Source organism: Muscardinus avellanarius, assembly GCF_963383645.1.
Source record: "Muscardinus avellanarius genome assembly, chromosome: 8".
NCBI classification, from domain to species: domain Eukaryota; kingdom Metazoa; phylum Chordata; class Mammalia; order Rodentia; family Gliridae; genus Muscardinus; species Muscardinus avellanarius.
Genome location: NC_137794.1, coordinates 26,639,758 through 26,711,846, shown reverse-complemented (window position 1 = coordinate 26,711,846; position 72,089 = coordinate 26,639,758). Strand labels below are relative to the sequence as shown.

Here is a 72,089-nt window from a genome sequence, read left to right as displayed (position 1 = left end):
TCCCCAGCTCCCTCTCCAAGTGCTCTGTGCATGTATATCACTATTGCTATGAACTACATTAGGATGTGAGACTACAACAGCACCAGTAAAAGTGAAAAAATAAAAATAAATTCTGCATTCACAGGTAACATCAAACACCCTCTCCTTAGCAGACCCTCACCCATCACTCTTTACTTCTTAATGCTATATTGCTATGTTATTTTCTGAATTGACTTTGTGTGGTCTATAACTTATTTAATTTAACTGTTTATTTATTTAACTGTTTAATGCCTACTTGCCTCATTAGAATGTAAGACCCACAAAAACACTCTATTCCCAGCACTAACTGGCTGGATGAACGGCCACATGTAGTGCTCAGCATGACCTTCTCCTGTCATTTCCCAATGAGGGGATCATGAGTTGTTTGTTATAATGGAAAAAAATTAAACTATCTTTTCTTTAACCAGGAAATGTTATCCCTTAAAAATATACCTGTATCCAGGCATGATGGTGCACACTTGTAATCCCAGCATTTGGGAGGCTGAGACAGGAGGATTGCAGGTTTGAGGACAGTCTCAGCTATTTAGTGAGGTCCTATGCAAGTTAGTGAAACCCTGTTTCAAAATAAAGAATAAAAATTGGGCTAGGGGTGTAGCTTGGAGGTAGAATGCCCCTGGGTTCAATCCCAGTACCATAAACAAACAAACAAAAAAATTCATCTGACATAATACTAAGTTTTTGGAAATTTTTTTTCTGTATTCCCTTAATGGCACTGATGGATTTCAAAATGTGACTTGGCTTCTAAAATAACATAGCTTTGGTGGGACAGAATTAAATGTGCATGGAGTCTAGGCAAAATGAGGTATAGATAACCTGAAAGGCCAGTGAGCTGGGACAGGCAGGGTTTAGGGCAGGTGTAGTCACAGAGAACGTGTCAGCAGAGAAGGAGCTGCCTCACAGGCTCACACTGACAAGGAGGTAAAGACCATCATAAATGAAGACAGTGTCCTTCCAACTTAACATGAAGAAGGAGGACCTGAGCTAGCAGGGCAGGCCAGAGGCGAGGGCCCGGGCAGCAAGCCTTCCCCTGCGGAGAGGCACCCAGGTTAGTTGCTCTTAAAACAAGATATGTGGTGCACACTTGTAATCCCAGCATTTGGGAGACTGAGACAGGAGGATCATGGTTCACAGACAACCTCAGCTATTTAGTGAGGCCCTCTGCAACTCAGTGAGATCCTGTTTCAAAATAAAGAATAAAAAATAGGGATCTTCAAGGAGCACTCAACTTCTCAGGTGAATTTAAACCAGTTCGGTAATTATGTAGGTATTAAAGTCCTTGGTCAGGGGTCTGCATCCCCTTGACCTAAGCTCCGGGAAGGAACAGTTAGTCCCAACCTCAACATGCATGGTCAAAATCGCCGATATCCTGGCCAAGGGTCTGAAAGGGAATGGGGCTCTTGGAGAATCTGCATTACTTCTCTGACTTACTATAATAATACAACCTGAGCCTGAGTGATCTGAGGTCCATGGAAGTCCTAGAAGGAGAAAGAGAATGATGGTCACCTGCCAGCAAGCACTAAGCCTCCCTGCCCAGTACTGTCCAATGCCATCCAGCTGGGCACCTGGTATAGCGACTGGCGATCAGGGGTCCAAACCCAGCACAAGCCAGATCCTGATGAAGTAATTAGCTTACATCAAAGAAGTAGACTCAAAAGCAAAACAAACAGATTTATAAAGTTAAATTTGGGGCTAAAAAGTACATAGATGCTGATTTGACATAGGTAGACTGTTCTGAATCGATGTTGAGTTGGCTTAGGGCTCACAAAGGCACTTGATTATATCCACATGGTATTTAACAGGCACATAAACCCCACTAACATGAAGGAAATGTATTGTGAGTGCTGGCTGATGAAGGAAAGAATACTTTCCTATTACTAAGAAAGGCAAAAATGGAATTTTATGGCAAACTGAAGTATATTTTTTTTCAGAATACTGATTAAAAACTCTTCAACTAAGGTAGAATAGCTTAAAATGCTTACCTAATATTCAGCTGTAGCTAGCTGATTAGAATGGAATTATTTTTGGTTTATAAGAAACTCTTTTAAACTTTTAAATAAACATGACATACTTTAAAATATCTTGCAGCAGAACATTTACCAGAGATTTCCTGAACTCCTTCATCTAAACATGTTTTTAAATCAGCCTCCAAAGTCTAGGCCCTTCGGCTCCCACACTGAGGCTTCTCCTTTCTCTTCTCTTGGGATTGGTGACATAAGGTAAGCAAGACACCACTACTCAGGCAGCAGAGTCTAGGTGCTACTGTCTTAGCATCTGTATGGAGTTATCGCTCTGTGTTTAAATTGACCATGTGGTATAGAGCAAATTAATTGACTTTTCTGTGACTTTACTTTCTTTCCTTTAAAATATAATACTGCCTATTTTAGCTGTGAGACTGAGTTTGAAGGATCACAGATTCGAGGCCAGACATAATAACTTATCAAGACTCTGTTTCAAAATAAAAAGTAAAATAGGGCTGGAGGTGTTGCTCAGAGGTAGAATGCCCCTGGCCTCAGTGCCCAATACCACACAAAAACAATATAGATGTATATGTATATGTACATGTATGTGTATATATACTATACTATGTTTATGTGTAATATACACAATACCACAAACGTTAGCTGGGTGCAGTGGCATATGCCTGTAATTCCAGTAATTGGGAAGCTAAGACAGGAGCATCACAGTTTTGAGACAAAAACACAGTAATTTATAAGACCCTATTTCATAAAAAATTTTTTTCTGTTTCCATCACCTTCTTATTCCAAGGTTTATTTTCTTTTTTTTAAATTTTTATTGGTGCATTGTAATCATACATCACATTGGAATACAAGACTTGAGAGGATATACAAGCACACATCATTCAATTAGCCCTCATCCACTCCCCATCCCCTTCCCTTCCCCTCCCTCAATCCCATGCTTGTTTGGTGATTAACTTTGATACATTTGTTTATGTACCTCCTGAATTTTAAAGAGGCTCCATCCTCCCCTATTCCATCCCCTCTGATTGGTCACCTTAACTGCTTCTCTATAGGGCCCTTTCTATAACTCGACCTCCTCCTGTTACCCCTTTCCTCCTAGTTTTTGCTAATTAGGGGAAACATCTGGTTTTTATTTTCTGTGATATTTCTCTGTGCATGCTGCAGTGCAAGTTCTGATCCCACTCTTGACAGCCCCAGTAGTGGCCTGGCCACCCGGAGGACTCTGATCCCGACCTCGCTGGCCTCAGCACCGGCCTTGCCTCATGGCAGGTGACAATCCCAGTCTCGCTGGTCCCGGCACTGGCCTAACCTATCGGCAGGCTTCGATTCTGGCCTCGGAAGCCCCAGCACCAGCCTTGCCTCCATGGCAGGTGACAATCCCGGCCTCACTGACCCTGGCACCGGCCTAACCTATCAGCAGGCTTCAATCCAGGCCTCGGAGGCCTCAGTAGTAGTCTTGCCTCATGGCAGGCTCCAATGCCAGTCGCTGGCACCAGCACCAGCCTTTCCCCTCAGCAGGCTCCAATCCAGGCCTCGGAGGCCCCAACACCGGCCCTGCCTCACGGCAGGCTCCGATCCCAGTCTTGCTAGCCCCTGCACTGGCCTAACCCCTCGGCAGGCTCCTATCCCGGCCTCGGAGGCCCCAGCACTGGCCTTGCCTCATGGCAGGCTCTGATCCCAACCTTGCTGACCCCAACATCGGCCTAACCCCGTGGCAGGCTCTGATCCTGGCCTCTGAGGCCCCATCACCAGCTTTGCCTCACGGCAGGCTCCGATGCTGGCCGCTGGCCCTGGCCCCAGCCTAACCTCTCGACAGGCTCTGATCCTGGCCTCTGAGGCCCCAGCACCGGCCTTGCCTCACAGCAGGCTCTGATCCCGGCCTCGGAGGCCCCAGCACTGGCCTTGCCTCACAGCAGGCTCCAATCCGGGCCTCGCTGGCCCAGGCACCGGCCTAAACCCTCCGCAGGCTCTGATCCTGGCCTCGGAGGCCTCAGTAGTGGCCTTGCCTCACAGCAGGCTCCGATCTGGGCCTTGCTGGCCCCGGCACCAGCCTAACCTTCGGTAGGCTCCTATCCTGGAGCCACCTGGAGGACTCTGATCCCGACCTCGCTGGCCTCAGGACCAGCCTTGCCTCATGGCAGGCGACAATCCCAGTCTCGCTGGTCCCGGCACTGGCCTAACCTATACTGGCAGCTGCCACAGCCCTCTTGACCCCTCTCTGATATTTTCTTTTCTTTGTTCTTTTTCTTTTTCTTTTTTTTTTTTAAATAAGAGAAGACAGTATGTGTGGTTTGAGGAGGTTGTGGGATCAGGCACTGTGGCCCGGGCCCGGTTCTTCTGGGGGTCCGGCGTGCCCCATGCGACCCCCACCTGGGGCCTGGGTTTGGGCCCTGGTTTTTCTGGAGGTCCAGCGTGCCCCGCGCGACCCCCACGTGGGGTCCAGGGCCCCAGTTCTTCCGGGTGTCCGGCGTGCCCTGCACGACCCCTGCCCGGGGCTCAGGGCCTTGCGACTTGGGCCCCAGTTCTTCTGGGGGTCCGGCGTGTCCCGCACGACCCCTGCCTGGGGCCCAGGGTCCTGCGGCCTAGGCCCTGGTTCTTTCAGGGGGTCCCCAAAACAATGTGTTTTTTTTTTTTGGTGGTACTGGGGTTCCTGGAAGCCCTTCTACCTCCGGGCTACACTCCCAGACCTCTTTTTACATTTTATATTTGGAAACAGGGTCTCCTAAGCCAGCGCGCGCGGCTGGCTTCGAACCTGCGCGATCCTCCTGTCTCTGCCTCCCAAGCGCGGGGATTACAAGCGTGCGCCACCACGCCCGGCCAAAACAATGTTTTTTTAAAAAGTTCTGGGGGTATAGCTCAGAGGTAGGTGCTTTGGGTTCAGTCCCCAGTTCCACAAATAAACAACAATATATAATATTACCTATTTCAAAGTTTGGGAACCAAAGAAAAGTGATACAAAAACCTCTTCATCAAGATTATCCAACTGAAGAAAAAAATCTTCAGGATTTGCACTAATGTACAATATTCACTTGCCCTCAGGCTTCCTGCCAGACCACGAGAGCCTAATAAATTGTACCATTTCCTCTCTTGTGCTAGTCATCTCTACTTAGTACAGGCCCTGCTGGAAGTAAATATTCACTCCAAAAATGTTAGCCAATATTAGCTGCTCCAATGGATTCTGTAAAAGCAACCTTGTTTCAACAAACAAATCGCCCCTTGGGCTCCAAGACACAGGAGAATACCATCCAACAGGCCCTTGGGACAGACGGGCCACAGGAATCAGGCTCTTCCAGACACATGTCTTGATAAGTATGTGCCTGGCTTGTGGGACTGTGTGGCTACAGCCTGTAATATTAAAGACAGCTCCACAAGGGTGCCCTGTGTCCAGGCCCTGCATTGCCATTCATAATAAGATCCCACTTCAACTTTGCTTTTAGTCTTTGCATTGCTGTAGGAGAAGCCAAAGTGGTAGATGATCTGTGATATTGATATCTATGAACAGGCAATCCCATTTCCTAAGTTTCTCAGTTAATGATGTGTTTTTCATTTTTTGTATAGAGTTTGCTGTGTACAAAGTAGCTTAGTACTCAATTGCAACACTACTCAGTATACTGATGAGCGAATTATGGCCTTACAAGGAAAACTAGTGTATAGTGTGGCCTTTTTTTTTTTTTTTTTTTTTTTTTTTGCGGGTCTGGGGATGGAAACCAGAGGTATTTGACCTCCGAGCTATACCCCCTACCTAATTTTTTATTATTTATTTTGAACCAGGGTCTCACTGAGTTGCAGAGGGCCTCACTGAGTAGCTGAGGCTGTCTGTGAACTATGATCCTCCAGTCTCAGCCTCCCAAATGCTGAGATTACAAGCCTGCGCCACCACGCCTGGCTAAAGTTTTTGTTGTTGTTGTTGTTTGGGGTTTTTTTGCGGGTCTGGGGATGAAACCCAGGGGTATTCGCCCTCCAAGCTACACCCCCTGCCCTATTTTTTTTTTTATTCTTTATTTTTGAAACCGGGTCTCACTGAGTTGCAGAGGGCCTCACTAAGTAGCTGAGGCTGTCCACGAACCACGATCCTCCGGTCTCAGCCTCCTGAATGCTGGGATTACAAGTGTGTGCCACCACGCCCGGCTGTGTGGCAACATTTTAAACACATTTTTTAGGTTTTCCTCTTTACAGACGTGTGACACATATGCCAAGTGCACACATAGTAACTTCATAGCTTGCTATATTTTCTCAGGCTAAACACCCAGATAAAGAAATAAAACATTATCACTACTCCAGAGGACACCTTTGGACTCTGGTCACCAGTCCCAGCCTCTGCCTGTAGCTGTTTGGTCATCTCCAAGCTCAATGTGCAAAGCTTCACTCATGAAGCTTAAACTCTGCCATCTGACTAGTCTGTGAAAATCAGCCCTGTTGTCATGTCTAACGGTAAATAGTTCAAGATAATTGCTATATAGAATTCCATTCTTGACAGGCACAGTGGCGTACACCTGTCATCCCAGTATTTAGGAAGCTGAGACAGGAGGATCACAAGTTCAAGGCCAGCCTCAGCAACCTAACAAGACTCTCACCAACTTAGTGAGACATGGTTTCAAAATAAAGGGCTGGGAGTATAATCCAGAGGTAGAATGCCATTGGTTTTAATCCCCAGTATCACACAAATGTATACATATATGTAAAATTTAGAGTTACATTCCTGAACACACTACATTTTATTTCTGAATGCTGCTGTTGGGCAGTTTGAAGCTATTGTGAATAGTGAATGCACCTACATGTGTTCTGCTGGAGTAGCTACCACCAAATAGTTCTCTAAAGTGGTTATAACAATTTACAGTTCACTGTCAGTGAAGGAGTGAACATTCAGGTTCCTTCACATCCTAAGCAATTCTTGCCACTTTCCCTTAAAAAAAAGTAGCCATTCTCATAAATATGCTTCAGCTCATCTGACTTAACCCCAAATTAGCCTTTAAACCCATCCTTTCTGTCTTGGTCAACATTTTTATTGTCCTGGTCCAAAACGACTGTCACAGAACTTAGAGAAAAGAAGATTCATTTGCAAGTTTTTTTGGAGATTTTGGGTTCAGTCCAGGTGAGCTCAGGGTCTAGAGCGAGGGAAACCACACATCTCCACTCTCACATCAGGGAGGCCAGGAGCAAGAGAGCAAGCAAGCAAGGGATTCAAGGACGAAGGCCACACTCCCAGGGACCCAGGGCCTCCAGCCACACCCCGCCAGCTGGTGATTCCACCCAGAAAACCCACTGCAGTGGATTGAGCCACTTATGAGATTACAACCCAATTAAAGACGCTCTGAACATTAGTGCATGAGCTCTTCAGGGGAGATTCTGTGCCTAAGCATGACACCTTCCCTCTTGGCACAAAGTCTGCAGGTCACAGCACACTCCCTGGTGATGATGCTGGGTAACACTGCACCCCAACCACACCGCGCCACCCAGAAGACAATTTCAATAACAGCCTAACACAGCATAAATATCACCCCCCCCAAAAAAAATCCTAAATCCTCAAAGAGACTTTTGCTGAGAATCCTGGAATGGGACAGAAGAAGTACAATTTTGTCCTTTGTGTGTGTGTGTGTGTGTGTGTGTGTGTGTGTGTGTGTGTGTGTTATACTGGAGACTGAACCCAGAGGCATTTTACCTCCCAGCTACACCCCCAGCCCTTTTTATTTTTTATTTTCTGTTTAGATTCAGGATCTCACTATGTTGCTGAGAGTCTCACTGAATTGCTGAGACTGTCCTCAAAGTTTTGATGCTTCTCCTTCAGCCTCATAAGTACTAGGATTGCATGTGTGCTCCATCACACTTGGCTAATTTTGCCCTAATTTTTCTTCTCTCAGCAGCGATGCTGAGAGAAGAGATTTCCTTCTCGTATCCTTGTAGGAAGACAAGAGATTCAAAGGCTCTACAAGTAGCAGCAACTGGTGCTGTGCTCTGCAGCAATGCAGGTCGTCTGTACAGGAAGCATTTGCACCAACCCAGAAGGCACCGGCTCTAGGCAGTTGTAACCGAGCAGGCATAAGACCTGATGAGCCAGGGATTTTGCCAGCCTCGCATCAGGCACAGGGTCCAGATTGGTTCTAAGCTCCCTCCCTGCCCCTCCATCTAGTCCTTTGTGCAGAATACAAAGTGCAGCACCATGCACAGTATCCCTGAAAAAATGCAGCAAAACCTCAGAGAGATGGCTCCCTGAGGCTCCTAGAGAGGAGAGATGGACATGTTGGCAAACTCCTCCCCAGCAACAAAGGCGGTGGCCCCCTTACTGTGGAGCAGAAAACCACACAGCTTTAAGGAACCACGATTCTGAAGTTTAATTATGATACGTCTGCTAGAACTATGATGACCCAGTAACTAGAGGCCTATTTCCTGATCCCAAACCATGTGGTTTTCTGAATATTGATATGTCCTGGGAGAAGCAGCAACCTTGACTCATTCAACCATTAAATTATTCATGTATACATACACTTAATTGCCCCATTTTTTCTTTTTTCATAGAATATTTTTCCTTATGTTCCATATTTTAAAATGCTTTATATGCTTTAAGAATTCTATGAAATATTACTTCTTGTAGCAAATTCTCCCTGATCTTCAGGCAGAAGTATAGGTCTGAGCTGGCTATCATTCATTAATTTTTGAATTTCATCCATTTGAATTTTGAAGCATTTCCTTAATCTATGCCAGATACATGCCAAAATTGGATGCAAAAATACACACAAAAAATAGTTGTCATGATTGAATTTTGGGGTAGTGCATGCATCACATTTCAGATTTTCTTTATTGTTCAACTTTTCTGTAAAGGTCATATAATTAATAATTGAAAACAAGCAAGATGAAACAAAAATGAGGGGGGAGGACATGGCAAGTTTTATGAGCCAGCCCTTTAATTTACAGCTGCAAAAAAACAATGCTCCAAGACTAGGACATAGAAGAGATATTTGAGGAGGAAGCGAGATGATTTTGGATAGAGGACAAACAAAATATCTCCCCCTCCCCATTTTATCTCTTTCACGTGTTATATCTAGATGTTACTCTGCTCCCAGGGCAGCTCAGGGGAGGCAACAAAGCAAAGCAAAACACACCAGGGCATGACTGTGTTGGTTTCAATTGTCAAGAAAGGGTAAGACAAGGTTCCAAATAAATAACTACTGAGAAAATGACTCTCCTCTCTACAGTCAATGGAGGGATACGTCACAGCTTCCTGGGAGAAGCAGGACTCAGAAGACTCAACGGAAAGGGGCTGGATTCTGAGCAAAGCTTCCGAGGTGAAGAACCAACACTTCAGCTTTGAAGCTGACACCGAGGAGCGGTGCTCAGGCGCCCGCTCAGATACGCGGATTAGGGGGAGCCAAACTGCCTGACGAGGCCCCACAGCACAGTGTCTTAAAGAAAACAAAAGTTTCTCCTTTCTCACTAATAAACAATCTTGAGGTGAGTGGTCTGGTGTGTAGGTAGCTCCGCTCAATTAGGCATCTGGTTTCTTTCCACAAAGGGCAGACCTGAGAAAACTCCAGGCTGGTGGCCAAATCCAACTTGCTGCTCATTTTGGTAAATAATATTTTATCAGCATGTAACCATGCCCATTTGTGTATCATTTTTAGCTATTTTCTTTCTTGCATGCTTGCCTTGTGTGTGTGTGGGGGGGGCGCCTCTGGGGATTAAAGCCAGGGGCATCTTACTTCTGAGCTATATCCCCAGCCCTATTTTATTTTTTAGTTTGAAACAGGGTCTCACTAAAATAATGAGAGTATCACTAAATTGCTAAGGCTGGTACCGAACCTGTGATCCTCCTGTCTCAGCCTCCCAAGTATTGAGATTACAGGAGTGTGCCACTATGCCCCACTTAGCTGTTTTTGTATCACATGGCAGGGGCTGAGTGGTCACAAGATATTTACTATTTTGCCCTTTACAGAAAAAAAATTGCATTTCCCTGATCAGGGCCCCAGCCTTGCTGGTCAGGAGAGGCTGGGCTGTGGGCACATTTAAGTTCCCATTTGTGAGAGCACGTGGTCAGGATGCGAGTTCCAAGCCGAGGAGCGCACACATCATTTCTCTCACCTTCTGCTGCAACAACAGTCACAGTCAGCCTGTCGTTGTAAGGAGGCTGGAAACAGTTGCACAGCTGTGTGTCCAGTTACACAGTAGAAGGGAGGTGGATTTTGAAGGAACAACTACTAAGATCCACTACTGCTGTATTCATTTTGTTCATCTGTCTCAACTTTGTTCTTCGAAAGTAGCATGTATCTGCAGCACGCCGTGGTCCAGGCAGATGGCACAGTTTTGCCCACATAGGAGATGTTTGTGTGTGTGTGTGTGGTGCTGGGGTTCCTGGAAGACCTTCTACCTCCGGGATACACTCCCAGACCTATTTTATACTTTTTATTTGGAAACAGGGTCTCTTAAGCCAGAGAGGCTGGCTCCAAACCAGCGCAGTCCTCCGGTCTCCGCCTCCCAAGCGCGGGGATTACAAGCGTGTGCCACCACGCCCGGCAGGAAATGTATTTTTACCAACAAAACAATACACTTTCTAGTACTCCCTGTCAAACAGAACTTTGAGGCATAGTTTGGTGCAAAGAGAGAGCAAGTATAAAAGACTGTCATGTGTTTTAGCCAGCCCAAAGATAAATTGTGTTGTTACTGGACTATGCGATGGCATAAGCAATCTGCTCACACAGAAACATTTGAGAGACATTTAGCAAGTACTGACCACATACAGAAAGGCCTAAAACCTCCAACAAGGCTCTATTTTTTTTTAAAAGATATGTATATAAAAGATCTAATGAATAGCCACAATTTCCAGGGGGAACTTTCCAGTTCATTTGTTCTACTGCTAAATGAAAAGCTAAAAGGCCTCTGAACTGACCTTTGATGAGGACGATTCCCTGCAGCAAGCTTTACTACCTACTTTGATTCCGTTTTAAATGTCTAGAGCAACGTGCACTCTTAATCCTTTCCCTGGAGGCAATTCAATGTCCGGTGGGAGGTCTTCCAACTCCGTGGTATAAAACCTAATGGCGTGAGTAATGAAGAGTTGGAGGCGCTGATCCTCACTCTTCTCAACCCCATCAGCATGCAGGATTCTCTCTACATACCCCTTTGAATGATGTATCTTACCCACTATCATTCAAGGCCACTCTGTGAGAGAAAGGGAGGTAGGAAGACCTCAAGAGACTGAGCTCTAAAAAGAACAGTCCTCGTTAGAGCAACCCTCTAAAAGTTATAACCTAACAAGGGAGTAACCGCAAGGGCATGGAAAAAGCTTAGGTGGATGGACTCCCATGCATTGTGAGCCATGGTAGACGAGGTGCAGCCAAACCATCTGGGAAGCTGAGTGAGATCTGAACTGCAGAGAAGAAGGAAGCCAGAGGAGGTAGGAAAGGGATAAATGGTGGTCAAAATCAGCTCTAACTGCTCAGGCAGTCTAGTTCCTTTTGTCTTTCTTTTGCTTTATTTGATCAAACCATATTTTAGCACTAAATAAAATGCAACCTGTTTTAAGTGAACAGCTCAATGAGCTATATATGCCATATAATCACTACAACCAAGCAATGGAACACTTCCGTCAGCCTCCCTCACACCTGCCCGTCCAGTTCCCTCATAGCTCTGCAATCTGTGATCCCTTCTCAGGCAACTGCCGCCTGACGTCTGTCATTGTAGGTTGATTTGCCTGTTCTACAATTTCACATAAGTCCTATCATACAGCAAGTATTTTTTCGTACCCGGATTCTTTTGCTTAGAATGTTTTTGAGATTCACCAATGTTAGTTTATGTATTAGTAGCTTGTTCTTTTTTATAGGAAAGTTGTATAAATATTCTACAAGTGAGAAAGGAGTGGTAGTGCATGCCTATAATCCCAGTACTTGTGAGGCTTATTCCATTTCACTGATCTGTTTCTCCATTTAAGACCACAGTGTGTTTATTATGTAGCTTTAAAGTAAGGCTTGACGTTAGGAAATGAAAGCCCTTTAAATTTATTTTTCTGTTTAAGAATTATTTGGGCAGCTGGGCATTGTAGCCTGTAATCCTAGTACTTGGGAGGCTGAGACAGGAAGAACACAGGTTCAAAGTGAACCTCAGCAACTTAGTAAGACTCTTAGACACTTAGTGAGAACCTGTTCAAAATAAAAACTAAAATAACTATCTAGGAGGTAAAATGCCCCTGGGCTCAATCCTCAGTATAAAAGGAAGGAAGGAAGGAAGGAAGGAAGGAAGGAAGGAAGGAAGGAAGGAAGGAAGGGAGGAAGGGAGGGAGGAAGGAAGGAAGAAGAAAGAATCATTTTGGCAATTCATATATCAATAAGAATCAGCTTGCCAGTTTCTATAAAAAAGAAAAAAGTCTCCTAGAATTTTGAGCTTAAATTTAATCTATAGATCTGTTTCAGGCAAATTTTGTCTTAACAACATGAGTTTTCTAGTTCAAGGATATGATATTTTTCATTTGTCTTTTTCAATTTCTCTTAGCCAGGCATGGTGGTACATACTTGTAATCACAGTACTTGGGAGGCTAAGACAGGAGGATTACAGGTTGTAGCCAGCCTTCCCCAATTTAGTGAAATCTTGTTTCAAAATAAAGAATAAAAAAATAGGGCTGGAGGTACAGCTCAGAGGTAGAATGTTCTTGGGTTCCATCTCCAGTACCACAGATAAACAAACAAACAAACAAATAAATAAATAAATATAAATTTCTCTTTATCTTTTGTTATTGTAGATGTATATATTTTGTATATTTTTGTTAAATTTTTCCCTTTTTGGATAGCTATCTTAGAAGCTGAATATTTAGAAACTAATTTTACCCATTATTTGTCAGCTTTATTATTTTAATTCTCAGAATAATAATTTCTTCAAACTGGTGGTAATAGAGAAGGAATTATAATAGGGAATGGGTACATTCCAGTTGATAACATTTCCAATTAGAACATAATTTTCTTCCAAATTAGGAAAAGAAACATCTAGGTGAAAGCTCACCTCACCCCAACTTGCAAAAATGTCAGTATATACAAATGCAAGGGAGACCGCACAAGTGAACAAACAGGTCTCCCCAGGGTCAATTATGAAGCCACTTACTAAGATAATTAGGTCTTTGAGGTAGAAAGCAGCTCTCTTATGGATTACCCAGTCTACAAATCCATATAGAGTTGTCACTTAAAAATTAGATCTGATTTATCACATTAATGGACATTATAAAAATGTTTTCCAGCCGGGCGTGGTGGCGCACGCTTGTAATCCCCGCGCTTGGGAGGCGGAGACAGGAGGATTGCACAGATTCGAAGCCAGCTTCTCTGGTTTAAGAAACCCTATTTCCAAATAAAAGATATGAAAATGGGTCTGGGAGTGTAGCCGGAGGTAGAAGGGTTTCCAGGAACTCCAGAACCACCAAAGGGGGGAAAAAAAAAGTTTTCCTAGGGCTAGATATTTCTTTTAGAGTTTTAGAGTTCCTGTACTTTAGTTTGAGTCAGAAATCACATTTGCACAATTACATAGTGCTCGTAGGGGCCTAAAGATTTAAAGTAGATAGAAATGTTTTATCAGCCAGAGCTTTACCTACATAGACAAAATTCTCTTAAAATCACTTTTGAGAACTCTTAACTACCTCACTGATCTTTTTGCTTTCCAAAGAAAAATGTTGATGATAAAGAGAAAATTAACTTTCTGAAGCATTACTATATTCTCTCACCAAATTCCCTGATGGGTGTTTTATAGATTTTCTTAATTTGAAAAGTAGATTATCCAAGATTTCTGAAATAATTAAATTATAAACATAATATTAGCTTATATAAAGCTTCTTTGTGATCTCAATTGTTTCCACATCCTTCAAATTAGACAAAGAAGGATTTGGTATTATCTAATCAGAAGGCAAACTCTAAATAACCACAACAAAAACCCTATATATAAAATATTATATAGAGACCTGGCTCAGTATCTGTTTTTTTTTCCCTTTCCTTTCTTTTCTCCTTCCTCTTCTCATTTTGGACTATAAGAGGGTACTCAGAGACCACAAATATTAAGGAAATACTAGCAGTGATATTAGTAATGTTAGTTATATTATCTACTCTGCATCAGGAATGCACATTACAATTCTATAGCCTTTTATCCTCCGCAGGGTATGATTATTTCCACTTTACATGCCAAGAAACTGAAGCTCATAGTGTTAATAACCCTTCCCAAGGTCACGTGCTCAAATCAAGATGAGACTGAAATATGAACCAAATCTTTATCCATCATCATACAGGTGCCCCATTGCCCACGACTCTGCAGGGCTCAGAGTCTAACTGATGTGGCTCCTGTTTATAGGAAGCCCAAGACTGAAGGCTGTAAGCTCAACCAGGGAACCATTGGGGTTAAGCCAGATGAGACTCCTTGAACCTCAGCAGACCAGGAAGCAACCCAGCTCAGCTTCTTTCTAGTCTTTTGACTAGATAGCATCCAGAGAATACCAGGTAGAACTTTTTACCTGTTCTCTGCTGCCAAAAGTAATCAACAAAACCTCCTGAATGCTCTCCTAGAATCTATCTTGGACAAGAAAAGAGAGGAGGGAGTAAATTCTAAATGAGTAATCTACTGAAAGAAACAAGGCTATTCCAAAGAGGCTATATTATTAGCTCAATTAAAAAAAAATGGTACTAGGATTGAACTCAGGGGCATTCTATCTCTGTACTACACCCCAACCCTATATTTTTTATTTTGAAAAAGGATCATATTAAGTTGCAGAAAGCCTCACTAAATTCCTGAGGCTGGCCATAAACCTGTGATCCTCCTGGCCCAGCCTCCCAAGTACTGAGATTACAAGTGTGTAGTACCACCATGCTGGCCTCAATTCAAATGTTAATATTCTGAATATTTAAACAAAAATGATAAATGCAAACAAGTAATTTGTCAAGTCTAAAATATTCCTTACAAGTGGCAGGGTGGGGCTCATGAAGAACAGATGAGCTATTAAGAAGCAGGTGCTACCCAGATGCAGTGGCACACACCTGTAATACTGGTACTGTGGAAGCTAAGAAGGATCACAGGTTTGAGGTCAGCCATTGCAGTTTGGAAAGACCCTCAATAACTTAATGAGACCCTGTTTAAAATACAAAATAAAATAAAATAAAAGAGCAAGATATGTAGCTCAGAGGTAGAATGCCCTGGGTTCCGTCCCTAGTAACACCAAAAAGAAGAAAAAGAAGAAAGGGAAAAAGAAGGAAGGAAGGAAAGAAGGAAGGAAGGAAGAAAGGAAGGGAGGGAGGAAGGGAGGGAGGGAAGGAGGAAGGAAGGAAACAGGTGCTACAGACGTTTACATATCTGAGTTTGGTGTGAGAGATTCTGTAACATCACTGCACTTTTACTTCATTGCCCGAAGCTACAGAAGGAAAATAAGTAAATAAGGGACCACCCTTTTCACAAAGTCAAGTGCAGCCCAAGTGTTTTCTAGTTTACAAAACCACTCAAGCCTGTCTTGAGGTGGTTCAAGGAATTCGAGTGACCCTCTACTCCTGTCCACTGAAACTTCCACAGGGTTTCCATTTAAGGAAAACTTAAAGGAAGTACATTTTTTTTTTTGTCTCAACTTGGTTGTCAACATGAAGAGAAAAATAAAGGTTCAAATTAAAGAAGCAATCTAATCTGGGAATTAAACATTAAGGGGAAAAGCTATTCCTTCAAGTATGGCCTTTACTGTCAATCCAAATTTCTGTCTAACTTGCAAAAACAGGTAAGAGGGGAGTCAGCTTGGTTGAGAATTGCTGGAAGAGTTGCTTTTGTTCTACCAAATGGCCCAAGAGGCTTTCTGAGAGAGACTTTCATCTAATGCTCACAGGGGCTTTTTTTCTGTGCATATAGCTCACCCAGGCACTGAAATAGGGATTTTGCTGATCTAATAAATATGGCTTTAAAATTAGTTTAAAAGTGAGACTGTATCTATCCCTTTCCTTATTTAACCTTGATGTTTAAACCAACTACTGATGGTTTTGAATCAGATGCTGTTAAAATCCATTTAAAACCAACTAATGATACTTGTTGCTAAGAAACCCAAGAAAGCAGGGAGAACTGAGATCTAAGTTTGTAAAACCAAACATTAAATATCTATGAAGTGCTTTGACACAAGTCTTGGTATGCCACGCAAATAATTCATTTTTATATCTGTCCTGCAGAAGACATCTTATTTCAGTAATAGATCAGAAATAACTGCCCATGCACATTTATGGCTTATTTCAAGATACTATTGCTGAACATTTTTTTAATTCAATGATTATTTCTTGAGTGTTTATTATGGGCCCTATATTGAGTGTTCATAGATCCAGAGATGTACTGTGGCATTTTGTAAAGGTTCCATTCTCCCTTGGAGGGAGAGGGAGGAATTTGGAGTTCCCTGCAACAAAGGCTGAGACGGTGCTGATGAGGGAGTGGAGGCAGTGTTAACAGAATTCGTTGTCATATTGGATACGATGATGAATGACCAGTCAGAAATTGCTCCCTGGCTTCCAGTTTGGGGATTAGGCCATGGCATTTGATGAGATTAGGAAATGCTAGGGTTAGAGCAGTGGACCCAGCAGGCTCCACCTGATCCTGAACATGAGATTTCAAAGAGCTACTACTATGTGGAGTAAGGCTGGACGGCAGAAAAGACAGTATTCAAGATCACTTCAGAGTGCCAGAGATGTGTTCCCCAAATGGAAACCTTGGGCTCTGCCTCAGAATCTGCTAATACACACTAGTTTGGTGGCAAATCCACAAAGGAGTGAAAGATACTCTTTCAAAACAGGCCCTGGTCTTGGATTACTACCACAGCTTGGATTAGCCTGCTGCCTGGGTTGATGCTCTTGAATCTATTTTGATTATAAAAAGGTGTAGACAGAGAATAAAGGGCCACACACAGCACATCCACTGAGTAGAGTGCTCTAGCACCTGGGCCCCGCTTCAGGCTCTTGCATCTGCAGCCTCTGGGATGAGAGTCCCGGTGTTTCCACTTGCCCCAGCTTCATTTCTGTGCCATGGGGACACGTGCTCCCAAGCAGAAACGTTTGAAGTATCCCTCCCACTTCTGGACATTGTCATAGATACAATTAGATGAGAATGCTTGAAATAAAAGTAGAGTTTTCTGCCAGGCATAGTGGTGCCCACTTGTAATCCCAGCATTCAGGAGGCTGAGACAGGATGATCGCGGTTGGCGGCCAGCCTCAGCTATTTAGTGACGCCCTTTGCCACTCAGTGAGACCCTGTTTCAAAAGAGAGAAAAAAATAGAGCTGCGGAATTAGCTCAGAGGTAGCTCAGAGGTAGAATCCCTGGTATTGCAAAAAAAAAAAAAAAAGTAAAATTTTTTTTTCAAAAGAAAATAAAAATGTTTAATTTCTATTCAAGACAACAAAAAAATGTATTTCACATCTCATTCATAGTACATGTGTGGGATTTTGAGAAGATAAAGGGCCCCACGAGACGAATACCCCAGACTTCAGTGACCTAATTTTAACGTCATAGCATGAAGATACCTAGATTTTGAATTTTGAAAGATGAATATTAATTTAGCCAACATTATGTATCCTTCCAGTTCTGATTATAAAAAAAAATGACAATTACTCTTCCTTATCCACAGAATGAATTACATATGCATTTTTAAATAATGTTAACTATTAAGTGTCTTCCTACAAAGAAATGAATATCAATTTAGAAGGTTAAAAATTAAAAAGTTCACAGGGCGTGGTGGCGCACGCTTGTAATCCCCGTGCTTGGGAGGCAGAGACAGGAGGATCGCGCAGGTTCGAAGCCAGCCGCGCTGGCGTAAGAGGCCCTGTTTAAAAAAAAATTATAAATTAAAAATTATATATATATATATATATATATATATATATATATATATAATTAGGTCTGGGAGTGTAGTAGCCCGGAGGTAGAAGGGCTTCCAGGAACCCCCAGTACCACCAAAAAATAAAAAATAAAAAAAATAAATTAAAAAGTTCCCTGTTTTCAGTAAAAATAAAACTGATACTACCCTGAGATAAACTAAGATGGGTTCCTGATTCTAACTGAAAGATCATCTGCCTCATACTCCATACATGTTTTCTTGGTAGAGAAGGAATCCTTCTTCCTCAAATTATTGAGAAAGTAGTGAAGGGATTTTTAATACTTTTATTGGTGCACTATAATTTCAGATGGGCTTCCCCTGGCTCCTTCTCCATTCCTTTCCTTCCCCATATGGGGTTTTGAGATTGACATTGGTATTTTTCATGTCAATGGAAGAGATTCTGAAGGGACTTTTGTGTATTACATTCACAATGAGGGAAGTTGTTGTTTTTTTGCCAGCATCAGTGTGTCTAATATAAAACCATCAATTCTATATTGACAGCATTTTAGGAAGAACTACATTAATATTATAAGTAAAATGTATGTTTGTCTCACTCTGCAAACCTCATTAACATAGACCAGATTGATTTCCATTGAGATAAATGCTCTATTATTTCTGTGGTGACTAAGCATCTCATGTTTTCTAGAATACCAGCAGCTACTATGAACAAATATCTGGAGTATGTCTCTAGAGTTTCACACTCTAATCTTTCCAAGAACTTGCAAAGTAGATATTACTATCAATGACAGTCCAGAGACTCTGAGAAATTACATGATTTGTCCAAGGCCACACAGCCAATGATAAGTGATGATGTTATCACATGTACCCAAATCCATCTGGCTTTAAAGCCTGCTCTATCACCATTAAGCAAAATGCCTCTTTGCCCTTACTTTTTTCCCCTTCTGGGGATTTTTCTTGAACCTCTTTCTCTCACACAACAGTTAAATCGCCCACTTGGAGATGTCAGACTACCTCAGGGCTCCTGGGCTAGCTGCCTGGTCTCACTGGGCTCACCTTGTCCACCACTTCTCCTGCCCCACTCCCTTTGTCCTCTGACAACTCCCCCCCCCCTTCCCAAGCTGAGAGTAGATGAAATCAGCTATTTCAATCACATGAAAATATCTCATACATCATTTGGGAACAAAATCTTTGTACATTTCTTTGTAGTGTTGAATATGCAGTAGGGTTATAAAAATAGAAAAACACTATTATAGGAAAATTAATAAACTTGATCTTCCTGGGTAAAGTCAAATCCATGTTGGCTATCTAATCTGTCTCTTCAGTACATATTTGAAAGAGCTATTTCAATTAATCCTACATATACAAGGTGATAATCCCAAGAGCAAGATAATCCTCACATGTTCCCTGTATTAGTCTGTCAACTCAGCCACCACTTCAAAGCCTAGATTCACCCATGAGAACCAAACTCCCTTGTTTTTATCCAGGTGGAATTTCCATTCACTCCTGAAATACCAGCTTGTTTGCTTTGCATCCCCCACGGCTTAAAATAAAGAAAATATTGTGAATCTTCTCTTCAAAATCTCTATTACACTTTCTATTCTTGTAGAAATGCAGGTTCAATTCTGCATTCTTACTAACCTAAGAATCTCCATGTTCTCTAGCTTTTACATTACCTTCTGACATTCAATCTGTGAGGAAAGGTAACACTTCTATTTTCTACTACCAGAATGTGTCCATTCTTCCTCTATGACACTAGTATGCTTGTGTGCATTCCTTTATGAAACAATTTTTCCAAAGGCTGCAGGGGGAAGGGAATGGGGGATATCGGGGAAGGGCTAAATGAGTGATGTGTGCGTGTATGCCTCTACCATCTTGTACTCCATTAAAATGTAGGACTACAACGCAACATTTAAAAAATTTTTCTTTTAAACCTTGCTCAAACTGGGCATGGTGATGTATGCCTCTAATTCTGGTGTTTGGGAGGCTGTTATGGACAGATATAGAATGTTCTCTGAAGAGCCCAGGGTTGCTATAGTTAAGTCATGAGGGTTGCAACCTAGGCCTGTGGGGTGAGGCTGGAGAGGGTGGGACCCTGGGGCTGTGGCCTTAAGGGGTGTGCTTTCGTCTTTGAATCCCTTGCTTTCTCTGATTCTGGTCTCCATAACATGAGGAGCAGAGCCTCCACCCCACGTGCTCTTCCTCTCTGCTTCCCACTGCCATGCTCTGAGATCCACAGACCCCAGCCTCTCATGGACTGAACCCGGAATCTCCAAGAAACCTTGAACAAATAAATATTCCTTCCTCTAAGTTGTGTGGTCAGGTCTCTTGGATTATAGCAATGAGAATGTTGACCAAGACAGAGGCTGAGACAGGAGGGTCACAGGTTTGAAGATAGCCTCAGCAACTTAGCAGGACCCTGTTCAAAATAAAAAAATAAAATAGGGCTGGTGATCTAAATCAGAGGTAGAATGCCTTTATACCACACACACACACACACAAAATCTTGCTCAATCACCATGGCTAGTCTTTTTAAAATGTTTCTTGAGCAGGGCATGGTGGTGCACGCTTGTAATCCCTATGCTTGGGAGGCAGAGACAGGAGGATCATGTAGGTTCGTAGCCAGATGCGCTGGCTTAAGAGACCCTATTTCCAAATAAAAATATAACATAGGTCTGGGTGTATAGCCCGAAGGTTTTTACACATGTGATTTTCCCCATAAGATCTCAAAATAAAAATAACTTCATATGTAAATAAGATTTCACCCATCACAATGTTTATTTCACAGGATAAAAGAAAATAATGTTAATTTTCTGTTAATCATAAAAATATGTTTAATCACAGGAAAACAGCAAGTCATTTTTTCCAGCTCTTTAAAAATATTTTAATCATGCAAAATCATAATGTACTCTAGCACAATGCTAAAATGTTACCTAAGATAAAGTGGCTTTTCTTAGTTTTACAGGATGTATATTTGGCAATAGTTAATAAAAATAATTACTCTAAAGGAACTCTGAATATATTATTTTAGAAACAATATTTTAAAATACAGCAGTAAGCAACAGAAACCATTGCTCCCTATACATTTTTGGCATAACACTGCCATACAGATACAGAATTATAAAATGAATATTTTATAGTACCATACAGATCCAGAAACTGGTTACAACTTCTACCACATACACATGGTATTGGTACTCACAAGCATGCATAGCATTCTGTAGTTCATACTGCAGTTGAATAGAGCACAGGGAAGGCCCAGTGACCACTGGGGGTCAGTGCTTGCGTGACAATAAAACACACCTTGTAAGAATCATACCCGCTTTTCTGAACGATTTGAAATACAAAGGACACAACAATTTCCAACTTGAAACGGTAACTAGACTCAGTCTAATCTACTTTCTTAGGTAATGCAAAAGATACACTGATATCTTAATGTCTTACATAGGAAACAAGTAAAAGCCCTTTTCAAGAAAAAGGAAAAACACTAAAATCTGTCAAAGGCCCTCGCCTTCCCCTCTCACTTGTTTCTCTTAGTTGTACCTCCACACAATTGCTCTGCTGTCAGCGCTGGACACAGCAGAAGGGAGGTGGATGCGTCTTTTCCAGCCCATCTCTCGCTGAGTCCTATCTGCAGCCAGTCCTTCAGCCTAACTTATTAGCAAAACCATCAACTGTCAGTACACACAAAGAACTAAAGGATATCTGACCCTTTGCTTCCATCAGCCCAGTGGACGGCTCAGTGTGAAGCAGGCAGCTCATGGTTCAAGCAAGGACACTGATGCAATCTCTTCCCACATCAGCCCCAGCTCCTGCACAAACAGCTGGGATGGGACCGCAGAGCACATCCTGTCATGGAGTGTCTTCACACCCTTCCTCACCTGCTTCCCATAATTTGGCATGTCTGCAACCATGATGGGTCATGTCTTATTTCTACGGTTTATACAGCTTCTGATCTTTTGTTTCATTAGTTCTCTTTTTCTTCACATGAAACTAAGTCTGTTAGCACATAAAAATAAAATGCTCATTTGACCAACAAGTGCAGAACTTGAATTTTTTGAGGCCCAAACTTATATAACTACTCTTTTTAGTTAATTCAAACTACACCACAAGCTCTTTTAAAATTAAAAAAATTAAGCCGGGAGTAGTGGCACATGCTTGTAATCCAAGTATTAGCAAGGCTGAGACAGGAGGATCACAGGTTCATAGCTAGTCTCAGCTACTTAGCGAGGCCCTCCACAACTTAGTGAGACCCAGTTTCAAAATAAAGAATAAAAAACAGGACTGGAGGTGTAGCTTGGAAGTGGAAAGCTTCTGGGTTTCATCCCTAGTACCTCAAAAATATTTAAAAATTAAAATGTTAAAATATTTTCCATTAGATGCTCCAGTTTAGAAAAGGGGCTAATTAGCATAAAGTATTTATGCATTTTCTTTGAATCATTTTATTAAAACATTTTTGTATGTATCTATGAATAAACAACCCATTTTTTATTAAAGAACTAGGGGGCTAGGCATGGTGGTGCATGCTTGTAATCCCAGTATTGGGAAGGCTGAGTCAGGAAGCCTGAAGGTTTGAAGCCAGCCTCAGCAACTTAGTGAAGCCCTCTGCAACTTAGCAAGATCCTGTTTCCAAATAAAATAAATAGGTCTGGCGGAGTAGCTCGTAGGTAGAATGCCAGCACCATGGTTGGGGTGGGGGGACGAGAGGAAGGGGTGGTCATTTTGTTTCTCAAGAAAGTTATAAATGTACAATTGTAATTTACATGGCAGATGCCCAATTGCTCACAATTTTGAAGCAATTACAAAACAGTGGTGAATACATTACAGCATATATTTTGTGAAAATCGATGCCCATTAAAATTGTGCATGGATTCCAAGGTAGCCAATCTGCCCCAGAAGTCAGGGGACACAGTGTCCCGAGGAGACCCTGAGCAGCCAGCATGCCAACGAAGATGATGAGGCCCAGGGCTGATTCCACTCCTCCGTGATGCCCACCCCTCTCCTTCTCCGAACTCCACCTCCAGGAGGGACTGGGCTACAATGCAAAGAACTGAAGCATCTCCACATGAAAACTTTAATTCCAGAAAAACAGAACTTATTTACCATAAAAAAAGAACTTATTTACCATAAATAATTGAAACAATAAACTTCACAACAAAAAAAGAAAAAAATAGATGACCAAAAAAAAAAAAAAAAAGAGAGAGAACACTTTATCTAATCTAGGACAAAAACAAGAAAAGTATTTACTTTCAAGATATTTTGAATAAGATAGAGCATCAAAGTCAAACACCTACTAGAACTAAAATTTTAATAATTTCCCCAATATAATCCAATTTACCTATCCATTTATTTGAATCTAAGAAGTAAAACACAGATAAACAATACTTGTAGCAACAAGGAACATTTAAAGACAAAGTTGTAGCATGTAGCAAAATTAAGATAAAGCATGAATAAACTAACAAGCAATCTAGGTTAATCTTTCTTACTTTCAACTTTTTTGTCAAATATAACACACTGTTGAATATCATGGTGAGTATACTTCTTTATGAACTAATGCTCTTGTCCTAAATGGCAATTTTTCCAAAATGATAAAGCACCAAAGTAAACTTCATTAAAATAACTGGTGTTCATGGTTTGCAAAGTTCCTTAGGACAAGATTTTACAATGGAGTAAAAATGTAAACTTCTCAATGAAAACCATTTACATTCATTAAGGCACATCTGGATATCCCCAGGCTTTCATATTCACAACTATAATTATTTAGTAATAAGAGATTTCTAAAAACAGTCTGTCCCTGAACACAATCTGCTTGGTGGGGTGGATAACTAGAAGAAGGGAGGAGGCAGGGTAGTACTGTCAGCCTGGAGAATACCCACACAGATCTGTTCCTGCAATCTTGGCACAGAACTCAATGCTGAGAGAACTTGGTTAGTGTACACTTCCCTGGTTGACTCAGGCCAACCTTCTACAACTGCACTTACATGACTACAGGATTCTAGCATGTATAGTTCCAGCCCATCTTATACTTAACACATATGCCTTAAAAGAGAAAAGGGAATTTTCCCAGTGGAAAGTAAAACAGTGAATCATTTCTGTAACAAGTGATCCCTACTCACCCTAAACAGAATTATAGACCTACAGATGTAACTAATTAAGATCAATAACATCTTTCATTACAGAATAGGTATTTTTAGAAGAGCCTCAACTATAGTTTAAAAACAAACTCTTGACTTAGTTACTTAAACTCAATCTTAACTCTATTCTAAACATGGGAAATTTAACATTGAAATGATTAGCCAAATATTCTCTATTCATCAACCTAAGCAATTCTGACCATTTTATGTGGAGGTTTATTTACCAAAAAGATATAAAGATTCAGATGTAGCCCCGTTCTGATTTTCCTTTTTCACCAGCACACACTTTCACTCAAAGTATAAAAGCTAGAATTAGAGTAGGTAATTTTATATGACAGAATATGAAACATAATGACTAAGACAGGCTTTATGGAATTTTCATATGAGTACATTTTTAACACTTAGCAAGAAATCTTAGAACTTCCCTAGGAACTCCTGAGTTGTACATTTTATTTGCTCCTTAAAGCTGAGAAAAAAGTAGTCTCAAAATTTAAAACAAAATGAAACCATACAACATGATTTTGAACGGACAACTGGACTTGATATAGAGAAAGCAGATACACCTTCATTAATATCCTGATTCTTTTGACATTTTTTATGAGATTAAACATGAAAATGTATAATGGTATAATAATCTTAACATTAGAAACTACTGTACAGAAATATATCTTATATATCACTTTACAGTATTTCAAAATAATTTCACATATATTATCTCCTTTGCTATATGAAAGCACAAAATATTAGTAATGTACTAGACTAAACAAGCAATATAACCTCTATTTACTGTGGGAGTCAAGTTAGTGTTTTATCAATAGCCAGTACTTAGTATCCTGGTAGCCCATGGGACACCAATAAAGACTACATACTTGCAAATAGTCAATAATGTTTCTAACGATTTGGCCATGCTTCACTGATTTTTTTTTAACAGTGTCTCCATAAATTTCTGCAAGCATATCGTAGTTCTTAAAAATACAAAACATAGAACTCAAACCCAAAGGTTTCATATCTAACACACTCACATATATACATATCTATAGGTCTTATTTAAAAAACTATTAAATGTACAAAGTATTCTTAATAGAAAAATTTTAGACACTCTATTTTTTATCTGCAAAAGGAATGATTCCTATTACTTGTTCTCCACTAAATTCTCTAAATAGTTATTTACAGATGAAATATAGGAAACCTACTGTCACATATGAATAGGAATTTTAAAACACCAGATGGAAAAAGGCCACTATTTCAGATGGAAGCCAGGCAGTTCTCCTCTTGAGACTAAGTATTCTCAAATTAAATAGCACACTCTCTTATAGACAAAATCCCTAATAGACAATAATAGTCTAAAGGCTAAATTATTAAATATTTTTCTTCTAAGGGCTTTGATAAAGTATACTTCCTAAATAATTCCAATTATATTCATTTATTATCTGGTAGTTATTTATTAATATTTGTATCATTTAGTATCTGACAACTGTTTATTAATATCTAATATTTTGTCATATATTTTAATATTAAACATTCTGAAAGTGGTCTTAAACACTTTATCATGTATGTAAAATTAGTAAGATATTTTGAATTATATTAATCTTATTCCTACAACTCAGTCTAATTTGACAATCCATTCTCAGCCCCTAACCTCTGTGAAATTACTTATTGATATCTGTGGGGACATGTCTACAACAAGCACCAGATAAGAGGGTCCATGTATTTCTCAAAAAGAGGGTACATGTATTTCTTAAATGTAAAACAGAAATTGAAATGCAAACCTAGGTTATTACATCCAAATTCTAATATTCGCTTCATAAACTGGTAAAAAGCAAAAGTTGACATACTGCAGGAACTAAAAATGATAACAAAGCCTATATTTTACCTACTGGGAGATGATACAAAATCAGGGTTAAGCAGGGAGAATGTTTTTACATATATTTCAAAGTAATAGATCCTGTTTCTCAATAAACTATAACAGGAGATGGTATGATATGAAACAGGACATATATAAAATTCTCTGTGGGGGGTTAAAATGAATAAAATTGTTCTTAATAGCCTAAGAGAAACCGGGCATGGTGGCTCACGCTTGTAATCCCAGTACTTGGGAACTTGGGAGGCTGAGACAGGAGGATCCAGGTTCGCAGCCAGCCTCAGCTACTTAGTGGAGGCCCTCTGCAACTTAGTGAGACTTTTAAAACAAAGAATGAAAAATCAGGCTGGGGTGTAGCTCCGAGGTAGAATGCCCCTGGGTTTAATCCCCAGCAACACACACACACACACACACACACACACACACACACACACACACACCAAACAAAAAACCCTAAGAGACAAAAAAGTCAATTCCTTTCTAAATGAAATAAAATGATAATGTTTTATCTATTTCACTGCTTTGTCTACATTTGTTTGTATGTCCTGAAGTTCTCATCACAGTGTTTCTGGTTGTTTTCTGATTTGGAACAATAATTAGTAATAATATTATAAGAAATAAAATTGTTTTTAACCAACATTATATATTACATCCTTACTAGTACTGAGTATGTGGAATATCAAACTGTTCTCAGCTTCAAAGTCTGCAACTTAAAGATGCATAAACTATATACATATGTATATATATTAAAAGAGACAAGGTGGACTAAGCAACATTAACAATTTCATAAACCATACAATACTTATAATGATTTAAAGAGCTACTGCCTGTTGATAATGCAAGAGGCATGCCTTTAAAAATAATAATTTTCTTTCCCATTTTTTAATTATTCATTTGCATCTAAAATCAACCTTCAAATCTATATGAAACAGCCATTGAAGCAAAGTTATTTTTTTCTTAGTTTTGCACCAAAATCTGTTTTTATGCACTTAATACAGAAAACATTTTTATTCTTTTAAACAAAGAAAAAAAATCACATAGTTAAAAGTCCTCCTCTGTCCCATGTAGATGCCAGGAGGAGATTCGTCCTAATGTGCACTGGGAACACTTGGTGGCTGACAAGACTGCTGCTCGAGAGTGAGCAAGGAGGAGAAACAGAGGAGCCAGCAGGACAGACAGAGGAGTGGGGAGGTCAGATCTCCCCGAGGACAGCCATTTCACTTACCAGAATCTAAAAATAAACAAAATCAAAGTGTTATAATCAAAGAATTCAAATTACTTCCTGAATACATTTGAGAGGACCAAACTCTTTCTTCCAGCTTCAAAAATCTGGCAAAGGAGTGGTTATATAATGAAACTGTCATCTTGATTTTCTTCCTCTAGACTGTGATCTCTACAAATAATATATTTGACTTATCAACTACTACATGATTATTTCTAGGTACCTTGAAGATAATTTAAAATAATTGTTATACACAGAATTTGAAAACTCTCATTTTCAAACCATTCCAACAGAACATACTCACTTATTGGATCTAGTCTTAAAAGTTATAAAACACCTAATTCATTGTCTTCTGAAATAAAAAACAAATAACAAAATGCTTGCAGCAAAAATCCCAAACACATGGCTAACATCTGACACACGACCTCGTGTCAGTTCTTTAGGATAAATTAAACAGTAGTTTTTCCTCCCCCAGCCTAAATGAGTTTTGGCTTTCTGATGATTCACTGCAACGGTACCTCATCGCGGCAAGTGGCATTTCCAGGACGTTCACAGTCTGTGTCCAGATTTTCATCTTCTTCATCTTTTTCAGGAGGAGATACACTCTCTGTTTTCTCTGTAGCAGGAGCCACTGCCTTTTCAGGCTGTGAATGTGAACTGTCAGCGCTCCTGTCCTTCTCTGTGTCTCTGGGCTTGGCAGCCCCCTTGCTGGGCTCCGGGCTGGGCCTGTCCATCTCACTCTCCATCTCTTCCCCAGACTCTTTGGGTGTCACTCTGTTTTCTTCATCTGGTTTGCTATTTGAATGAACAGCTGAGGAGGAAGTCTTGGAGTCCCTGGACTTCTTGTGCGTGGAGGTCTGACCACTGGGACCTGCGGAGGAAGCGGCAGGCATCTTCTGGGCCTTGCTGCCCTCCAACTGTTCCTTGCTAGGTGGTCCCCAGATGAAGTTCTCGGAAGGTGTGTAATGTTTCTGGGCAAACCGCAGAAGCTTTCTCCTCTCCCTTCTGTCTCTAATGGTATAAACAAAATACTCCAGAGCACTCTGCTTAATATTGGGGATAGTATTCTCCACAAGCGCTTCATGAAGAATAAACTTTACAAGAGGAGATTTGAAACTTTCATATCCAAGTTCACCAAGGCTTTTAAGAATACGTGTGATTCTTAAATAGTTGTGCTGAGATCTGGAAGAGAGGATTCAATGAGGAAGAGGGATCAGATGGAGGAAAACAGGAGAGTGAGAAATACTGGAGAAATCTTATGGATGTGGAAGACTAAGAAATATGCCTCATAAGGGCTTTTTAAAAAGGCCTGCCAGACACTATTAAGAAACTAAATCAGGACGTATTAAACCAGTATGTCTCAATGTAATACTATGCAAATCTAAATGTATAAAATAAGCTCCAGCTGGGTGTGGTGGCGCACGCTTTTAATCCCAGCATTTGGGAGGCTAAGAAAGGAGGATCATGGTTCGAGGACAGTCTCAGCTACTTAGTGAGGCCCTTGCAACTCAGTGAGACCCTGTTTCAAAATAAAGAATAAGGGACTTCCGGGAAGATGGCGACGGAGAAAAGCGGCACTTACAAGTCCCACTAACATTTGATCTCTATTACCACAAAACCAGCACCTTTCAGAGCCAGAAAACACCACCAGCAAAGAAATAAAAACTGTAAATACAAGGGACAGAGAAAAAGAGGGCTGGAAAAACGAGACACCAGAAAGAAAGAGCCCGAAGTGCCACGGCTGCTGCGGTGCAGAGCAACTGGAGCCGCAAAGCAGCCAGAGCGGCCAGAGCCGCGGCACGGAGAAGACGGAGCGGCCGAAGCCATGGCATGGAGCGGCGTGGGCTACATCTACCCTAGCAGCACCAGGCTCCAGAGAGGAGGGAGACTCAGAACGGAGCTCAAATTCAGAGAGGAGGTACGCTGGCCTCGCGGCCTAGGACGCAGCAGTAGAGCCTTATTGCCGGCAGCAGCGGCGAAGCCGGACAGCTGAAGACCAACGCACTCAACCAGCCACCAGGCTCCAGAGAGGAGGGGTGGACAGTAGGCCGAGGTGAGCAGTTGCTGAACAGCCAGGCAGCAGTCAGCAGTTTTTTCGGCGCAGAAAACATCTAAAGCTCCCAAGGGCTGGGCACAGCACATCTGGCAGGGACTCAGAGCGGAGCTCAAAACCAGAGAAGAAATACACCAGCCTCACGGCCGAGAGCGTATTAGTGGTGTCATATTGCCAGGGGAGGCAGCTGCGAATCCACCGAGTCCACTACAACTCCAACAGCGCACTCAATAAACTTGAGTCAAATTGCGCCCCCTAGGGGAGAAATGCCAGTACTGCACTCCCAGGGACGTGCACAGATAGTCTCCCTGGTTCAGAGATTTTAGCAGTACAACCCAGTGGGAGAGTGGCGGTGGCAGAGATATCACACCATAGTCACAACTCCCGGCTGGAGAACGCCCAACTTGGCACTCTCCACGGTCTAAGCAGCCTCGATTGACTCCCTGGGTCTGAGACTTTGCGATACAACCCAGTAAAGGAGTAGTGGTGACTGAGATACCACAGACTCAAGATCCAGAGCACCTTAAGTGAACTCGTAGTGACCCAAGGGAAGAACCCAGAGAAGGCACAAACTTCCAAAATCAAAAAAGAGAAATAACAATGGAGCAGTGAATGCCCACAACCCTACAACATCAGAATCTGATAACAAAGAAATACAGAGATCTCTAGAAGATCAAATCAGGAAAATAACTTTAGAAATAATAGAGGACTTTCTAAAAGAATTCAGAGAGAGTCAAAAAGAGATAAAGGATGAAATCATTGAAATAAAGGCCTCAATTCAAAGTATAAACAAGAGATTAGACCACATGGAGAATAGAATCTCGCTTCTTGAAGATGATCACTCCAAAAATGAACGCAGAGTTTCTAATTTAGAAAAAAAAATCCGACAGCAGGAATCTAACATTGAAGAAATATGGGCCCATTTTAAGAGAGATAACCTAAGAATAATTGGAATAGAGGAGGGAAAAGAAGGTGAAACCAAAGGGATCAACAATCTCTTCAAGGAAGTAATAGCAGAAAATTTTCCAAACATAGAGCAAGAGGTCAATACACAGGTCCAGGAAACTTATAGAACTCTTTAGACAGGATCAAGAAGAGGATCCCCATGCCACATAATTGTCAAAATGACTAATGTAGAAGCCAAGGAGAGAATCTAAAAGGCAACAAAAACAAAAGGCCACGTGACATTCAGAGGCAAACCAATTAGAATCACTCCAGACTTCCCAAACCAAGTCATGAAAGCCAGAAGGGCATGGAGTAACATATTCAAAACTCTGAAAGAAAACAACTTCCAGCCAAAAATTTCCTACCCAGAAAAACTATCCATCAAATTAGATGGGGAAATAAGAAGCTTCCATGACAAACAGAAACTGAAGGAATTTATGTCTTCAAAACCAGCTCTAGAGAAAATACTCAAGGAGATTAACTGCAAAGAGGAAATGGGTAATACATGCCAGAACCAAAGAAACAAGAATTCCCATCCAGCAGACAACTAAGCAAAGAAGAATAAACAGTATCTCAAACAGAAATAAGATCTTAACATGTTGGGAATTAAAAATTATCTCTCTATAATCACATTGAATGTAAACGGCCTCAACTCCCCAATAAAAAGACACAAAGTGGCAAAATGGATTAAAAGCCAGAATCCATCCATCTGCTGCTTACAAGAAAGACACCTGACAAGTAAAGATAAGCACAAACTTATCTGGAGCAAGGTAATCCATACTAATGGTACTCGAAGACAAGCAGGAGTAGCAACTATGATATCAGACAAGTTAGACTTCAAACCCAAACTTATTAGAAGAGATAAAGAAGGTCACCTTTTATTGGTAAAAGGAATAGCCCAGCAAGAGGAAATAACAATAATCAACATCTATGACCCAAATATAGGGGCAGCTACTTTCATAAATCAAACTCTTTGTGACATGAAGTCACACATAAATCCCAACACAATAATACTGGGAGACTTCAACACACCTCTCACAATACTAGACCGATCTTCCAGACAAAGGGTCAGTAAAGATGCCTCAGAACTAAAGAACACCATTAACCAAATGGACCTGTTGGACACACACAGAATATTTCACCAGACTACAGGGAAGTTTACATTTTTCTCAGCTGTTCACGGAACTTTCTCCAAAATAGATCACATCCTGGGACACAAAATGAGCACTAGCAAATTTAAAAATTTTATATACTTCCCTGTGTCATTTCAGACCATAATGGAATTAAACTAGAAATCAACTATAAGAAGACCCAGAGAAACAACATAAACATGTGGAGACTGAACACCACACTTCTGAATGAAGAATGGGTCATAGAAGATGTAAGAGGTGAAATCAAGAAATTTCTAGAAACAAATGAAAATAAAGATACAACATATCAAAACCTCTGGGACACTTTGAAGACAGTATTAAGAGGAAAATTTATAGCACTGAGTGCTCACATAAGAAAAACAGAAAATCTTCAAATAAATAGCCTAACGACACACCTCAAAGTCCTTGAAAAGCAGGAACAATTGAACCCCAAAGCCAGCAGAAGACGGGAAATTATTAAAATTAGAGCAGAAATGAACAAAATAGAGAATAAAAAAAATACAGAAAATCAACAAAACCAAAAGCTGGTTTCTTGAAAAAATTAACAAGATTGATAAACCACTAGCCAACCTAACTAAAATAGAGAATCAACCCAAATTATGAAGATAAGGGATGAAAAAGGAGACATTACTACTGACAGCGTAGAAATCCAGAGGATTATCAGAAACTACTTTGCAAAACTATACTCCAACAAAATGGAAAATCTGGAGGAAATCGACAACTTCCTAGATAAATACAACCTTCCTAAACTGAGTCAAGAAGATATAGAACACTTAAACCAACCAATAACAATCAAAGAGATTGAAACAGCAATAAAGAGCTTACCATCAAAGAAAAGCCCAGGACCAGATGGTTTCCCAAGTGAATTCTATAAAACCTTTATAGAAGAGCTAATCCCAATACTACTCAAACTATTTCGGGAAAAAGAAAAAACCGGGACTCTCCCAAATACATTCTATGAAGCCAACATCACACTAATACCCAAACCGAATAAAGACAGTTCAAGGAAGGAAAATTACAGGCCTATATCTCTGATGAGCTTGGATGCAAAACTATTAAACAAAATACTAGCAACACGCATTTAAAACCACATCAAGAAAATCATACACCATGACCAGGTAGGGTTCATCCCAGGGATGCAAGGCTGGTTCAATATACGAAAATCAATCCATGTAATTCATCATATAAACAGAATCAAAGACAAAAATCACATGATCATCTCAATAGACGCTGAAATATGATAAAAACACTGCAGAGAATTGGAATAGAAGGAACATTTCTCAACATTATTAAGGTAATCTACAATAAGCCCACTGCCAACATCATATTAAATGGGGAAAAACTTCAAGAATTCCCCCTAAAAACTGGAATGAGACAAGGATGTCCACTATCACCACTTCTCTTCAATATAGTACTAGAGACTCTAGCCAGAGCAATAAGGCAAGAAAAGGAAATCAAAGGAGTACAAATAGGAAAAGAAGAACTCAAGTTTTCACTATTTGCAGATGACATGATACTATATTTAGGAAACCCAACAAACTCAACCAAAAGGCTTATAGAACTGATCAACAAATTCAGCAAAGTATCTGGATACAAAATCAATCTTAAAAAATCAGAAGCTTTCCTGTACACCAACCATAAATCCACTGAAAAAAGAAATTCAAAAACACTTCCACTCAGGATCTTCCACAAAAAAATAAAATACCTAGGAATAAACTTGACCAAGTAGGTAAAAGATCTCTACAAAGAAAATTATAAAACACTGAAAAAAGAAATTGAAGAAGATCTCAGAAGATGGAAAGATCTTCCATGTTCATGGATTGGCAGAATAAATATCATTAAAATGGCCATCCTCCCAAAAGTGATCTACAGATTTAACACAATGCCCATTAAACTACCAAGATCATCCTCACAGACATAGAAAAATCAGTCCTTAAATTTATCTGGAATAACAAAAAGCCCAAAATAGCCAAGGTAGTTCTCAGCAACAAAAACCATGTAGGAGGAATCACAATACCTGATTTTAAACTATACTACAAAGCCATTGTAATAAAAACAGCATGGTACTGGCAAAAGAACAGATATATAGACCAATGGAGCAGAATAGAAGACCCAGAAACAAGTCCACACACTTTCAGCCAATTGATTTTTGACAAAGGGGCCAAAAACATACACTGGAAAAAAGATAGCTTCTTCAACAAATGATGTTGGCAAAACTGGTTAACCATATGCAGAAAATTAGATATTAATCCCACTTTTTCACCGTGTATAAAAGTCAACTCACAATGGATCAAAGACTTGGAAATTAAACCAGAGACCTTGAAGCTCCTTGAAGAGGGCATAGGTCCAACACTACAACACATAGGCACAGATAAACATTTCCTCAACAAGACCCCAAAGGCACAACAAATTAAAAGGCGAATCAGTACATGGGATTGCATGAAACTGAAGAGCTTCTGTTCAGCAAAGGAAACTACCAAGAACCTCAATCGAGAGCCAACAGAATGGGAGAAGATTTTTGCCACCTACCCCTCTGATAGAGGACTAATATCTAGAATATACAGAGAACTCAAGAAACTCAACACTAAGAAAACAAAGCATCCAATAACAAAATGGGCAAGCAAACTAAATAGACATTTTACGACAGAAGAAATTCAAATGGCCAATAAATGCATGAAAAAATGCTCAACATCATTGGCAATCAGAGAGATGCAAATCAAAATACCCTGAGATTTCACCTAACTCCAACTAGAATGGCAATCATTCAAAACACAAACAACAAGAGATGCTGGCGAGGATGTGGAGAAGTGGGAACTCTAAGACATTGTTGGTGGGATTGCAAATTAGTGCAACCACTTTGGAAAACAGTATGGAGAATCCTCAGAAGAATGGGAACAAATCTACCATTTGATCCAGCAATACCACTTCTGGGTATCTACCCAAAAGAAAAGAAACCAAACTCCAAACTAATGCATGTGTATCTGTGTTCATAGCTGCACAATTCACCATTGTCAAACTATGGAACCAGCCAAGATGTCCATCAACAGATGAATGGATTACAAAACTGTGGGATATGTACACAATGGAATTTTACTCAGCCATTAAAAAAAAAAACTCAATTACATCATTTTCAGGGAAATGGATGGAACTGGAGGACATTATGCTAAGTGAGATTAGTCAGTCACAAAAAATAAGAAATCAGATGCTTTCCCTAATATGTGAAAGCTAAGGAGAAATGGGTCATAGGAGGAACTCTAGATGAAAAAGGAAATCCTATAGAGGAACAAACAAGGCAACCTAAAGGAGGAGAATGGAGGAGGGAAGAGGAAAATCTCTAAAACACACAATGTACTTAAACATATCAAAGTCAATCACTAAGCCAAGCAAAGGAGGGAGGGACGGGGAGGGAATGGGGTGGGAATTGGGTAGGGGTTAAATCAGCGATGAGTACATTTTTCTACACACAAGTTTTTTACCCCAATATGATGTTTGAATATAATGCACCAATAAAAAAAATTAAAAGAAAATAAATAAATAAAAAATAAATAAAATTTAAAAAAAATAAAGAAAGAATAAAACGCCTGGCGTGGTGGCGCATGCTTGTAATCCCTGCGCTTGGGAGGCAGAGACAGAAGGATTGCAATGGTTCTAAGCCAGCTTCGCTGGCTTAAGAGACCCTCTTTCCAAATAAAAAATATAAAATAGATCTGGGAGTGTAGCCCAGAGGTAGAAGGGTTTCCAGGAACCCCAGTACCACAAAATAATGAAAGAAAGAAAGAAAGCAAGCAAGCAAGCAAATAGGGAGGGCTGGGGGTATAGCTCAGAGGTAGAATGCCCCCTGGGTTCCATTCCCACTACTGTAAAACAAAAAAACAAAACAAAAAAAAACTCCCCATTTTTACTTCTTCATATTAGAAAATATTTAATTTACCACAGATTTTGAATTGTTTATTAAACTTACCAAGAACGAGGACAAGAGACCTGTCATAACATTTACAGTAGCTACCCATAGCCAACCATGGTACTGTACCATCTCATATCATCACCAGAAGGGAAGTACAGTACAGAGGGAAATTCCCAAGTGTACATGACATATATTCACAAACATAACAAAATCATTCACTAAGCTAAGCATGAAGAGGGAGGGGGAAGAAAGGGAGGATTGAGGAAGGGCTAATTGAGTGCTGTGTGCATGTTTGCCTCTACCACCTTGTACCCCATTAAGATGTATGACTACAATGCACCAATAAGAAAATAAAAAAACCATTTTGAGAGCAAGACAAACCATGTTCATATAACATTTTTCCCACTTTATTAGTAGTTGTTATTGCAAATTCTGTACCATGCCTAATTTATAAATTAAACTTTATCAAAGGTATGTATGTGTAGGGATAAAACATATCTTCTTGGGATCTTGGACTACAGCCCCTGTGGATGAGGACATAAGTACCTGCAATGACCACCACTAATGTTAGAAGCTCATCACAGGGAGTAGGGCTGAACATAAACACATTAGCTAAGAGCTGAATGGTATAATTAAGAGTGTTAACTGCCCAGAAAAACCCACCACATAAGCCAATTCACAATGAAAGTAGTGAAAATTCACCCTTCCTTGTCAGAACAATTCTGACAAAGGATACAAGAGCAGCTTATTTAACAGAGCACAGTTTAACAGTTGACAGTGTAAGAGTCAGCCACACCCTGGCTTTGTCACTTAGCAGTTATACAAAAATCATCATGTCTCTCTTAGTCCCAGAATCCTCATTTCTAAAAAGTGAAAAGTGGTCCACAGCTTACAGGACTTTTGTAAGAATCAAGTGGAGTGATACAAATGTAGGATTTTTAAAATACAAAAACTACCAAATGCTATTTAAAACTATTGTTATTAATGTATTATTATCTGAATTTGGTATTGAGGTTGTACCTGTCCCAACTTAATAACTGAATTATCTTCCATTCTGGCCATTCTCATCTCCTCTTACAGTATCAGAAAATCTTAAATCTTATTTCTAATGACCTTGAGTCCAAAGATACACTTTTCCTCAGCTTACACTAACATCTTTCCTCTCTATTTCAAAACTAAGGCCATTGTTTAATACTTTCCAAATCTGTTCTTTCACAATTCCTATCTATATCCCCAACCTCACTCAGCTCAATTCTTCCATTATTACACATGTCTAACCAAATCCTGTGTGTCTTCAACAGTACTGGTATTTATTTGTCCAATGTTACCACACAACCAGAATCAGCATTTCTCACTTCCTAAAAACTGTTTTCTATGTCAGGGACTGAACTTTCTATAAATTTACACTCCAGCTTTCAAAAGTCCTTGGAGTTTTTACATAGGAACAAGTAGAAAATAGTTGGGAAGGATACAGGAGGATACTGATGAATTACTCGAGGTATGGAAAGAGTGGTTCCATAGTCTTAGATGTTAGTGAGAGAATTTGAACAAAACCAAGATCTTAATGATTCAGACTAACCAAACACTGAAGAAGACAAACATAACAATTTCTATCATCTCCGTCCTCTGGATGTTTACCAGAAACAGCTCAATACTGAACTCTTTGAAGCCCAAAGGGTAAAACAGAACACAGACATGTCTCAGCTTTATGAATCTATATTTTTCATTGTTAGGAAATAAGAATGTTTTAAGACAATAAGGTCTGGGTAAAGTTAAGACAATGTGCCACTACCAACAGGATTGACTTGTTACATTAATATGGAGCAACAATATTTGAACAATTTAGTGATGAAACTCTTAAGCAAACTCTTTTGCCTCTGAGAAAGCAGTATGAAAAGTTGAGACGTTTAAAAGAGGTACCATGTATGATGAAACAAAGACTCTATTTACAACTGGTTCAATTTCCCATAGCACATCTGAGATGAATGGTCGAGTTAAAAATATCTGTACACATTTATTTCTATCTACATATTCTCCAATTAAAACATTTATGTAATAACACCAGAGGATAAAAACTGGGGTTGAAGAAAATGATCAGGAATCTGAAACAAAAATTCCTAAAACAAAACTATAGAAGAAAACAACTGAGTATTTCAGTATGATGTGACACAGTGTCACAATGAACAGCAAAATGGAAGAAAGGAGAATCGTTAGGACCTGCTACTTGTAGGAAGTCTTGGGGTTTCACAGCAGATGAGTCAGAAGCTGGGCCTCTTTGCTTTGTTTTTTTATATTTTGTTGAACTAGGGATTGAACCTTTGAGCTACACCCTCAGCCCTATTTGTTTACTTATTTACTTATTCATTTATTTATTTGAAACAGGGTCTCACTAGGTTGCTGAGGCTGTCCTCAAACCTGCAATCTTCCCAAGTGAGATTACAAGTGTACACCACCACTCCTGGCTGGGAGCGGGCTTCTAATAAAGGCAATAAATAAATAGCTTTGACACTGTCAGGGAAGAAATAAGCAAAGAGAGAACACACAAAAACAAAGAAGCAGAAGAGAGAAAATAAAAGTTAGAAGGAATTTCAATTCCTTCAATATGGCTTAATATGGCTCAGTAATCCAAGTTGATCACAAATAAAATTGGAACTACATCTCAGTGGTTTTTCTGTATATATGCACTTCTAGACATAGAAGTGGAAATATTTTACTTCTTTTAGCATGGCCACTAGTTTCTTCAATGTTATTTCACTTTACTTCAATTCAATATTCTTTCTTTGCTTGGCTATCATAAATATATTGAGTTCACTGCCTCCTCTAAAACACTCAAGGTACCATACAGATTAAAACACAGGTAAGTTGTGACATTCAAAAATAAATTAGAAGAAACCCAACTGAAGAAGAAAATGGATTAGACATTTTCATTTCAAATCCACATTATTTGTTCAAATATACTCAATACAATTTTTTGGCAACTAAATCAGAGAGGAAACATGTCTTTTGGCGAATTATAACACAAGGAATACAAAACTGGAAAGGCAGAGAGAGACCATGGGTGGAGAAGGGGAAGAATGCTGGGAGGAGCAGAGAGCGAGGAGCGCTGGTAATCAGACACCCTCCCGGAATCCAGCCAGGAGCTCGTTTAATTAAAGCCTTCAGAAATGGTGTCTCCAGCAATAAATCAAAGGATCTGACCATAAAACCCCAAGGAAGCTTTAAGCTGAAACCATATTATGTTCATGATTTATTCATGCAACAAAAATTTATTAAACAAGTTGCTATTTTGAACAAAACCAAGTTGAAGAGGAAGAGTCTTTAAAGTGATAGATGTCTTTAAAGTAAAAGATGGGAAAATGAGGTCCTATTAGATTTTTTGTAAAGATTTAAGCACCCTTTATGTCAACAGCCTACTTGTATACAGCTTTGACAGTGTGACATATGTGCTTAGAAACTTTGTTCAGAGACAGTCACCTGCATTGCTTAGGTAGACATATATCTACTTGTGGTTTAAGTGCCCTACATAAGCCAAATTTAACTTGAGTTATGAATTAATGGGTCTTCTACTCAGGATCATAAAGCTTTATGCCTGCATCTTCAATATTTTAGTACAAGCTACCATTTTAATAGTATTGATTATAACTGATACAAAGTAAAAATGTGGCTTAACATTAATACTAATACCCATTTTACCAAAGCAAATGAAAGCTCTAGAAAGACAAAAAACTTAGATAACTGATAGATAACTGATGCCAAAACCCTTATTGTTTTGGCCAAAGAGAAATTGCTTAAGTTCTTTTTTATATCTTGGTGTTTGCCCAGTTCAGCTAATTATAATGTGCTAAGAAGTGCTTTAAAATTGCTAGTTTTATAGTCCAGCATCCATAAGTCACCCTATAATTAAAAAGCCAGTTTTCGTATGAAGAATGTATTTTTAAAAATAAACTTTCGTCATAATTATTAATAAAAGTTATAAATATCCAAGCAAAAAATATCGTCAAACAAATCCAAATAAGTTATAATAAGTTTTCTTTATAGAATTTGGGATTTATTAGTCAAAAATTGACTTTTGTTTTTTGCCTACGTAGTGAAAATAACTGTAACTTCCCCTCTGTTTTAGTAAAAAGCACAAGTATATCTCATTCTTATAAAATGATTTTTATACATTATGGGCTTAACTCATGTCTTTAGTCTGAGGAGGTACCAAGCTTGAAGGTGTTAGACACTGTGCTCTAAGAAGCTTACAGCATAGCAGAGTGGAAACAAAAACTGTACGTAAGCAATAACCACACATCCCAAGAAACTTGGCATAAAGTGGAAGAGAGGCCACATTTGGCTGCAGGTAGGAGGTTTCAGCAAGAAATAGCTCTGAAGCTGAATAACTGCTTCTATCTGGGATTTAGTTCTCTTTTGCTATTGTTTTGTTTTGTTTTAGAATACAGAATTGAGGGCAAATGTATTTCAGACTGGCTTTTGAGTCTAAACACCTGGACCCAACTGCTAGATGTTCCAGTGAAAACTCTGCGCACAGAAAGACACCACTGATGTAGCCCTGGGGCTTTACTTACTCATTTAGATGCTGAAATCGTTCCTGCCAGTTAACAGCCCGAGCGACATTTCCAGTCTTATCAATCAATTTTATTCCAAAAAATTCTAGCATCATTTTATAAGCCAGGAGGAATCTTCTAATAGCTTCTTTTGTTTTTTTGAATTCCTAACAGTAAAGGAAAAAAAAAAAAAGTCCATTGAAATGACTCCATAGCTACCAGGACAATAAAATATCAGTATTTTGCCACCTAATGCAGAATGGAACGAGCTTGCATTACCTCAATTTCATATGTAGTTAGTTCTTTTGCGTAAAAGTTCAAGCCTTGTTCTCTCAAGGGAAAAAGCCTATTTAAAAGAAAATCTATTAACATTGTCTGGAAAACATACAGGATTAATCAGGACATGATTCGAGATGGATACTATGTAACTGACCACTGAATGTAAGTGTGGTTGTGCTCCAGCTTCTCATAATCTCCTTTCCATTTATTCAGAACTTCTTCAATGTAAACACCTAAACAGTAAACGTTTAGAAAAGGAATCAGAGGTTTAAAATATTGTGAAGGCATTTAAATTTTTAAATCACCTGAGTGTTATGTTACAACTTTTTTAAATTTAAAGACAGCATGAAAGAGTAAAGCTTTTACAAAGGATACCTCCGGCCATATATTCAGTTACACAATATGCTTGCTTTTTAAAAAACTACTAGTATTTCAAATCACAGAAACTTCTGTTGGGCAACGTGACAGCAGAGGTTAGCAAACTATGACCTGACAGTTGTTTTGTAAATAAAATTTTATTAGAACACAGCCATGCACATTCACTTATGTATTATTTATGGCCGTTTTTTTTTTTACAAGTAGTTGCATCAGAAATTAACTTTGTTGCAAAGCCTAAAATATTTACTACCTGCCTTTATACAGAAAAACTATCCAAAATAGTGTTATTATCTCCATTTTACTGAAAAAACAGTATGAAAAAGTAAATCAGGGGTAGAACATAGGTCTAATGTTCTACTGGAGCATGGTTAGAACATAGGTCTTTTTATTTCTAGAAAGTGAGCCCTTTTCACCATGCTCCAGTGTTTCTCTTTAAAAACTTACTACTAAAAAAAAAAAAAAAAAAAAAAGTCCCCCTACTTGGGAGGTGGAGACAGGAGGATCGCGCTGGTTCGAAGCCAGCCTCGCTGGCTTAAGAGACCCTGTTTCCAAATAAAAATATAAAATAGGTCTGGGAGTGTAGCCCAGAGGTAGAAGGGTTTCCAGGAACCCCAGTACCACCCAAAAAAAAAAAAAACCCAAAAAAATCATACTGTTGGCTTTATTAGCACATTGATACCATTTGCCTCTGCAATTTTCTGTTTAAGTAATAGCACCACACTGAGTAACCATCACAAATATTGTAAATTTATTTATTTATGATTTGCAAAATTAAAACTGGCAGAGCCTTGGAAGGGAGATTTCTAAAGGAAGTCTAAGAGCTTCTAAAAGTGGCTGACGTGATTCTTGTTTTTTTTCCCAGTACTGGGGATTGAACCCAGGGGCATTCTATCTTCAAGTTATACCCCCAGTCCTATTTTTTTATTCTTTATTTTGAAACAGAGTCTCACTAAGTTGTGGAGAGCCTCACTAAGTAGCCGAGGCTGGCCATGAACCTGCAATCCTCTATCTCAGCCTTCCAAGTACTGGGATTACAAGTGTGTGCCACTATGCCCGGCTCATGGTGATTCATTTAAATGGTACTTACACCACTGGGCATGGTGGCACAAACCTGTAATACTAGTTCTTGGGAGGGTGACAGAAGGATCACAGTTTCCACGCCAGTCTCAGCAATTTAGTGAGGCCCTTAGAAACGTAGTGAGACGCTGTTTCAAACTAAAATAAGGCTAGGGGTATAGTTTAGAAGTAGAATGTCCCTAAGTTCAATGTCAAGTAACACACACACACACACACACACACACACACACACGCGCGCGCGCGCGCGAGCACGCACACTTTAAAATAAAGTCCATGATAAAGATTACAAAAATGTAATATACTGATTAAAATTAGTACTTTAAATCACTACCTCAAAAATAAATTCACTATTAGAAACAAAAAATATTTAAATGCTGTCATAGCTTTGTGTTTGGTACTTAAAACATTTAAAGGCATTTTTTAGCAAGTTTTATGAAATTCAAAACAGAGTTAAAGTATTACTGCATTTCTTCAGGAGGTTTTCTTATTCCAAATCATACAAAACTAGTCATTTAATTGCTATTTTTCCACTGGTTAAAAATAAAGCAACATATTTCTATCATTAGAAAAGACAATAAGAGGCTGAGACCAGAGGATCGCGGTTCGCGAACAGCCTCAGCTATTTAGTGAGGCCCTCTGCAACTCAGTGAGACCCGGTTTCAAAATAAAGAATAAAAAGTAGGGCAGGGGCTGTAGCGCGGAGGTCAAATGCCCCTGGGTTCCATCCCCAGACCTGCAAAAAAAAAAAAAAAGAAAAAAAAAGAAAAGACAATAATGCTTTTTGTCCAGAGGTTTCCCTCAAAGAAAGAGCTGACTTTTAGGACACTAGAAAGTTAAGACAAGTGATGTGACCATATTGGCTGTGTTCTTATATCTTAACACCAACTGGTACAACTCTCAGGGCACAATCTGGGCACTCCCTCCCCCTAACATGCCAGCTGGCCTTGAGACCTCCTTCCTCCTGTTAGTTCATGAAGAATGCAAGATTTTGCCACTTTGAAAGCCTTCCAATCTATGACTCTCATTCCTTAATGCACACTGTGTGGATTTGGCTCCGTTTCCACTGAGAACAAAGAGCAGGAACCAGGACTGTCTGGTCACCTCACACAGAAAAGGACTCAAAGGAGAGAAGCAGGCTACAGCTTTGCTGGTTTGACCTGGATACAATAAAGTTGCCCGCTATAAACCACAGTGCAGTGCCTCTGAGAAATACGCAATTCTGTGGTCAAATGATCATAGCAGCTGCATCCTCCCCTATGAGGGCAACCGTGGCGTTGTGAAGGAGACTAGCGTGTTTGGCAGAGTTCGGTGGAGATCCACTGCGTCCACAGTCCCTTTCCAGGACTCTAAACACTGAGATGGGGCAGAGGGGATGCCATAGCTTTCCAATCCCCAATTCTGAAAACTGACAGGGAAGAGAACTCCAAACACAAACTCACATTCTAAATAATCTGGGCATATGGCATACTGGAAGGAAGTAAGCCCTGGATCTAGACCCAGCTCTACAACGGACGGAGTGACCCAGCACGCCAGGCAGCTAAGGTTTTAAGACACAGTGACTTCATCTTTAAGAAGAGAAAGCTGAACGTGATCTGCTCTAAAACCCTTAACTGAAAATTGTATGGTTCTATAAATCTCTTATCCTCTGACAAAACAACAACAACAACAACAACAATTGTCCCTACTACCTTTCAGGTAATAGTCATAAGATACAGAAGGTGGGAAGGTATCAGTAATCAATAGCTATTCCTCCAGAATTGACCAAGTGGATGCCCACAAGTCTAGGACCTAGGACAGTGGGGACACACTAGACTGCACAGCAAAGTGAGGCCAATCAAGGAAACGAAGGCAATGAAAATGTGCTAACCATGGAATAAAGAAAGAATACCCAGGTGTGTGTTACTATGTAAAGTTTGCTTTTTACCAAGGTAGAGATTACTCACCATCTGGCTTAAATGGAATTTTATTCTTATAAAAACGAAGATTGCTCAAGTCATTTTGATACCGAATATCTTTGAAGTTCTGCTAAAGGAAAAAAAATAAATCAATCTCTAGCACATGGAAATAGAGAATAAAACAAGGTCCTTTCTTACATGTTTTTCATTGGCACTATGAAATCAGAAAATAAAGAAGAAATATTTCACATTAAAATAACTCCCTGCGGCGGGCATGGTGGCGCAGGCTTGTAATCCCAGCATTCAGGAGGCTGAGACCGGAGGTTTGCAATTCGCAGACAGCCTCAGCTACTTAGTGAGGCCCTCTGCAACTTAGTGAGACCCTGTTTCAAAATAAAAATACAAAATTGGACAGGGGGTGTACCTCGGAGGTCAAATGCCCCTGGGCTCCATCCCCAGACCAGCAAATAAATAAAATAAAATACCCCTGCACTCTTACTGGGTACTGGTGCCGGTATTTGTATAAATCCCTCGCAGCATAAAAACTTCTCTTTGGTTTGGCAGTTGTTTCAGTGGAATCACCACCCTAAAATAAAAAGTGAAACTCTGTTTACAGGTTGAGCAGGGAAATTCCACTGGAAATGTTCCAGAACAACCTACAAACAGTGAGTGTCCACCAGAGAAGCCTGACATTCTCAAGCTGTCTAGAATAATGAAAATGTTATGTCTTTTAAATAGGGCTTACCAGCAATATTCACTGGCATTCTATCTTCCTTATTTTCACTAAACACTTTTATCCTTTAGTATATTACTAAATAAAAAACTTTACCAGTTACCAAATGCCTTTAAAAGACAAATGTTATGGCTCAATATTCATTTAAAATAGAACTCAAAATGATTTCAAAACATTTTTTGCCAGATGTTATACAACTGATCCTATGGCCAAGTTTATTTTAGGATATTTTATATAATACCAAAAAATGTTAAGATGATAAATCAATTTCACACAGAAAATTGTCATTAAATTTCAAACATTTAGTTTTACTTGAAAGTCAAGCAATATTTATGAAAGGAAAATATGATTTTAAAAGAAACCAAATAGCTTTCATCCCTTCTAGCACCATAACAAGCACACAAAGACAAGAATACTCATCTGGTGATAACTCAATGAAAACATGATGTGATACAAATCAGCAAATTTAAAATATATGGCCACTGGGCAGTAAAAAGCTCTCAAATGGGATGAACATCAGATTGAAGTAATTTATATGAGTGTATGAGTGTGTTTACACTTCTCAGCAAAATTCCCACCACTAGGAAGTCATTTTTAATGCATAAGATACAGGTCAACATAATCAAGTTGCATTTTCTAACTATATATTTTATTATAGTCCATGATAAAATGCTGTGTCCAGTGTCATGGAGGACAGTAAGACTGATGAAGATTCTGAAGAAGACTACAATGGTTAGACCCGAATATTCATTAAGAGTTTTCCCACAAATACTTTTTTTTTTATCCCCCACCAATCTGTGTTGACAGACTAGCAATTTTCACACATTTTTAAAGTAGTGTGATTCTCACTCTTACTACAAGTACAAAGACACTTACTTTCATACCAAATTCTCTGACGGTTAACATAACATTAGTTACTCTGTCATGTTACATAAGCAAGGAAAAGTCTGGTCCTTGCCACACATTTCAAAATAGCTCTGCCTAGCAAGTTTCTGAATCTATTTAGCTTGAGCTACAACCCTATGAATCATCATCTTATTTGTACAGCATAGCACTTTTTCATTTACAAAGCATTTTCATGTATATTATTTCATTTGCTTCTTACAACACACCTGGCTGATTATTAGTGTTTCCATCTTGGAAACAAGGCAACTGCAGCTTAGAGAAATTGAACAAGACCCAGAGCTCAATGATAGTGCAAGAAGGAGCCGGGTTCTGGAGTCAGCTTCAGCCCCACTAAAGGTGAGTGATGTAAGGAAGCCCTGGTATAAGATGGAAAGCCCAAGGCTTGGCGTCTGGAGAGCAAGGTGAGTCTTAACCCTATGTAAATCACTTAGGTGAATCTTGGTTCTATCATCCATGAAGTGAAGGTAATGACTTACCTGTTCCCCAGTATGACCATGAGGGTGAGTGCATCTCAAATTCTAAATGTACCAACCTGCCTGCATCTGTCCCTGCTCTTCCAACCCTGTTTCTTTGGACTCTATCCTGAACCCTTTCACCTGCTTAAGCAAGAATTTCACTCCTTAATATATTGTTCCTACTCCCTGGACCATCACAATTTCCTTCTCTTCTGGATCATCCCCCTGAGCAAACGAACATACTATTGCATCTCTAATTTGTGTGTGTGACTGGAGATTGAACCCAAGAGTACTATCTCCCAAGCTACACCTCCAGCTCTCTTTATGTTGGGAAAGAATATTTCTAATTTACTAAGGGTCTTGCTACTAAGGGTTGCTGAAGCTAGCCTTGCGCCTGCAATCCTCCTGTGTCAATCTCCCAAGTTCTCAATAAGAATACAACCCATGCCCACCCTAATTACAGATCCACATTTCTGCTATTATAGTAAATCCCCACCAAAGAAGTGCATATACCTCCTTCTCTTCCCCCCTTCCCTATTCTCCCATCCCCCCCAGTCAGGCTTCATCCTCAGCATTCCATCAAAAGAGCTTTTGTGAATTTCACCAACAGATCCCCATCTTACTAAACCATTGTTCAATGCCCGTCTGAGAGGAACTCCCAACAGCACTGGACCAGTGAAGGTCTTTTTCTTTCCTGAAATACTCTTAGGACCTGGCTTTCAGGATACCACAGCCTCCTGGTTTACTTCTTTCCTGCTGGTGCCCTTTGTCAGCCTCCTGTTTGCATTCTCCCCCTCTTTACCCTCTGATCAGAGTGACCAAGGCCTAATCGCCATTTCTCATCACATCCTACCTTCTCATGACTTTACTACTGATGCTAAATGCTGGTAACTACAGTCCTGCCCTGCACTGTATTCGTGGATACAATCAACTACTCAACCATTCCACTTGGATGTCTAATAGGAGCTTGTATGTGTGTGTTCCTAGGGACTGAACCAGAGCCGTTCTACCTGAACTATACCCCCAGTCCTATTTTATTTTGTCTTATTTTGAAACAGGGTCTCACTATGGTGCTGAGGGCCTCGCTCGGTTCCTAAGGTAAGCTGCGAACCTGAAATCCTCCTGTTTCAGCTTCCCAAGTACTGGGATTGCAAGCATACACAACCATGATTGGCTCTGATAGGATATTAGACTCAAGAGAATACTTGATTTAACCTCAAAAGCTGCTTTCTCCCTAGACTTTCTAATATTATCTAATGGTACCATCATTGTCCAACATTCACTGGGACGAGGATGGTAGCAATGACAGTGGTAAGAAGTCTGTCTGTAATGTTTTCAAGGTAGATCCGGTAGTACTTCCAAGGAATTGGCTGTTAGGAGCAGGGAACAAATGGGATTAATAGTCAAAACAAAAAATTAAAAAGTAGATTCCTTAGAAATTACATGATTCTAACAAGAAAAAATCACCATCAGCCAGGTGTGGTGGCACATAACTGTAATCCCAAGACTTGGGAGGCTAAGACAGGAGGATCACAGGTTCTAGACCACCCTAGCAACTTAGCAAGACTCAGCAACTCAGTGAGATTCTGTTTCAAAACAAACAAACAAGCAAGCAAAATTAGAGGGCTGGGGATGTAGCCTGGAGGTAGACTGCCCCTGCCTTCAATCCCTAGTAAAACACACACACACACCCACACACACACCACAAAAGGGGTATGGGGAATTGGTATGGTCTACTGTTTGCTGTGGTTACAATTAACAGAAACAGTAATTATTATACTGTTTTATACAGATTGACCTGGTTAGTTGGATTGACTCTTAGCTGTTCTTTTTTTGATCTTCTAAGCTTCCATAGGTTACTTAATTGGGAAACAATGAAATGGAAACCTGGGGCACAGCATCTAATGCCTAGGGTTGAATGAGCAGTGTGTGAGGACAGAGCAGCTTCCATTCAGAATCCCAACAGGTCCAACGTCGGACAGGGGCAGCAGGAAACTTGGAGTTTCATCTTTTACTTCTTGTACCAACAATCTTGGGCGACTTTCTCTTTCTCTGTAAGCTTCGGTTTTCTCTAAAATGGCAATTAAAAGCCGGAATCTCCCATCCAGAAATTGCAGCTTATTTAAATAGCATGTTTAGCTACAGCCTGCACTATTTAGTTTGATTTCCTCCTTACCTATTTCACTGAGAGCGTCAATGAAGACAGATGAGGGAGGAGGGCTGTCATGGTCCCCCAAGGTCCCTGCTTATACTGGACCCTGCCCTCCTCTGCGCAGTACCGCAACCCTTAAACACGATGCCTGCCTCTTCAGGGGGTAGGCTATGCAGTTCCTCCTTTTTAAAGTTTCTGAGTACTTTCAAACTATCCAAGGCTAAGGAGGCCATTTCCTACCTAACCTCCCTTCCAAACTGTACTAGTCAGATGGCTTAAGGATCAACAAGTCTGGGTGAAATGAAAATCTGAACAATGTCCTGCACCTGGCGAAAGGCCTTAGCTGGGTAAGGATCGTGGAGCTCCAACTTTGGACGGGTCCTCCTCCAGGTCCTCCTCCAGTACCTCCAATGGCCCTCGACCCCGGGACGGAAGCCTGCGGGCTGCTCCGCAGTGGCGGTCCCATCTTACTCGGAACACATTTTTTGCCAATGGCAGCCTTCTATTTTTAGACAGGGTCCTCCCACCCCACCTTCGCATCACCAGCTGCGCTGCAGAGGCGACGACCACACTCGCTCAAGTTGGGCGCCGACACCTGCCCGCCGCGCCAGGCCAGGCCGCCCGCGCCCCGCAGCCCGCGCCCCGCGTACCTGCCCCGCCGGCGCCCGGGCGTCCGGGTCCTGCGCGGGCGGCGCCGGGCCCTCGGGCTCGGGCTCGGGCTCGGGCTCGGAGTCGGTCTGCCAGGTGGAGTCGCAGTCCTCCACGGTGGTGGGCTCGCGGAAGCCGACCCCGCCGAGCAGGTTGCCCATTGAAGAGGCGCGCCGGGCGGCGGGGCGCAGCGCGAGGGCCCGGCTGGCCGCGCAGGAGCCCGCCCCGCGCACGGCCGGCCGCCCCGGCGCAGGGCGGGGAGGAGCCCGGGCCGCCGGCCCGCCCCCCGCGCCGCGCGCGCCCGCCCCAGCCCCGCGCGCGCCCGCCCCAGCCCCGCGCGCGCCCGCCCCAGCCCCGCGCGCGCCCGCCACCGCACGGTGCCCGCGCCTCGCCCGCCGCACCGCGGAGCCGCGGGCTCTGGTCTCCGGCCTGGGGAGCGGCCCGGCCCGGAGGTGTCGCCCTCTGCGGGCCCTGCCCACACCTCACCTCCTCTCCAGGCCGCCCAGGAGGAAGATAAATTAGCTGCGGTCGCTAAAGACACAAGCTCCTGGTGACCCGGCACCCAAAACAGGAAGTCCAAGGTCTACTACGGCACTCTGGGCAAGTCAAGGCTGTCGCCCATCTAAACAGCAAAGGACTTTTGAAACAAAAGGAGCTTTAACAACTAGGCCAAGGGCTTTGATTTTTTAGTTTTACTCTTAACACCCCTCCAAATCCGTGCACTGTGTAGAAAAAAAATCTCAGAATCCTTAGAATATACTAAAAGAAGAATCCTTGGCCCCTTGGTCTGTTCTGTAAATAACGACAGAAGAGGGAACCAAGTTATAGAAGTACTTAACGTTTAAAAATAAATCAAATAAATGGCCCAGAGAAAAGTGACTAGGGTAGAATTGTTGTGCCGTATTTCAAGTGTTTTGTTTTAAGCTAGGTATTAAGGCTTAGTTTAAGTTTTAACAACCGTCTGTGTCCAGACTGCATACCTCAGATAAGGGATCCTCTACCCCAGGCCCCTGTTATCTTAAAAATTGTAGGTATAAGTTGTTATAATGCAAAGAAATCTTATGATATGCTTTTAATCAATTGCTTAGATTTTAGTCTGAATTAATAGTATAGATGTGTAGAGATGGGACCAATAAATTGGTGTATCTACAATAAAGTTTTATAATGCTGACTTTGTCTTAAGGCCTGTCTTCCTCTTAACAGTTTTTAAAAAAGAACTGGGCATCGTATGATAGTAAAGAAGTGCCAGCCCAGAGCCAGCCCCACTACTCTTATGTCTGAACAAATGTTTAATAGACAAGAGACCCTCCTCTCCTCTTCTGTGAGCCCCTGCAAACCCCTGAACATCTATGGTTCGTCAGGCAATTTAAACATAGAAGTTATAAATTTCAAAAATGTCTAGGGTGTTATAGCTTAGTTTAAAATACCGTTCCCAAGCCTACTCTCCCTCATTTCCTCCATTTAATTAACAGTCAAAAGACAGTCCCGGCAAGAAACCCCGGCTGTCCTTGGGAGAGATGAGATGAAAGCAGCAGCCCGGCTCACATATCCCCGTTATCTCAGTCCTCAACATCTGGGTAAACATACCAGAAGAGGAGGGACCCCGTTCCCATGTCAGTGGCATGCTTTATGGTTGCTTTTCAAGTATATAAGTTGTAAATATCAAGAATGTCCAGGCTGATAAAATGACTAATGACCTTGTAACAAGATGCTATATAAGGAGGGGGTTAACAAAAGACGGGGCCCTTGTCATTATCTGCTGAGCAGAGGTGCTTGGGCCCAGATTCGAACCTGTTAATAAAGTGTGGCTTTTTGGACAAACAATTGGCTATGGACAGTTATTCTCGCTCGCTAGCATACAACAGAATTTGTACTTTGACTTGCCAAGTAGAAGGAAAGCCTTTAAAGTCAGCAACATGTATAGGAGTGTCTGTAAACTTCTTGTTCAATTACAGGCCAGTACCTTGGATTAAGCAGCAATCTTGTTAGGTAAGGAAACATGTTGGACCGGATGAAACAAATGGGTTAGATAAATAAGATAGAACAGAATCCCAGCACTTGGGAAGCTGAGACAGGAGATCACTGAATCTGGATGTCTTCAGCTACTTAGTGAGGTCCTCTGCAACTTCGTGAGACCCTGTTTCGAAATAAAGAATGAAAAATAGGGCTGGGGGTGTAGCTCAGAGGTAGAATGCCCCTGGGTTCAATCCACAGTACCGCAAATAAATAAATAAATAAATAAATAAATAAATAAATAAATAAGAAAGTTGTACTTGAAATTAATAGTTTCTTTTTAAATGCTTCATGATGTAGGCAGATGGGCTACTTCTAAGAGGAAAACCTGATGAACACTTTATCCAACACACAGATAATTCAGAATTATCTCTTCAAACACTGCAACAGACAGCCCAGGCTCTGTCACTAATTATTTTCTGCCCTTGGAAAATCACATGGCTACTTGAGACCCTAGTTTCCTCATCTGTAAAATGGGACCAGATTATATTTCTGAAGTGGCTTCCAGCTCTGGTCTTTTATGAGCTCACGACTGTGAAAAGTTTGAAATCTAATATTAGACACATGACACACAAAATACGTGTACCAGTATTGGGAATGGCCTAGGAAGATTTGAGAAAGCTCTGATTATTAATATATTTCAAAAATTGGGTGAAGGGCAAATCTGTGCAAGGACTTGATTTCTGCCTAAAAGCAGGCAACTATTCCAATGTAAATTAACCTAGCTAAAAGCAATTAACCAGTCAGTAGGAGAGGAGAACTAGGCTTGTCTCTATCTAAAGACAGATCTACATGATTGGGGAGGTACCTTACAGGGACATTCACTACGTCAGGATTGCGTGAACAAGATGGAGGTCATGGGTATAAAAAGTCCAGTCCACCTGTGATCCCTTTGGTGTATTCATTTCTAGTTACCCCCCATGCCACTTTGGCATGGGGCTATATTTCTATTTTCTGTATTTCTATCTTTCTAATAAACTTCTTTAAATCTTCAGCAACTGTCCAAGCTATGCATATTTATTCTTAGCTTAGGACAAGAACCCGCAGTAATTTTCTGTTTTTGGTCGTTTTGGATTTTGTTATGGGTTGGGGGAAATTGTGTCCGGGACCCTAGCAGGGTTCCCTGGGGAACAGTTTCCCCAAACCATATTCTCCCAATCCGTAACAATACGTTTTGGTCAAATGGTATGAAAGCTGATGATACTAGGAAAAATTGTTCTTGTCAGACCAAGACAAGCCAGAAAGTGAAATATACCCACTGTCTGAGCTAAGTCCTTTCTCTAGGCCTACAAGAGAGTTCTTGTTCTATAGGAACACCATGTTTTGCACCCTTCTCCAATGATTACAGAATTCTGTAACAAAGTTTAACATTCTTTAAGACTGCAGCAATCCCGACAAGATGCTCCTGAAAGAACACTTTCCCAGCAGTAGTACTTCTACCACCGAGATGACAAAAGTCCTATCTCATATCTTCAAGACCAGTAAACTCTGTACCCATGCAGTTTATGTAAATTTGCTTCCTTTTTGTCTTTAAAAACTTCCCCTTGCCAAACTTTGAGTATACCAATCGTTTACTATGGCATGCATACTCCCATTGCAATGCTTTGCTGCTCCCAAATAAATATTATTCTTTGGAGACTTTCTCTCTGATTGTTATTTAGGCTGACAATAGCTTTGTGAAGAAACTATGGGACAGCTGCAAAACACATGAACCAACGCTAAGAGTTGGGGATTTGATTCATTTCCCCTTGGCAGAGGACTAGAATTCACTGCAAAAGTAAGTGCTGTCCACCCAGGCTTATGCATTCCAAGGCCGGTGATTTATAAAGTCTAGGGATAGTTGCTGTGCCTCAGTGCTTTTTCTGTTGGTCTAGTCATATGTAGATTAAAGTTGACATACATTCTTTACTCTCCTTTCCTTGAGAGGTAGAGTCTTCTCTATAGTGACATGCTTGAAAACTAAGATAAGGAACCTGCATTTTCCAGTGGAGTCTCTTGAAATACTGGTAGCCATATAAGATGTTCAACTACCTTGAGATCCCATAATGGGAAGGTCAGTCAACTGAGCCCTGCCTTTCAGCATCCCTCCATCAGCTGAATACCTTTCAGTGTGATCTCCATTGACCCTACCTGAAACAAAGGAACCAACCATGCAGCAGATTCTAGTTTAAATTCCTGACCCACCAAATAGGAAAATGTAACAAATTGGTGGTTGTTTTAGGTTACCAAATTTGCAGTCGTTTGTTATACAACCCTAAATAATGAAATGGTGAGAAGTATTTGTATATCTGTATGTGTTTGTACCCATAAATATATAAGGAACTGCCATGATTACTTTCCTACCTACCTGATGCTTTTTTGGCAAAAAGCATTGGATTTTTTAGGTATTAATTTCATAGGGCTATAATAGTAATTAAGAACTTAATAAGTAAAATGAATTCATTTTTCTAGAGCTGTACATCATGTGTCAATTTGTGAAACATATTTTCTAAAGAACAGAATTGTGTATGAAATATCACGAATTAATATAATATTTTAGATCAGTAAGCTCACCAATTTTGTGTCCAATTTATGTATTTAATAAAGTTAATTCTATAAGTCTCTTACCCCTAGTTTCTGTACATATAAATTGTTATGGATTTGGAGAATATGGTTGTGGGAAAACTGTCCCCGAGGACATCTGTTAGGGTCCCGGACACAATTTCCCTCAAACCACAACAAAACCCAATAAACAGAAAAACAGGGGGGAAAAAAAACACAGGTTCTTGTCCTGAGCTAAGGATAAGTTTACATAGCTCGAACACTTGCTGAAGATTTAAAGAAGTTTATTAAAACAATAGAAATACAGAAGATAGTTACAGCCCCATGCCATTCCGGCATGGGGGGAGGGTGGTCTGAGCTAATTCACCACCCCCAATATACAGCACATAGACCAGACTTTTTATACCCATGACCTCCATCTTGTTTACGTAATTCTGAAATAGCGAATGTCCCTGTAAGGTACCTCCCCTTACCCTGTAAGGTACCTCCCCCAGCAAGGTGTGGCGAGGTGTCTCCTTTCAAGAAGGACAAGGTCAAACCCTGCTTGATCCTCCCTAGATTATCCTGTAGATCTGTCTTTAGAAAGGGGAAGCCCTAGCTCCCTGTCCTATTGACTTACTAATTACTTTTAGCTAAGTCAATCTAAGTTTCAATAGCTGTTTGCTTCCTGACCAAAGCCAAGCCTTTCTCTCTCCAGGTCGGCCGCCATTTTGACAAAATTATTTTTGAAATATAATAATCAGAGCTTTCTCAAATCTTCCTAGGCCATTCCCAATACTGGTACAGAAATTAGTCTTCCTGAATAACCAAACTTTTTCATTATTTCTACCTTTGAGAGTGTGTAACATCCCTGAATTGAAAATATGCTACAACGTATTTTTTTAAATCATCATTCTGATAGTTGTAGGGGCATGCATCTTTAGTCCCAGGTACTCAGGAGGTTAGAAAGGAGGATCACTTGAGCTCAGGAATTTGAGGTCAGCCTGGACAACATGGCAAGATCCTATATCAAAATAGAAATGATAATAATATGGCTTATTAATTTATCAATATATGTTGGTTGTATTAATTTATATGTCTTAAAAGAATATTAAGTTCAACAATAACAATAATATAGAAATATAAATATAGAATGAGAAGAAACTACTATCACAATGGACAATAATGAAATATAGTTTCCTATTCCTTCTTTTTTTTTTTTTTTGAAGGGGAGTAAAAGGTTTATTGGAAGCAGCAGGGAATGGGGCAAGGGTGGCCGCACACCCCCAAAGGGTCTGGAACTCTGGGTCCAGCAGCTGCCTTCAGGACAATACTCGAGAGTAGCCCAAGCCGAATTGCCTTCAGGTGCAGGCTGCTTTTTTCCAGAGTCTGCACGATCTGCCAGAAGGGACGCGATCTGCCAGAAAAGAGGTACAGGTCACCCCTAGGGGCCTGGTCAGCCATGATGTCCAGCAGAGGCCTTTAGGTCACTACTCGAGAGTCGCCCGAGCCACGTGCCCTCAGATGCACTCTGCCTTCTCTCAGGGCCAACACGACCTGCAAGAGAGAACAGCTCCCCAAAAGGGGAGGGGGTCCCGAGCGGGAAAGTGACCCGCTTTTGCCATCTGACTGGCTGATGCCTGACCGCTTGCAAGTCCGTTTGTGGTTGTGGTGACTCCAAGGAGAATTTGCATAGGACATTTGCAAGTTCTTTGAAGGGTCTCCTTTCAGGAATGCCAGACTTGCTGGGTGGGTTTGTTGATTAGGAAACTCAGGATGGCTTTGTGAAGCTCTGGCCTTCTTATCTCCTGAGCCTTTGGAGTTTCAGGCATTTGTCGCCCCTCAGGAAACTCAGGAAATTAGCTTTTTTCTACCAAGGCCTTTTCCCTATCTGCCTATTTCCTTTCTATCTCCTCAATCCCCCCTTCCGAATAGGAAACCCTAACTGCCGTTAGGGAAATGGGGCGATGACCGCTCTTAGCGACTTCCTGCTGTAAAGGGGCGTCGTGGGGCAGCGGCAGTTAGGACCCCATCGGAGGTGGGCAATCTAGACGGCCATGGTAGACTGGGGCTTGGAAATTCATGAGAGGCTCCAATTGAAGTACCATTTGTAGCTTGAATTTTTCTAAATGAGAAGAGATGAACTGGTTAGCATGTTAAGAAGATATGCACCAAAGATGAGAATGACAATTAACATGATTAAAGGGCCCAGAAAGGGCAGCAGCCAGGAGGTAATGGATGGAAACCTATTTTGGATCTGTTTTCACATTTGGGTGACAGAAATTTTGGTAGCTCGTTTTTGTAGCCACTGAGGTTGTCTTAGAATGTCCTCAGTTTTAGTTTTTACTGTTCCTGAGGAGTTTATATACATGTAGCATAAACTCCTTCTTGGTCAGCTGGCAAATAATCAAGAGCCAGTCTGTGATCTAAAACCATGTGTACCAATGTGTGTCAATTTAGTCTAGTGTCACTGGCCACTGGATTCACTGAGGTAGTTAAATTAGCCACCGAGGCTGCGTTTAGGGCAATTCCTGCTCCTAAACCAGCAACAATTTTTAATTTAGCCAAAGAAGTAATATTAAAGACAATGGACATCTTATTTGTCCACATACCTTAAAACTGTATCATAGTATACTCTGTTGCTGAACTCTTTTTTTGGGAATATACAAACAGTAGGTTTATTAGAAACCTCCATCTTGTTAATAATCCATCTTTATCACATATGCAAACAAACATTTTACAGACATTTTTTTGCAACCTATCACACACCTTCTGCAACTTTGGTCCTCTCTTTTTCATATGGGGCAACCTTAGGATAAAACTTACAATCAAACAAATATTTCATCAATACTTTATAACTAGCTTGAACTCTCTGACTTTTATCTGGTCCTTTATTTGTCCTTTGGGACAACCAGGATAAACCTTACAATATGTTTTCTTAGTCTCACAAACTTTTCTTTCTCCGTATTCATCAACATATGTATTTTTTATATCTGTGTTTTGTTGTTATATATAAGCAAACCCCAAAGAAGCATATCATTTAATGTTGTTTATATATCAGCAATAAAAATATTCCCCATGAAGACTTATTATTTTTCCTGATGTAGGGGGGGAGATACTGGTGACTGAGTGCTGGGTCTATTGTTCTAGATCCCCCCTTGGTCTCTGGGTAAGAGAGAATTTGTAAGACATTACAAATTTCTTTGGCCTTGGGGTGCTGTCAACCCCAGATACAAAACAGAAGAGACAAAGCAAGCAGAGGACTAAGCCTTGTATTAAAAAAAACAATATTTTGCCTGTCACCTCAAGAGCTACCCAGGCTTTCTCCAAGCTGGTCAGAGGGCTGATCAGAGGGGCCTTGCCAAGCCTTGGGCATCCTTAATCCTCAGCTTTGCGGGTCGCCACGTTCCAGAAGCAGACTGACCTCACTTTCCTTCGAAGATGAGGGTAGCATGCTTTTTAGATGGCACAGCCCAGATGCAGACAGACTTTTTGGGCAGTTTTCGACACGACACCCAGGCACCTTTGCCATGATGGCAGGTATAAGGCCTTTAGCATCCTTCCCTCTCTGTATAAGAAGCCATTGGTATCTTGAGGGGCAAAGACTTATTACCCAAATGCAGGGCTATTAAATGAGCTTGTCTCCATGTCTGCAATTGTCTCCTTATTTCTGTTGTTGAGACATCCCAAAGGTCAAACTTAAAAGCTGATTAATGGGACCATTCATTCCAGAGACAAGATATGCATCTCATTTTTGTTAGATCAAACATAATAGCCAGGTCTATATATCTATAAAGGTTTTCTGCACATTGACCCATTTTTACTCTGGCCTTGCTCTGGTAGTCGATTGACCCAATTTTATATTGGACTACACTGGTAACTATAAGTCTATGTGAGCTAACAGTATTGACAAAAACCAGATAATTTTATCTTTTAGATGACAACATTAACAATTTTATAATTTTAGAGAATAACCTTAACAATTAAAATAAATGTGTTACCTGACCGATCAGCAGCTGTATTTTTTATACAAGAAGACATTTACTCAATCAGGACAAACAGATGTAAACCAGGTTTTAAGGCTAAAATGTCTGAATTAAAGACAAAAATCTTATTGGTCAGTTCACATACAAATAAAACATACCTTTAACCTTTAACTTTTGGTTTTTGAAATCTTTTAGCACATTTAGATGACTCTAGATACACATATTTAGTTTTTAGATAAATATCTCTATATGTCCCAGGTATAGACACAATCTATTTACTTACATTTGCCCACTAATTTATCCCTTCTAATAACCAGCCAGTGGATTAAACCATCAATTTTAACAAAACAAATCTTTAGAATGACATTACAACTTAAACATTTATTACCAGGAAGACAATATGATGGTAGTTGTTTTAACCTGAAGAAACCAAAGTATGTTAATCTTTTAGTGACAATTTTGAAATTAACAAACTTAAACTGTTAGTAATTTAAGCCACATGAACTGAACTGTTTTACTCACTTAACAAACATTTAACAAAATTTTTCTTTAAGAACAAAAACTGCTGGAGACTGAGCCTCCAGGATTGAACCAGTATCAAGAATAAGCCTTTAGATGTAGGCCAAACAAAAATCTTTTTCTGTGTCTCTGAGCCATCAGGCTAGAGTTAGAACATTGCTTTAAACATTGACCTTGGTCAGACACGCTGACCCTTAGTCTAGTTAACACCAAGTGTTAAAACACAAACCCCTGCACTTAGAAAATCTATCATATAAATTGTTATAACAGTTTAGGCTAAAGATAAAAACAAGCTGTATTAGTCCAATATTAATTATCAATTATACAAAGGAATTTTAGTTTAAAGCCTAGATATCTTGTAGGACTATATCTCTGTATTTGAAATTTTTATTTAAGTTAAACATAAACAATTTTTAATAGATTTAAACCTTAACAATTTTGAGCAGCATCTAAAATTGCCCTTCTCTCACTAGTTGTGAGAGTCTGATCCTTTATTAATTTCACATCCCTCCAGGAAAGATCAAAGGTCTGATTAAGTTTCTGAAACTTCTATCTGGATCATCTGAAAATTCTCCTAGATCTGCCTTAATCTGTCTTATATCTTGAAGGGAAAAAGGGGACCTGTACCCAAATAGTTTCTCCAAGTTTATCCCCAGCAGGTACAGCTTGGAGGGTGTAAAGGATGCCTATGTGCACCCTGAGCATCCAATACGACGGGGTACAGGCCTTCTCTGATCTAGAGTCCCTGAGTAAGGTGCTGAAGGAACATTGGCAATATCTTTTTCCTTTTCTGGAGTTTCTGGGGGAGCCACTGGCATTTGAGTTGTTCCAACCAGTGTATTTACATGCTGTTAATCTTTCCTTAAAGCCAGGAATAGTTGTACCTGAGGCAGTTCAGCCCATTTAGCCTTTCGCCTGCAAAAGGCATCTAAGATGATATCACAATTTGTATTTTCCTCGAGGGGAGGGCAGCTTCTACCATCTCCCACCTGATAGAGGCCAGGCACGACTGGAGAAGAAGGCCAAACGCTTCTTCCTCAATGTCTGGGGATAAGGATCCCCAGTTGTTCGGTACGCAATCTACTGGGGGTGCTGGTGAGCTTTGGACATGGGCAATTTCCCATCGGAAAGACAGGGGAAAAAATAATGGCGTCCCATAATTTCTCCCACCATCGCAACATTCCCAGAGCGTCCTCTGGGCTCGCATATCGTTTCATGCATGGCCATAAACGAGTATGCCTGGGCCTACCGGGTTCTATCCATGCTCTACCGGCGAGGCTGGAACTGGCATCCGTCGCCACCATTAGACACCCGGGTCTAATGGCAGGATGTCAGCAAGCTGTGCCCAGCACCCTGACAACTGTCAGCACATGCCGCTGTGCATGTACCCCTAGTGCCTGTCTGTGGGTCCTAAATTCCCAAGAGAAGTTTAGCTGAATAAGCCTGGTTCCACCCTAGCTGAATAAACCCGGAACCTTTCTTAGATGAGGAGAGGGCTCTGGAGGGAATCCTGGCGAGAGTCTGCTACATTTTGCATCCCCAGCTTCAAACTTTGTTCCTTCTAAAATAAGCCCGATGTTAAAGCACATTTTAAGTTACCAATCTTTCCCTTTGTCTATTTCTTTGGAGAGGGATTTCTGATATTATCTGTGAGCTACATTTCCTTCCAAAGGTACAAGGCATCTTCACTAGGATCGAGTAAAGGCACAACTAGTTAATCTCTGCTCAGATGGAATATTACTGAAATTTTGAGCAGCTACAGAAAACATCCTACAGAAAAACCACTAGGAAACCGAGAGATTCACGCAATTACTCACCCCTCCGTAGATGATATCTCGGTGGGACCTCCAAAAATGAAACGGGGGTTTCTTGCGAGAAAACCCCGGCGAGTTCTTGTCTACGGAGAGCGAAGAATGACACCCGCAGACCTCAGGAAGGGGAGTAAAAGGTTTATTGGAAGCAGCAGGGAATGGGGCAAGGGTGGCTGAACACCCCCAAAGGGTCTGGAACTCTGGGTCCAGCAGCTGCCTTCAGGACAGTACTCAAGAGTAGCCCAAGCCGAATTGCCTTCAGGTGCAGGCTGCTTTTTTCCAGAGTCCGCACGATCTGCCAGAAGGGAATAGAGAAAAGTGGCCGAACACCCCTAAGGGCTGTCGGGTCTCTGTTGTCCAGTAGCTGCCTTCAGGTCACTACTCGAGTGTCGCCCGAGCCAAGTGCCGTCAATTACAAACTACCTTCTCCCAGAGTCCACGCGATCTGCCAGAAAAGAGGTACAGGTCACCCCTAGGGGCCTGGTCAGCCATGATGTCCAGCAGAGGCCTTTAGGTCACTACTCGAGAGTCGCCCGAGCCACGTGCCCTCAGATGCACTCTGCCTTCTCTCAGGGCCAACACGACCTGCAAGAGAGAACAGCTCCCCAAAAGGGGAGGGGGTCCCGAGCGGGAAAGTGACCCCTTCCTATTCCTTCTTAAATGATGCACATACTCAGCTATCCTCTGTACCAGTATTGGGAATGGCCTAGGAAGATTTGAGAAAGCTCTGATTATTAATATATTTCAAAAATAATTGTATCAAAATGGCGGCAGACCTGGAGAGAAAGGCTTGGCTTTGGTCAGGAAGCAAACAGCTATTGAAACTTAGATTGACTTAGCTAAAAGTAGTTAGCAAGTCAATATGAGAGGAGAACTAGACCTTTCTCTATCTAAAGACAGATCTACATGATTAGATAAAGCTAGCTAGGATGGGAGGAAGGGTCTACCTTTGTGAAAGGAGACACCTTGCCACACCTTCCTGGGGGAGGTACCTTACAAGGAGGGTCACTACGTCAGAATCACGTAAACAAGATGGAGGTCATGGGTATAAAAAGTCCGGTCCACATGCTGTATCTTGGGGGGTGGTGAACTGGCCCGGACCACCCTCCCCCCACGGGGCTGTAACTATTTTCTGTATTTCTATCTTTTTAATAAACTTCTTTAAATCTTCAGCGACTGTCCAAGCTATGTATATTTATCTGTTTTTTATCTATGTATATTTTTTCTGTTTTTGGTCGTTTTGGGTTTTGTTGTGGTTTGAGGGAAATTGTGTCCGGGACCCTAACAGGGGTGCCCAGGAATAGTTTCCCCACAACCATATTCTCACAACCGGTAACATCCTACAATGTAACTGTTTTCAACTTTGATTTGAGAGCCTTTAAGGGTGATACTATCTAAGAAGGAACTGGTGTTTCAGGAACTAACTTTTTGCTATGAAATCCAAATGTAGATGCATTTGGCATATCTGGCATATCTCACTTTTTTTTGGAGAGAGAGAATTGTGTTTTGGGGGGCATTATCAAAGAAGATTCGTTACATAATTTCCTTTGAGAATCTTTCAAATAAAAAGAAAGGGCAGATCAAGAACCATTTTATTCAACCTCAGGAGTTAACTTCTTAGCAGCTCCCAGGAATTTAAAATCTATGGTAGAAAAAATATATATAGTCTTATAAAAAATTCAAAATGCCGGGCGTGGTGGCGCACGCTTGTAATCCCCGCGCTTGGGAGGCAGAGACAGGAGGATCGCGCAGGTTCGAAGCCAGCCGCGCGCGCTGGCTTAGGAGACCCTGTTTCCAAATAAAAAAAATGTAAAAATAGGTCTGGGAGTGTAGCCCGGAGGTAGAAGGGCTTCCAGGAACCCCAGTACCACCAAAAAAAAAAAAAATTCAAAATAAAGACAACATCATAAAGAATAGTATGCTAAAATAGTCCCTTCCATTGACTAAAGTTAGGGTGGGCCCTCTGTACCCTTGAGAATTAGATGCCCCTTCCTCCAGGGCTTGTCAAGCTGGGCCTAGACAGGTCCCCAACCCAGCAACTTGCCCCAACACTGTTTTGCAGAATGAAGCCTGCACAACTTCACATGAGTCTCTGGCCAGACCAGGTTTGCTGGAAATTTTCCAGGATCTTCCTTTCCTAAATAGAAGTTGCTAATGTGTTTTAATTAGTGAAGACAAAATGTTTTCCGTTTTCCTGTTACTTCCTCCCCACAAATGTTTGAAACTTTTCTTCTTGTGTATTCTGAGATCTTAAGGCCCACCTCCCAGGACTGCCCACCCCTCCTGTGCCCCCAAGCCAACCATCACCACCACCAGACTCCCACTCCCTCCTACAAAAGTCTGTTTTCTCCCTCTTCGGATGTTGCATTTGGGCTATGCTCCGGCTTGGCAAGGCACAATTTCAAAGGTATTTGCACTCTCTGTTGCCTCTTTCTTAAAATTTTCTTTTTTTTTTTTTTCCTTACTCCCCTCAAAATGACCAGGAATTCAAGCAATTTCTAGATGCCAAAGCCGAATTTCTCAGGGTTGCTTTAAATGAGATGCAGAAATAAATACGCATTTATCTAGTTTAAACTAAATAGCACTTACAGCAGCAGATTTCTGTATTTTCAATTATGGATATAAAATGACAAATATTTTGCTATCAAATCTTGATAACAAATGAATTTCCTCATTTGCACCCAAACCACAGCCGAGATTCTGATGAACCCTGGGGTATTCTCAGTATTCCACATCTAATTTATCAAAGTGACACATTACGATGAGAGTGTATTTCTGGGGTTTTCTGTTGGATTGTTTTGGTCCCTACCACCAGACTTATTTTACCAGTATCTACCAGGTAGACACTGCACCCAGGCCAGAGACCCTGACCTACAGAGCTTAGAGTGTATATAGGAAGATAACAATTTATAAAATTCAAAAATATTATAGTTATAAGTACAATGGAGGTAAAATGAGATCACATGCTCTGGCTTTCCTCTAGGGGACGAGGAAGGTTTCTCTGGGGAGGCGACACACAAGAAAGAACTTAGCACAACAAAGTGCAGGGAGGGAAGGTTTTTGGCCTACGGACTGGTGTGGACAAAGACTTGAGACAAAAACAAGAAATAGAAATGGGGCCAATAAATAGATGAAAAATTGTTCAACATTACCGACCAGGGAAATGTAAATCAAAACTATACTGAGATTCCATCTAACTCAGGTTATAATGGCAATCATCAAAAATATAAACAATAATAAATACTGGCAGGGATATGGGAAAAATATTGATGGGATTACCAATGAATACAGCTGTTACAGAGATCAGTGTGGAGGCTGCTCTGAAAATTGTGAACACAACTGCCATGACTCAGCTCTACCACTTCTGGGCATATTTACAAAGGAACTGAAGTCAGGATATTACAGTGATACATGCATATCCATGTTTATAGCAGCACAATTCACAATAGCCAAACTATAGGTGTCCATCAACATATGATTGGATTAAAAATTGGTATATACACATAGAATGAAGTGTGTGTGTGTGTGTGTGTGTGTGTGTGTGTTGCTGGGGATTGATCCCAGGGGCATTCTACCTCTGAGCAACATCCACAACACTATTTGATATTTTTATTTTGAAACAGGGTCTAAGTTGTGGAGGTCCTCAATAAGTTGTTGAGGCTGGCCACAAACCTGTGATCCTCCGTCTGAGCCTCCCAAGTACTGGGATGACAGGTGTGTGCCATCAAGTCTGGTTTACAGTGGAATTTTACTCAGTTATAAAGAACAAAATTATGTCATTTAGAGGAAAATGGGTGGAACTAGAGAATATTATGCTAAGTGGCATCAGCCAGCCTCAGAAAGTGAACAGTTGTATGTTTGTCTCTTATGTAGAAGCTTGAGAGAATTTGAATAACAAAAGGCACTTCAGATAAAGGAGGAGGGTGGTGAAAGAGAAGATGGCAACAGTTTAAATAACACTATGTGTATATACAAGATTATCAACACAAATCTCAGTAACATGTACGGGGAAGGAAAGGGAGTGGAGTGGGATCCAGAGGGAAACAGACCTATGTTCCTCACTCTGAACCTCATTATAATTATAATGTGCATAATTATATTGTGCCAATTAAACTATATTAAAAAAAAAGATTATCCCCTATAGCCAGAATGGTCAGAGAGCAGGCATATGGGGACCAAGCAGACCAGAACAGCTGATTTAGGACTTTTGCATGTTTGTTCTTATCTCTTTTCTTCAAGAGTTATTCTTTAGACTCTTATCAAGAGCAATCCTATTTCCATTAATTCTGTTGAGATTTTTGTTGGTTTATGATTTTGTAGTACATAAAAGTGTAAGATGTAGATGGCTGAGCTGGCTCAAGACGTTGGTTTCTGCAGCCTTTTTCAGGCGCCTGGGGTAGTGATTAATGTGCTGAAATAGTAAAGCCCTGTGGTACATTCATGGTACAGTCATGGAGTCCAAGAAGCACTGGCCCTAAGATGCTTCTTATTTCAGAGATATTTAAGTGTGAAAAAATGACATGTTCTGGAATCCACACAATATGGTGATTCATGAAGAGGGAAAGTTTAACATTTTTAAACTATGAATTTATTCCCAAGAATTAGTTTACAGTTCAAAGGCCAAGTCTAAATTCATAGCCAACATCTAATACTTAAAGCCCTGGTACCAATCACACTAAAGTTATTAGTAAAGGGAAGAAAAGGTTCATAGAATTTCTGTGTTGAATCAGTGGATAAGTTAGTAGTGGAGGTTAGTTGAAGTTAATATAAGAATTAGGTGACAAATTACTCTTTGCATAAATAAACAAGTGACTAAATCCATACTTAAAGTGAAAAATATATTAACACTTGTTCAGAAACATTGTTTGTAATCCTTATTTGAATAATTTGGCAGTATTTATACCATCCTTTGACTTTACACGAAAATGGCATATATACTATAAGACAAAAAAATATATATACATATATATGTGTGTGTGTGTGTGTGTGTGTGTGTTTTGGTGGTACTGGGGATGGAATCCAGGGGCCCTCTACCTCTGGGCTACGCTCCCAGACCTATTTTATATTTTATTTGGAGACAGGGTCTCTTAAGCCAGCTGAGGCTGGCTTCGAACCTGCATGATCCTCCTGTCTCAGCCTCCCAAGCACAGGGATTACAAGCGTGCGCCACCATGCCCAGCTTAGACAAAAATATTTGATTTCAAAAAAGGAAAAGAAAAAAGAAATTTTGCCCATCACCTCCAAAGTTATTGCTTATTTTTAATGAATAAAATAGATATGTATCCCATAATCCTATATCAAGTTATTACATGAAGTATTTATTTCTATTTTATATAACTCGTGTTCTTGTTCTGTCAAATTTATAAAAACATCCCAGTAACTAAATAGCAAATGAGTATGTAAACATATTCTGAACTTTCCCCACTCAGGATATTTGTCACTAAGTTGATAGCCAAGGGACCTGGGCTTCATGGGTTTCTCCAGGCTTCCCCAGGTTTCTGCCCTTCTCTTTTTCTTGTGAGAAGAGCCTGAAGGAGTGGGTTCCTCCAGGTAGCTCAGTCCAGATGCTGCCAGGAAAGCACATCAGAATCAGCCATCCTGCCGACCTGGAGCCTGGGCACAGCATGGGGATTCAGGGAGACCTAAAGGCATTTGGCACTTTACCCTAGGACTGGACTGCAGCCTCACTGCACCAGAGGAACCAAGTCATTCCTGCCCCTAGAGGAATCCAGACTGCTTAAGTCTGATCCAACCCCAGACTCTGGCCTGGCCTTCTATGAGATGGGTGTGCATTTAGAGGGCTGAAAGAATGATTCCTCATAGACTGTCAGCAATTCCATCGTTCCATCGGGAGAGAACTGAGATTTAGGTATGTGTGGCACCCCTTGTAGAGGGGCCATCCTGCTGGGCAGCAGCAGCTCTTTCTTCCAGGCTTCACAAGAGTGCATACAGAGAGGCTTAGTCTCAGTTTGAAGCCCCCTCCCCCCAGTGATTATTTTCTATTTTCCTAGCTTCCAAACTAGCCCTAATGATTGAACTTGGGGCTCTGGATGACGAGCAAATTATGAGGGGTATAATGGCACATGCCTTCAGAAGCTACGTCCTAGGAGGACTGCAGCTTCCACCGTGGTCTTTGGATTGCTTGGTCTGAACGAAGTCAGCTTTCATGTCTGAAGACCTTCAAGCAGCCCTGTGCAGAGGCCCAACAGGAGAGAAGCAGAGGTCCCCAGCCCACAGACAACACAGACTTGACAGACTTGGGAAGTGGATCCCCAGCCCCAGTCAGACCTTCAGGTTCCTGCCACTTCACTTCCCATCTTACTGCAAATTCACAAAAGAACCTTTCCTCCAAAACATGGGTAATGAAAACTATCCTGTTTAGACATTCCTAAAGTCCTGACCAACAGAAAATGTGAGGGAAAATAAGTAATTATTATTTTAAGCCACTTGTTAGGAGTGATTTATTATGTTATTAGAGGACCTAGAACATCATCAAGTCAGTGCTCTTCACCACCTTCATTTATTCCACAAACTTTTATTGAATAGCTATTAGATATGCCAGGTGCTCTGCTATGCTGGGACAAAGGATGTATGAGACACAGTTGTTGCTCTCAATCCCTTGAGAACGCACATGGCTAGATATAAATTGCAATATGGGATCCAATGAACAAACTATTCTGAGAGCACAAAGAGGGGGAATGGTTTTCTTTCCTTTTTTGACAAAAGGAGTTATTTTTATACAATAAAAATATATTTAGTACTTTCTAGGAACCGGTCACTGTGGTTTGTGATAGATGCTGATAAATATATGATGAGCAAGAAACACCCCTGCCCTCAGGATCAGTGTCATAAGCGAGCAGTTAACACATTGGAGAAAAGTTAAAATGAAGTCTTTACATTGGGCACCTTGTGTCTGGGCCCAGTGGCACACACCTGTCAACTCAGTACTTGGTATGTTGAGCAGGAGAAGTGCAGGCTCAAGGCCAGTGTGCAGTAACTTAGCAAGACTCTCTTTGAAAATAAAGAAATAAAATAGGACTAGGGGTGAAGTTCAGAGATAGAATCCTCTGGGTTCAATTCCTAATATCACCTCAGTGAGATCCATTTCTAGGGAACAGCATAAATAGATAAGAACAGAAAGAAGAAGGAGAGTCTGCTGGTGTTGAACACACATATATTTTCAAGAATGGTAATAGGAAAGGAAAGTCAAGAGCTCAGTTCTCCTTCTCACCTTCCCTCAGCTCCACCAGTTTCCTCACCAGGGACTTCCTCTTTGCTGGAGTTGGAAAGCCAGGCAGCACAACCAAGCTTTTGCAGAACAGGTTCAGTTCAGGAAACTTGAAGATCTTATGCCTCCTGAGAATTTGCACCCTGGGCACCCTACTTGCCTCGCCCTAGTCCCAGCCCTGCAAATAGCAGGCTGCTTTTTAACATTAAAAAGCCTCAGAAGAGATTGAAACAACTGTCACAGGTTTCATAGCTGCTTAAAGGCAGTGACATGATACAAGAATATAAAAAACTAATGTTCAGTAATTACTGATTACTGCAGAATTCCCCAAGGATCAGGGGGTCACTGGAGAGACTGGTGGCTTCCACCCCAGTTACTGAGTGGCATTCACCATGATGAATTCACAACGTGGAGGCATGCCTTCTGCTACACAGGCTCAGAACCTCCACCTTGCCCATGTTACTGAGTTGCTCTGACTTAAGGATGCCCACTCATACTCACTCTTGGGTGAGCTCTCAAGAGAACAGCCCATAAACTGCAACGCTAATTCTTCATTCACAATGAAAACCGTAACCGACAAGCTGAGCATGCTCCAGTGTGTGCCCACCAAGCTTGCTGAGCATGAACTGTGAACAGGGGATGCTGTGGGGTTTACATTGTAAAGGTCTAGAGGCCTGACTGTCCACAGCTGCCTTTTGTGTATAATGAGGAGCACCAGTGCACCCTTTACCCAAGAGAATGTTCTGTTGGGCACACACACCCCTTAGACTCTGCCTTTTCTAAGGACCTAGCAATGACTCAACTGCTTGAGTGAATTATTCAAGCAAAATAATCCCCATCTGTAAGAATCCATATGTCATGGGCTCCAGTCAAGCAGAAGATCACCCAGGAGGGTAGATTGTCAGAGGCTCCCTGCTCTGCCTGCTGCTAAATTAGGGGTGTTCTTGGTGGCTAGGAGAGAGGAGGGACACTGGGGATGTTGAGTCATGACTATATACCAAATGGATCTAGGTACTTCAGCTTTTAACGACTGGCAAGTTGATGATCAGTCTTCTCTGCGTCTGAGCTCAGGCTGCCTTAAAAGGCTTGGAGCTGCTCCTTTTCTTTGTGGTTACTTCTCATTTCAATCTGAACCTATTAAGTGCTGAATCCAAACTCAGAGGAAAACCCTTTCCAGGTCTTTAAGATATCCCATTGTTCCCCAAAGTATCACTGCCAATAAAAATTAGATTGCAATGACATTGATATTTTTCTTCCTCAGGGCCTTTTAAAATAGGCAGTCCGTTTCAGGCTCTTCTTAAATCCTTTCTGATGAATAATTGGATGAATGGAAAAGCAAGAATGTCCTAACATTATATTCATGTAAACTGATAATCTATTATTTCTACCAAATTTTGTTAGAGATGGGCGTAGTGGAGCATGCTTGTAATCCTAGTACTTGGGAGGTTGAGACAGGAGGACCACAGGTTCGAAGTCAGCCTTAGCAACTTAGCAAGGTGCTCTGCAACTTAGTGAGACCCTGTTTCAAAATAAAAACCAAACTAAGGTTGAGGGTACAATTCAGAAGTAGAATGTCCCTGAATCCAATCCCTAGTAACACACACCAATCCCTAGTAACACACACACACACACACACACACACACACACACACACACACATTGTTCATGAACAATGTTTTAATACAAAGATAATACCAATTGCTTTATCATTGGTAGCTCTTAGTGGTCCATAGACTTCAAAAGCACACTTACTCATTGATTTTAATAGCATGGTATCTTTAGTTATCTTTGCAGTTGCAAAAACATAAAAAGTGGTGGGTTTTTTTTTTTTTGAATTTCAAAAGCGCAGCAAAGTTTAATACTTCCCCGAAGGTGAATGACACACATTTTTAAATGTGTCTGCGCTATAGATATGGTCATTAAGAAATCATCGGGAGGTTACACACATAGTTCAGTTTGATTCCAGGCGTGTGATCCACCCTTGCTAAGTATAAGAAAGTAAATGTATTTTCAAGTTTAAAAATAAACATTAAACCCTATCCTGTCATTTATTTTCCCTGAGAAGCAATTGCATGAACTATGGGTTGTGCTGAGCCCTTCAGTTCATATAGTGCTATATCTAGCAATCCATTTGAAAGAAAACCTTTTTCCTTAATTTCATCTTCTATATTTTATAAAATAGGACAAAAAACCCCACCTCAGTGTGTAATAAATTTCTAGACTTGGAATTAAGAGTTGTGAAAATTTAGACAGCATAATTCCTGAGAAAGAATTTTAAAGGTTCTACTTTAACAAGTAAAAATGCCACTTATTTATAATAGAGACCAATAAAGCTAAGCACAGGAAGAGTTCCTCAATGAATATTAATTGATAACGATTGAGATTATTTTCTGAAATGATTTAAGGTAAGAAGCAAAATTGAATAAATTTAATAGGGAAAACTGATCTAGAAACTTATTAAAACACTTGCTGGGCGTGGTGGTGCACACTTGTAATCCCCACACGTGGGAGGCGGAGACAGGAGGATCGTGCAGGTTCGAAGCCAGCCTTGCTGGCTTAAGAGACCCTGTTTCCAAATAAAATCTATCAAATAGGTCTGGGAGTGTAGCCCGGAGGTAGAAGGGCTTCCAGGAACTTCAGTACCACCAAAAAAAAAAAAAAAAAATGTATGACTACAATGCGCTAATAAAAAATTTTAAAGAAAAAAAAAAAACAACACTTATGTTCCAGAGTATTTTAGCAGTTTTCAAGAAAAATATAAATGTTCTAATAGTTATGCTGGTCAGTTTACAAACCCAGAAAATGAGGTTAAATGTAAGGATTTAGGTAGGAAATTACTGTGATTACAAGCATATACTACCACGCCTGGCTTGCCATTTTTATCTCACCACCAAACTTATATGACTGACAAGTGGTGTGTGTGGTTCCAGTTGTTGTTACTCATTCCCATCAGTGCTGTTTGCATTTCACTTCCCTACCACTTTTTATTGGAAAATTAAAGGCTTATTAAGTTAAAATAAGAGACAAAAAGCCTTTGAGAAAATGTGCATTTGTGTGTGTGCAGGGATAGATGGGAATGTGACATTTGCACACCCTACCTGCCTAGGTAGTCCATTCAAATTACCAATCCACCCCAAGAGTCAGTCAGCTGATGAGGACGGAGCCCCCAGTGGGATTGTTTCACCTCTGGACATGCTGCATTGCTTAACACAGATGTTTTGAGGGACATTCCAGATCCAAACCATAGCACACCCTAACCCTGGAGGAGGGTTAGATTACCCGATAGACCTACAACTATAGCTATGGGAGGGGCAGGAGGAATCAGAAGACAACTACCAGACCCTGTGCTTGTCTGAGAAGGAAGCTTAATAACCACAGAGAACTCCCCTCCCCATCACATGGTGAGTAAGAAATGACAGTGGGAGATTGCTGAAAGAGGACCAAGAGCATGGAAACAGGCCCTCTCTGAGATGTCGTGCAAAAGGAAGACCTAAGCCAAGGAGGGAGAAAACGCTGAAAAATAACTACAGAAAACAACCCCAAAGAAATTCAACATCCCAGGTACACCAAGAGTAAACATAGCTAAGGAGAGAATCAAATGTAGTCAACTCACAATTCAAACCCCCACTAGAGTTCTAGCCCAAGGACATGTATACATACTGCCAGGTATAAAATCTCTTTTTCTCATCTCTGCTACCCTAAACAAAGTGTCTGGCTTTCAACAAAAGTTTACAAGTCGTACTACAAGTTGTTCAAGTCATCAGTAGAATCAGATTCAGATAGGACAAAGAAGCTGGAGCTATGTGGCAGAGAACTTAAAATAACTGTAAGTGAAATGATAAAGCTCTAGTGGGAAAGGCAAACAGCATGCCAGATTGGATGAGTCATTTCAAAAGAGAGATGGAAACTCTAAGAAAGAATCAAACGAAATGAAATGCAAGGAATGAAAACCACAGTCCCAGAGGTAAAGAATGCCTATGTTGGGCTTCACAGCAATAACTGAATCGGTGAAGTTGAACACCAGCCAATTGCAATTACCCAAACTGAAAAGCAGGAGGGAAAAAATTCAAAACCTCCTAGATATTTACCAACAGAATTAAAAACATATTCACACAAAAGCCTGTTCACGAATGTTTATTATCTCTCTATTCATCCCATACATCTTTCAACCAGTGAACAGATACACAAAACATGGTATATCAAAATAATCACGTACTACTTGGTATTAGAAAAGAATGAACTATTGGTATTTGCAACCACATTGATAAATCTCAAATATATTTTGCCAAGTGAAAGTAGCTAGACCCCAGAGGCTATATACTATATTATTGCATTCATACAACTTTCCGTAAAATCCAACAATTGAGACGGAAAACAGATGAGTAACTGTCAGGTGTTGGAGATGAGCGAGTGGCTCTTTGAGAAGAAAGAGCACGAGGGGCTTGGTGACCGAGCACTGCATCTTGTGACTGGTGGTGGATACATGTCTCTATGAATCTCCTAAATCCCGAAGAATGATATGCCACAAGAAATGAATTTTACTCTATGTAAACTAAATAAATATGTATTAGGATATGGTGGTACCATAAATGCAGTACAAACCCCCCAAAATGTCACTATCCTAACCTATTCGTGACATTACCATACTAACAGGTAGAGAACAGGACTAAGCTAAGAAACTTTAAAATCAGTATTTTGATTGGATACTTTTAAAGCTAAAGGCAAAAACTAGCACATGGATGCTATGTTCTATTAGCAGCAGAATAGTTAGTATAGCATAGTTATTCCCTGTGAGAAGCACAGTGAAATTAATGGGTTAATAATTCTGAAAATTCTTGTATATAGTAAGATTGAACAAAGAAGCAAACATAATGTAAACTGGAAAAGCTAGGATTATAATTGTTAGCAAAAGAAAAAGCCCTGTGTTGGATGGAAATTTAATTAGAACTACAAACTCATGGTTTTAAATATATACACAGACTAATATGGAAATAAATATGTGTGTGTCTGGTGCTAATACCCGCACATATATACATTCATATATTCTCTTTTTTATTCAAATTCATGCACCTTCTGCAAAACCAGCTGGATGAGCTGGGTGTGGTGGCGCACGCTTGTAATCCCCACGCTTGGGAGGCGGAGACAGGAGGATCGCGCTGGTTTGGAGGCAGCCTCGCTGGCTTAAGAGACCCTGTTTCCAAATAAAAAAATATATTAAAAAATAGGTCTGGGAGTGTAGCCCAGAGGTAGAAGAGCTTTCAGGAACCCCAGTACCACCAAAAACAAAAAACAAACAACAACAACAACAAAAAAAAAACAGCTGGATGCCCTCCCCTCTGTGAAGCCCTCCAGCCTGACTCTGGTAGAGGCCCATTTTGCTTTATAGTTCTCTTATAGCACCTGTCAGATTTGTCTTGTTCTTTTGCTCATATTTTAGAGACCCTTCAAGATAACAAGTTCCTAAAGATTTTTTTTTAATCTTTTACAACAGCATTCATGGTCTCTTACAGAATCCAGAGTTTAACGTTAGAGATACTAGACCCAGATATGACCATGTAGAATAACATGACTTTGCAGTAATCGGTTCTCTTCAAGCTAGATTTCTCAAGGGGCCGCGAGGTCCAAAGACACTCTCTAGGGTTTAGTCCTGGTTCCTCAAATTTCCCCTTTCTATTATTTCTTTAATATTATCTAGTCCTTATGGCTATGAAAACAATACAAATGATTTCTAAATGGATTATCCAGCTTTAAGTTCTTCTAAAAGTAGTGGGGGAGCTAGACATAGTGGTACACACCTATAATCCCAATACTTGGGAGACTGAAACAGTAGGATTATAGATTCAAGGACAGCCTCAGCAAT

General features: G+C 40.7%; 1 protein-coding gene across 1 annotated transcript; it reads right to left on the bottom strand.

The window, feature by feature from the left end:
- Positions 1-21,570: 21,570 nt before the first annotated feature.
- OGFRL1 (opioid growth factor receptor like 1) lies at positions 21,571-48,313 on the bottom strand (the record flags this gene model as incomplete). The annotated part of the gene is made up of 11 exons (XM_080700072.1): positions 21,571-21,716; positions 22,638-22,884; positions 24,816-24,911; positions 27,033-27,038; positions 27,548-28,211; positions 39,651-39,796; positions 39,909-39,975; positions 40,063-40,141; positions 43,307-43,388; positions 43,758-43,844; positions 48,077-48,313. The coding sequence occupies 11 exons, from the start codon at positions 48,311-48,313 to the stop codon at positions 21,571-21,573; spliced, it is 1,857 nt and encodes a 618-aa protein (XP_080556198.1).
- Positions 48,314-72,089: the final 23,776 nt, after the last annotated feature.